The 62,574-nt window shown below is 38.1% G+C and overlaps 3 protein-coding genes across 3 annotated transcripts; 2 read left to right on the forward strand and 1 right to left on the reverse strand.

Annotated features, from left to right (window-relative positions):
* The first annotated feature begins 27,151 nt into the window (after positions 1-27,151).
* LOC104444829 (potassium channel KAT3) lies at positions 27,152-30,991 on the forward strand. The gene is made up of 11 exons (XM_010058585.3): positions 27,152-27,539; positions 27,632-27,847; positions 27,946-28,101; positions 28,193-28,250; positions 28,352-28,669; positions 28,932-29,171; positions 29,350-29,448; positions 29,534-29,566; positions 29,648-29,833; positions 29,915-30,473; positions 30,679-30,991. Exons 1-11 carry the CDS (start codon positions 27,196-27,198, stop codon positions 30,810-30,812), a joined length of 2,343 nt encoding a protein of 780 aa, XP_010056887.3. The 5' UTR covers positions 27,152-27,195; the 3' UTR covers positions 30,813-30,991.
* A 4,646-nt stretch (positions 30,992-35,637) lies between these two features.
* On the forward strand, positions 35,638-36,216 carry LOC120293295. The gene has a single exon (XM_039312374.1). It carries the CDS (start codon positions 35,666-35,668, stop codon positions 36,053-36,055), a length of 390 nt encoding a protein of 129 aa, XP_039168308.1. The 5' UTR covers positions 35,638-35,665; the 3' UTR covers positions 36,056-36,216.
* A 16,719-nt stretch (positions 36,217-52,935) lies between these two features.
* On the reverse strand, positions 52,936-58,600 carry LOC104444828. The gene is made up of 4 exons (XM_010058583.3): positions 58,288-58,600; positions 57,951-58,175; positions 57,056-57,619; positions 52,936-53,760 (listed from the first exon to the last, which is right to left on the reverse strand). The coding sequence occupies exons 1-4, from the start codon at positions 58,523-58,525 to the stop codon at positions 53,414-53,416; spliced, it is 1,374 nt and encodes a 457-aa protein (XP_010056885.2). The 5' UTR covers positions 58,526-58,600; the 3' UTR covers positions 52,936-53,413.
* Between the last annotated feature and the right edge of the window lie 3,974 nt (positions 58,601-62,574).

Below are 62,574 nucleotides of genomic sequence, written 5' to 3' on the forward strand. Positions count from 1 at the left end.
TAGAACAACGTCCAATCGGCCACTCCACTACCTACCTCCCTTCTCATTAGCCCCGAGAAACTCCTTTAGATTGCCATTCATTCGATGCGTCCGTCTCTCTTCATCATGAAAGTCACAAGAAGCTGGAGATATCTGCTAGTCAACCCACAATCATTCTCGGACAAGATCAGGGTTTAGTGACATCACATCGGCAATGGACTCCACTCGAATGGTTATCGTGCATGGGCTTAATGCTTACGTGAAAGAACTCGTGGAGGGGGACATTTTTCTGGATATACGTGCACGCTCCACCATTGTTTTTGATGGAGATTGACATACCTTTTTTATAATCGTGTCTCAAAGCCTGCCAAGGAGGAAATTTCAAGGGAAAGTGCTCTGCTCGGACATCACTACCCTCGAGACATTGGTAATTATCGCGCTTCAATTAATTAGTGATCAAGAAAGGAGTAGAAACTTGATGATTTGAGTTCTGAACTGACAAAATGAATCCGCTCATGAAAAGGAAGTAAACAAATAGAACGTCCGGAAATAAATAGCGGGGAACTGACTAAAATTAAATTTTAAGGAAGTAAAAGCCATTGACAGAAGTAAATCATGTTCTTCGGATGTTCATGGGTGTCCTTTTCTCTTCCGACGTGCTCAATTTATACTGCATCGGTGGCTGGCCTCTTGTCATAACCACTCATTGAAATTCGATTTTGGCAGCACATCTCGTGTATAACTCGTCCTTGCGTCAGAAGCTCAACCACAATAACCAATTGACTCGGCTACAACCATAGCATGACTGCAATGTCAGCCGCCAACACCTTTGGTAACTATGCCTACCTGTCAATGCCTTTCCACTCGACTAATATTGACTCAACTGACGTCAACTCGACTATCACTCGATAGAAGAAAATTGTTCCCATCTCATCGACTTAATTTTATTGGCTTCTCACGATTAATGCTGGTGTTTGGCTGCTAATGGCATTCACATTAAATGTCGGATTGCATACATTAGTGACATAGACATTAACCGATACTCAAAATCGGCATCAAATTTGTTCAGTTTATGGCTTTGCTTTATGACTATGGCTCGACTTAAGAGATTCTTCTTTGTCTCAAAGGTCTTAGCACTTTCTCATCAACATTGACTAGAGCTAACGTCACATTCAAAGCCATAGTTGATGTGGATGGTGGAGCTGGTGGTGTCTCACAGTCGTAGACTAACTCGATCTTATTGAAGTTGTTGATTTTACATGGTAATTGAAATTCAGGAAGCATGGTACTTTGCTCGTGTTGTCAAATTACTAGGAAGCATACGGTTGGTGGAACCACCGGCATATCGCACCTCCGCATGGAGAAATATTCTCAACGTAGGGTCATTTTAAAGCCTCATATTTGGTGCCTTACTAATGATGGTCGAGCTACATCTTTGTGGTCTGATAACACGCCCAAGTGGGTTACTACTGGACAAAAAAGGCCATTGGTCATACTAGGTGATCATTGGAGTTGGCCTCTTGCAAAGATCTGCATTTGGTTGATATGCAAGCAGCTTTGATAGATGGTATGTAAGCCACGAAAACAGCACCCTGAGATCTTCATAATTAGAATTTAGAACACATTAATAGAGATTATGTACCTAATTTGAAATCTATCGTTTTTTAGGTGGAATAGCGACAATCTAAAGCTCGAGTGCTTCTCCTCTACTACCTTATATATTAGTGGCTCAATGAGATTGCCCTTCACTCTCAGTGTTCAATAAAACTCCTTATGTGAGATCATTTGTGCATTAGGGTTATAGGAAAGATTCGAACATTAATTATAGAGTTTTAAATCATATGCCCTCTCATCACTAGCTGAGTTTTACTAGGTCCACACACTAACTAGCCCCATATTAGACTAATTAAAATATTTATATTTCATTTTATTAGACTAATCCTGTAAAATGATAAATTACAATTTCAATTTATGTAAACCAAGCTAGAAAAAATCTTACGTGGTATTCACCTTGTCACACATCACAAGATCGAGTTATTTTCTCTGACTTTTTTGCTGTTTACTCAATTTCATGCTTGGGATTTGGTCAGGCATAAGAAGAAGCAAGTTACTTGCCCATTCGGCCAAAGTTTGGATTCATTACATGGTTTTTCATCCTCAGTAGGCTGCCTACATAGTAGAATGAGCAAATAGAGTTCTCTCGATGATGCTTGTCGACTGTGTGGCTTGCAGCCTGAAAGTATCTGCTGCAGAGTATTGTTTTTCTTAGAGCTTGTGGTCAATGGGAGGTTGAGTTTGATTCCACTGTGCAGAAATTAAAAGGCAACCTTGCCAGAAAGTCCTACTAAAGCTTGCTTGGAATGAAATTAGATATACCACCTGTGGAAGGCTAAGATTGGCAAAGTCCATAATGCCATTGCGCCTAACGTTGACTAGGAAGTTAAAGCTGGGTCCTCCTGAAAAGGATGATTGTGCTCTTTTGGAATTTACTGTGATTAATGCATTCAGTTGCTATCCGTATCCTTCTTGGTTCATGAGGAATTGCATTGGGTGACAGCATTAGTATATGACGTATTAAGACGCATGTTCCGTCATCCTTCCAGTTATTTCAACTCTTGGGTTAGAGCCTTAATGCTCTCATTTATCAAATTATTCATATTCTCTTTCTCAATTCCTCATGCGATTTCCATTTGCATATGAGAGGAAATGTTCAAGTGTCTGAAATTGTCATATATATATTGGGATGATAATTTGAGGCTTCAATTCGATTAGCTTTCCACGAACAAGAAAACCAATCGATCATAAACATATTGTATGGAGATCAATTCATTTATAAACTTTTTAATTTTACCAATTTAGTTCTTCAATTTTGCGCAAAATTCCAAAGTAATTCTTTCGATTGTAAATTGCGGATGTGGTGATATGCCATATAGGACAGCTAGCAATGATTGGATTGTCATGTCGACCATTTCAAGCACACATTGTCCAGAAGGACTACATTGGAATCTTGTGCAAACATTTGGAACTAAATTGGCAAAAGTAGAAAGTTTAGAACTAAATTAACATCAGTACAAAATGTTTAAGACTAATTAAACAATTTCCCCTCCCACAAACTCATGTAGCCCAGCAAGTTTGCATGTATCGGACAAGACTCTAGTCACAAGTTGATGAACATACTTCCCAAAGTAACTTTTTGCCAGTGGAGTGAGCAACAACAATTTTCGTTGACGATTTACTTGACTAGAGAGCGTATTGACGTAGTCTATCGCATTATCGTAAATTCATTCATCAGATGGATCTATACTAATTAATTAAATACTCCATGCTATGAAGGAAAACTAAGACGACAAAAGCAATCACAAGATTTTAGGTGGCGCTGATTTTCTTATCGATATGACTCCAGTACAAACTAAATAATTTAATGTGATGAATAGCTCCAAATTAACTAGGCTGCACGAGGAAACATGATATGTCAAGGTTTAGTGCTTCTAGTAATGCTTTGACATCTTATTGGAAAGCAAGGTGATTTGACTTGTTGTGCATGGTGAGCTACTTGATTTAAAGGCACTTAAAAGTTGGTCAGGTGCTATCTGCTGAGGAAATAGGATAGTGCCTGCAGCACTCTGCCTTGTTTCGCGGAATGAGAAGAGTTCCAATTACAGCCTATCACAAATCGGTGGTTCATTCTACTAGCGCTTTCTAATATCCACAAAATATAATATATAGGAGAGCCATAATTCTTGTAAGATGCTCACTTGAATATCATAACTTTTTTTTTACTCACTTAAGTGTCATTGACAATTTGCCTTGCTGAAAAAGCCAACATGATATTTATTTATAATTTATCATACAATGTCGCGTGTCAGAAAGCTGAAGTGAACACTTGAGAAGGCAAATGACTTGCTTGAGCATCTGATTGAAGAACATTGGAAGTTCCAGTAACTTCACAAATGATCTTTTCAGCACTATAAATTTGTAAAAATGAGCATCTAGATTCATTAATTTTTAAAAGTGACAAGAAGAGAGAGTCTAAAAACAATGTTGTCTAATTAGGGAAGATTTTAAAGAAATAGCAAAAAGAATATATATAGGGAAGATTTTAAAGAATATATATATATACATTTGTTATACTCTTGCCATGCTCGACAAAAATTTCCACGTTGGACTTCAGTTTCTTTTTTAAAAAAAAAAAATCACATCATAATGGAACATTAAGAAAAAAAATCCTATAGGACAATTTGCCAAAAATGACACTTGAGTGATCAATTTTACACCGATGTAACATTTAAGTGAGCATAAAAAAGTTATAACACTCAAGTGAGAATTCTATGAAAGTTATAGCATTTTTGGTGTATTTATTCCAAATACACATATAGAAAATTATAAGCATTGAGATTCTCTTAAGTCTCAATAAAAGGGATTTGTATTATCAGCATTTGGAGGGTGCAATAATATGAACCTTTTTTCTTACTTTCACCAAAAAAAAAAAAAAAAAAAGAAATAATATGAATTTTTTTTTTTTTTTGTTTGGTAAGGACAATAATATGAACCTTTTATACATCCAATGGCCCAAAATTTACTTTAGCCACTCAATATAAACAACCCCTAACCTGAAAAAAAAAAAAAAAAAAAAAAAAAAAAACCCAAAACTTAATTACCAAAACCTCAATCTCTTTATACCCTCTAAATTCACAAACAGCAGACTTTTGCAACCCCACGGTCGCCTCTAGCCATTGGCCTCACGTTTGCTTCACCTCTTGTCACCATGACATTGGAGTTGTTGCCCTCTCTCTCTCTCTCTCTCTCTCTCTCTCTCTCTCTCTCTCTCTCTCTCTCTCTCTCTCTCTCTCTTAGAGCTGACTTTTGCAACCCCGCGGTCGCCTCTAGCCATTGGCCTTACGTTTGCTTCACCTCTTATAACCATGACATTGGAGTTGTTGCCTCTCTCTCTCTCTCTCTCTCTCTCGGTTCCGGTCACATTCTGTAAGGTTGACGATGGTTGTTTGCCTCGAACCTTCAATCATGTAGAAAGGTGTCAAATTTGTTGCTCAAAGTTCTTGTCGAATTCGAGAAAGACAAGGGTTGTAAGGCGTGCTTAAAGTAGGAGAATAAGGGTGGGCGCCAGGCACAAAAGCATGAAGCCCAAATTAGCTATGTATTTGGCACCCGATGGGGGCCAACCCAACTTCGGGCGGTATTGAGAATATGTCTCGAATTTTAGCCGATTTCCTAATTTAAGTAGGTTTTCTAAAAAAAGTTTACTATTTTAGATTGAATATTTATAAGATAAAATTCTACTTTGATATCAGATACTGTAAGAGATTATGAGATAGCACTTGTGCATTTGCTTTGGGTATAATTGAGGGTTGAGAAATACTCTTTAATAATTGTAAACTTTGTATTCTTCGGATTCATAGTGGATTTTTTGGGGTTAGATCTCCCCATTATGTAGGCTCTGACACTCAGACGAAACCATGTAAATATGTTTTGTTGACTTCTAATAATTTTGTTCTCTTGCACTTGACTTCGATTGCAATGACAATTAGCTTCAAAGTTATTTTCACAACAATTTGTATAAGAGTTAAAGCTAGGGTTTTTACAGTTAATTTGGGGCTTTTACTTGTCTGATCACTGTCTACAAATTATGTTGTGGCAATTATGTTTGGAGCAAAAGTTGTGATCGAAAACTTCATAGGAGGAATAATTTTGAGCAGTGGATTATTAAAATATGTACCTTGTTAAGAAAGTTACGTTTGTTGAAGGCATTGGATGGCAAGAATAAATAGCCAAAAACAAGAAAATATGCTGATAAAGTAGAGTTGATGGAAAAAGCAAAAATCATAATCCTATTGAATCTATTGAATGAGGAATTGATTAAAATGGTCAAAGAGAAGGATGCCACAGTGATTTGGAATTTTTTTTTTTGGCACTTTACTTAATGAATGGTTTGAACAATCACTTGCATATGCTGGAAAGGATATTTAAATTCTAGGCGGTTGAAGGTTCTATCTGAACTCATTTAGATGAGTTTCACAAACTCATGATGGACTTGAAGAACATCAATGAGATATTGCTTGATGAGAAATGAGGCATAATGTTGTTTGCCTCTCTATATTGTATTGTTTTGAACACTTCACTAATTCATTGCTATAAAGGTACGGTACAATTATCTTGAAAGTGGTAAATATGTATTGTTCTCTAAAAGTAGCAAAAGAAGTTACAAAAAGATATATTGCAAGATATGGCGCATTGTTTGATTATCCAAGGTAGAAGATTGCATAAAATATGGAAATAACATATGGAGGAGCCATTTTATATCATTGTCCAATATGAGGAATAGTCGATGCTATCCTTGTGGGAACTAAGGCACAACATGAGAGATTGTCTAAGGTAGAAGGGTGAGGAGTTAAGATGAAGTCTATAAGTGATGGTACTATTGCTACCAAAATAAATAACAATTTTAGTGATGTCAATGATGTGTTAGCAATCACCATGAGTTCATTAGGTGATGACGGGTGCTTAACTTTGGATGTATTATCATGTGACTTCTCATAAATGCTAGTTTACTACCCATCAATATACAAATGATGATAAGGTGCTTGTGCAAAACAACGCTACTTGTGAAGTAGTAGGGATCAAAATAATTCAGATTAAGATGCATGATGGAGTGGTAAGAATGTTGATTGATGTAAGGCATTTATAGGAGTTGAGAAAGAACATTATCTCATTGTGTGCTCTTGATGGGTAAGCATGCAATATCTCCACTAAATGTGTAGTTTGGAAGGTCTCTTGAGGTGTGGTTATTGTGATGCGGGGGGAAAATAAATAGCAAGTTGTAAATTCTCAAGAGAACAATATTGATTACCTCATATTCTAGATTCTCTAAGACACAATTGTGGCACATGAAACTTAGACACATGAATGAAAGGGAGATGGTTATTCAGAGTCAAAGAGGTCTATTGGGAGGTCATTGAACTAAGAAGATGAACTTCTGTGAACACTATGACAAGAGTATAGTGCAATGATTCACTCAATCTCGTAGTTTGTAGCCTACATACACTCAGACTTACGAGGAACCTCACACATTCCATCCAAGAGTGGTGCTAGGCACATGTCGTCCTTTGTTGATGATGTTTCGAGAAAAATCTAGAATCATCTTCTTAAATACAAAAGTGAAGTGCTTGGTTAGTTCAAGTTATGGGAGGGAATGACGATGGAAAAGCTCATATGAAGGAATAATAAATGCCTGAGAACTAATAAAGGGTTGGAATTCTGTTCTATGGAGCTTAACCAATTTTGTGTAGAGGACGGCACAATGAACACTACACTGTTGTCAATACACCATAGTTGATTGGAATCACAAAATTGATGAAAGGAATTATATTAGAGAGAGCCCTTTACTCTCCAATGTTGCACTAAGTGAAGATTTTGTGCTGAAATAGTGAATATCGCTTGTTGGTTAGTGAACAAATTACTATCACCATCACCAACAATTGATTGGAAAACTCCTAAGAAAATGTGGTTAGGGTACCTTGCTGATTACACCAAACAAAGAGTGTTCAATCTGCTACTTATGATCATATGAATGATGACACACTAGAACCGGGGCAAGGAATTGCATATTCCTAATATATGTAAATGGGGTGAAAGGGCACAGGTCATAATATACCTATGAATATTTACCTGAATTTTTTGCAAAGGATGGCCCTACACAAAACTAATACACTTAATTGGTTCTACATAGAGATGACATAATGAAACTCTACACCATTGTTGATACATCATAGCTATATAGAGTCACAAAACTGACGAACTGAATTATGTTGGAGAGAGCTTTTTACTCTCCAATGCTACATTAAGTGAAGAGCGAAGATTTATGGGCCGAAGTAGCGAATGCCCCTTGTTGGTTAGAGAACATATTAATATCACCAACACACCAGGAATTGATTGGAAAACTCCTAGGAAAACGTGGTCTAGTAACCTTGCTAACTACACTAGAATAAGAGTGTTCGATTGCCCTACTTATGCTCATGTGAATGATGACAAATTAGAGTTGGGGGCAAGGGACTTCATATTCTTAATCTATGCAAATGGGGTGAAGGGATATGAGCTATGATACACTTATGAAGATTTATCTAGTTTTGTTTTCAGCTAAGTGATTATCTTCGACGACTGTACTCTATTTTAGAAGAGGAGTAAGGGATCAATCGCAAAGAAAAATATGGAAGCTTTCCAACCAGGTGTAGCTATAGGGAGAATCTAGTGATATTCAAAGTATGGTAAATGCGATAATGTTTGCTAAGTTTCCAAATTCTATAATAGTTGATAATTGTTCCAAGGTCACAATTGAAAATTCTTTGAGGTGGTCGGCAAAGGTGGATGAGATAGAGCGACATTTTTATGCAAATATTGAAGTAGATAATTTGGGTGCAATAGCGAGACAACTTTGGGTGTGTAGATGTAGAAAGGAAGAAGACTGTTGAAATGTCGCAAGTGACTCGAATGAGTTATGATTGGAAATGAACTTTAACATGCCCTACTTATGCTCATGTGAATGATGGTGCATTAGAGTCAGGGGCAAGGAACTTCATATTCCTTAGCTATGCAAATAGGGTGAAGGAATACGGATTACGATACACTTATGAAGATTTACCTAGTTTCATTTTTCAGTACAGTGATTACCTTTGATGACTCTTCTCTATTTAAGAAGAGGAGTGAATGATCAATTGGAAAGGAAAATATATCAGCTTTCTAACTAGGTATAGCTTTAGGGAGAATCTGGAGATATTCAAAGTGCGGTAAATGTGACAATGCCTATTGAGTTTCCAAATTCTCTAATAGTTGACAATTGTTCCAAGGTCACAATTGAAAATTCTTCAAGGTGGTTAGTGGAGATGGATGAGATAAAGCGCTAGTTTTGTGCAAATACTAAAGTAAATAATTTGGGTGCAATAGAGAGAAAATTTTGGGTATGCAAATATAGAGAGGAAGAAGATTGTTGGAATGTTGCAAGTGACTGAAATGAGTTATGATTGGAAAGGCACTTCTACATGTAGTTAAGAAATTCCATAAGTACCATTTTGGTTGCATATGATAAAGTGTCTAGACTATCACCATGTGCTCAGATGGACATGGAGCACTTCTCTCAAGCTTCACATGCTAACATTGTCACTAAGTTATGTCATGGATAGCACTAGGCTTGATCTATGACATGCAATTAGGAAAAATATACAAATAACCCATGTGCACATTATTTGAGATGATAGGTGTTAGGGCAAATTTTGGAGAATGCAATTAAAGTCTTGTGAGAGTAACCAGGTTTGAGAACTTGAGTCACCCAAGGAACCTAAAAGAATGTCATTTTCTAGCGATTGTACATTTGATTCTATTAGTCATGTCGTGAATTGGAATGTGTCATTAAGACACACAATGGTTTCAGCAACAACTAAGGTTGGAAACATGATGACAAAGGAAGGAGTTGGAGAGGCGGCGTGGTATAATGACTTGGATAGTGATATTGACATGGTACATCGGGTTGATGCAATGTTCAGTGAAAATCAAAAATATCATATTAGAGAATCAAGTTCATTTGTAACCGAAACCACTACGTCAAAATTAGAATGCCAAGAGATGATGTGACCTGGAAAAAGCTTATCGCGGTGGAGAATTTAGAGGACATGTGGACAGAGTTCATTCCTCTAGACAAGCCTAAGCACAATTTAGGCTTGATAAACATCTATGATGGTTGAGCGTCCATCAGGACATTAGAAGAGCCACCCAACGTCAAGCCAAGGTGAAAATTGTTGAGAATGTCTCGAATTAGATTAGAGTTCTTAGTTTGAGTAAGTTTCCTAGAAAGAGTTTCCTATTTCAAATAAAATATGTATATAAGATAAAATTTTATTTTGATGTTGGATATAACAGAGCAAACAAGTGGGGTATCGGATTTTCTCTTTATAAGTTTTATATGTGAGTTTCTTGTAAGAGATTGTGAGATATACTTATGGGTTTGCTTTAAATGTAATTAGGGGTGGGGACACATTTGAGCGATTGTAAACTCCATACTCTCTGGACTCACAATGAATTATTGGTGGCTGGCTCTTCACATGGAGTGAGTACCAACACCAAGTTCAAACCACATAAATCTCTCATGTTTTTTAATATTCATCATTAAATCTTTTGGTAATTTTGTTCTCTCACATTTGACTTGAATTACAAGAATCATTTTATTCCGTGTTATTTTCATAACAAGCGGGCACCTGACTATGAACCTAGAAAGGTCTCTCAATTTTGCCCATTTAGTGGGTGCCCAATAGATTTTGGTCGGGCACCTATGAAACATTTCGATTTATGCTAACACAAAATGTAGAACTTAATTCTAACATATTTTCACAAGTTACATTACAGAGCAATCAAGAGAAGTGTTAAGGGTATCCTGGTGTGAAATTTTGTGAGTGAATTCTTAACCCCATATTATACTCTAGGATAACCCATAAGTTTTGTGAGTGAAATTTTTTTTGTAACAAATTGTGACATAACATTTATGGGTTTATCCTAGAGTGTAATCTGGGGTTAGGAAACACTCCGGCAAATGTAACTCTGTAAGTCTATATTTAGGGAGAAGTACACTACCAATGCCATAAGTTGTGTACGGCACTCACCTTGATGCCAAAAGTTTCCATTGGATCACTTATTAAATGCCAAAAAATTTTAAAAATGCTCACTTTGGTGCCAAAAATCCGACGTGGCCTTCTTTTATATATTAATTTCTTATGCTGATATGGCTCGCCGAAGAGTCCAATTAGCGTGTAAACCACCAAACGACGTCGTTTGGTGTCTTAAACCCCAAGTCAAAACCCTAAATCCCCAAATTGAGAGAGAGAGAGAGAGAGAGAGAGAGAGAGAGAGAGAGAGAGAGGCCATGGCGGCATTGTCTTCTTCCCTGAAGAACAACACTAGTAGAGAGAGAGAGAAGCCATGGCGGCATTGTCTACTTCCCCGAAAAACAACACCAGCAGAGAGAGAGAGAGAGAGAGAGAAGCCATGGCGGCGTCATCTTCTTCCTCGAAGAACAACACCAGCAGAGAGAGAGAAGCCATGGCGGCATCGTCTTCTTCCCCAAAGAACAACACCAGCACTAGCCACTCTCTGAGCAGAGCCCAATCCACCATCTCCATCAACGCCCTCCTTGTTTTCCTCGCACTCCTTGTCTTCTCTCTCTCTCTGCACCTTTAACCCCCCCTTCTTCCTCCTCCTCCTCCGCCCTCGCCTCCTATTTCCCATCACTTCTTGGCCAAGCGATGGTGGCTAAGCATGGTGGCCGAGTGACGGTGGCCGAGCACGGTGGCCAAGCAAGCTAGGTCGGCGAGGATGAACAAAAAAAAAACCCTAATTTTAATCCCAAATGAGCTATGCGGCGTCGTTTTTCCTAAGCCATCCACATAGGATGGCAAAAGGATGTTGTTTTCTTAAGTAGGACGAAAAACAATGTTGTTTAAAGGGTTTATCGATTTTTTTTTTAAATATAAAAGTCACGTAATCATTTTGGCCGAAATTTCTCACCGATGGCACTTAAGTGATCCGACAAAAACTTTTGGCACCAAAGTGAGCGCCGTACACAACTTATGGCACTGATAGTGTATTTCTCTCTCATATTCATAGTCAATGTTTTTGCGACTAGCTCCCCCTGTGGAATAGGTGCTACCTCTCAAATTGAATAATGTAAATCTATAGTATCTTTGTTATTCGTTATTCATTTCTCCATAATTTTATCTTCTCGCATTTAATAATGAATTGCAAGTTTTGTTAGCTTTGTTGTAATCGAATAGCAATTGGTGTCAGAATTAGGCTAGAGTTTCTATAATTGACTCATGGGAAATTAGTTTCTTAGGATCTATTTGTTAACAAGCTAAACAGTAACCAATTCCATTCTTTTGTTCCTAGGAATAGATTTACAATAGAAATCCCTTTGACAAATTTTTTGTTCTCGGTAATAGATTTGAAATTGAATCAAGAAATAGAAAAAAGTTGATTCTTTGTTCTCAGGAATAATTCCAGAATCAAGCCTTCTTTTTCTCTTCTTTTTCTTCTCTTTCCTCTTCTTCTTTTTCTCTTCTCTTTTCTTCCTCTTCTCTTCTTTTTCTTCTCTTTCTTTCTTCTTCTTCTTCTTCTTCTTCTTCTTCTTCTTCTTCTTCTTCTTCTTCTTCTTCAACCTGCCAAACGAGGACCGACAACCTCACCGAAGTGTTGCCAACCCTTGGCAACACTAAGCCTCGCCCAACTCATGTCGTCGGGGGTCGGCGATGCTCCGACGAGGTCATCGGTCGCCAGCCAAAAGATGAAAAGGGAAAAAGAAAAGAAAAAGAAAAAGGAGAAAAATATAATAAAATTTTCAAAAGATTAAAAGAAATTGGTTTAAACTAAAAATTTAACGGTTTACCCAAACGCATTTCTATTCTAAAAATAGAAATTTTAAGCAATTACCAAACGTCTTCAAATGCTTAGAAATTGTTTACGGGAACAGAATTAAAAAAAAAAAGAATCATTTCTAAACGGAAATTATTCCCAGGAACATAATGATTATCAACCATATCTTTAGACTCTCTCAAACCTTCTTTAATCCCAAGTTTGGAAAAATCTACAAACTTAATTTTTCGAGTTTTGAAAATTAAGTCACACCACCAATTGGTTTTATTAATCTAGACCGGTTAGACTCTAGAATCCAAAATAATTTTAGGGAATATGAGCTATCTCGGCGCACTTGTATAGGTGACTGGTTTATCTTCGAAAAATCAGAGTTTTGTGGTCCGAGAGTTTGGTTGCGCATGGGAAAGGGTTACCAACCCCATGACGCTTTTTTGATATTAAGTTCTTAATATTCCATTATTAATTTGATTTCTGAAAATATGAATGAGATTTTATTTTGATTGAGATTTAATTAAGAGAAAGGTTTGCATCACTTTATCCTGGGAAATCCCTCTAGGTAGTCGTACTGTTCGTGTGTCTTGAAAACATGTGTGTGCCATAAGGACATGGGAAGTGTGACGTGTCTCGATGACATGGATGTATGATAAGATCCTAATGTGAGGCATGTGCATGTGTATATAAATATATGCGTCGATCCTTATCTGACGATGCAGGTATGCATGTTTTGAAAATGACGAAGCTATATAGTTACTTCGCTTATTCGGGTGCAAAACCATCCCAGAGGACGTGCATGCTCCCTTTCAGCTAACTTTCTATATTATAGGATTTGGAAAGTCCAAATAGTTTTTATGACGATATTTATAATTTCTTAAATAAATTTTAGTGAAAATAAATGAGCACGCATGAGGCCTCGGGTCTTATTGGGCGGCGATTCAGCTATAAGCTGCTCCGGCTTGAGTTTAGTTAGACTGCGACGATACCCTCGGTATAGATCCTAGGGTTGGGCTTTTAGTTGGGCACGATTTCCTTCAGTGGATGTGTTATTTGAGACTGAATTAGGCTTATTCAACGATGGCGAAATGTATCAAACCACATGTTGAGCATGGAGAGAGCTTCCAGGTGATAATAGCTAATATTGATAAGGATGCCAGTTCTACAACGTCAGGAATCTATAATGCCCAAGGGCTACTCCATGATATTGTGGTACGGATAAGACTTGATCGTTAGTTGATTGAATAATTTCTTTTTGCTTGAAATTAGTTGGATATTTAAGATAGATAATTAGTTTGATAGGCTTGAGAAGATATTTTGTGCTCTCTTTGTGAAGAGGCAAGCATAAGTGGAGACAAGAACATTGTCTGTTGAGAGTATTAACATCAGACTTGGACACACAGATCCTACATAGGAGACAATTTTATGTGGGCATCTACACGCTGTACTTCAGATAATTCATTGAAGTATTGGTAGTTCTTGGCTTCAATCATAGAAGCCATGAAGTCTTTTCTTCCTCGTGGACATGACTAGGAAAGGTACGCACGGGAAAAACCAAGCCATCGCCAAAAAAGCAACTTTTGTTACTTGCACTGCGGTCTAAGCAAAGAAACGAAAGAAAAGGAGTACCCGAAGCATAGCTGTTCCATCCGATGCGTACAAAATCACTCTCTTAGAATGCTAATTATTGAAGTAACAAATCAAAAAGGAAAAAATTAGAGTAGTTACAGTGAAGAATCTTCTATAAATCAGTATAAAGATAGCACATCAAGTGGAGTGCACAACCATTCTGGTTTTTTTCCTTTTTATTTGTTATTTCAATATTAATGACCCCATAATTCAATTTAACTTCTCTAAATCTCTCAACATAAACATTCGAAAACTGAAATAGCTTTCCGGAATGAAAAAATATGTTTCCACAAGAAGGACAAAGTAACGTTTCTCGTGAATAGATAAGACCATCAAATTGGAAGACAGTTAGCTTTTTTTATAGACGTGTTTGTCTTAAATGTTAACATTTATTAAAAAAAAATCTAGAAATTGTTTGATCGCGATTTTTCATGAATTTCGATTCTCTGCGAAAATAAAATTTCTTGAGACGAGTTATGCCCAAGATGCCTCAAGTGCCTCGGTTAATCAGACCTACATGGGACTGTAAGTGTTGCTTGAAGACCCTTGCCTCCAAGCAACGCTTAGCTTGGTACTCTCATATTCAAAACAAAAAATTAACATATATGACGGATTGTTTACACCAAAAAATGGTCAAATCTTTATAATCGATGTGATTTAATTCAAGTGACCAAGTCTTTGTCATCGTCATGATGTCGATTCAGGTGAGTATAGAGCCTGGTCTGCTATGGTTGTCGGCAATATATCAACAATAGAATACTTATTGATAATCATGAATACTGTATCGATGACAAGAAATACAGTTATTGATGCTTGATGGTGAATGGTTGATAAACATATCGATTAGATGATAAAAATAATACATGGCCACTGTTAAAATGAATTTGGCTAAGTTTTGGATGCAAGGAAATTAAGGAATGAGATGAAGTAAAGATACTTTTTGAAAATAAAGATACCGATCGACAGTTAAACTTGGTGGGACTTAAGAAGTTGTAACCACCTGTAGATAAAGTCTACATGTGATGATGGAGTATAAAGTCATGGAGATGCGGCTGCAAATGTCATTATAGTATTAATGGCTCGGCTTATGAGCGACATGTTCGTAGTTTATAAAAGATGGTATGAAACTATTGCAAAAGGATCTACGATCAACACATACTCCTTATGTATATCCAGTTTCCATTACTTGCATTTATTTTTATCTATATTTATTGTTTTTGGTCCTTGTTATGCAAATTCAATTCATGCCTGAATTGTTATTGAACCGGTTTACTAAAAATCTAAGATCAGTTTTTAGTGGGATGTACTTTTTTTTTTTTTTGTCAATCCTATTTTATTCTTATTTTAACTCTTACTCTCAGATTTTTGTCTTACGTCATTGCAAGAAGTGAGAATCGAAATCCATACTTGATCTTAAATTGTCCTCACCTCAATCCCCTAAACAGGAATTCGAACCTCCTACCTCCCTTTTTTTTGTGGGAAAAGTGGCCATTAGGGTAAAACCCAAAAATTAAGATACTTTACAAATTGAGACATATCTCAATTTCTTGTGAAACACGAATCTGACACAAATTGTACAAGTTTATTTTTTTTTGGGCATATGCCATGCACCAATTAGGTTGTCAAAAATTGAGCCGAAAACCGAATCAAACCTAAAATTTCGGTTTTTTCCGATTCGATTCTCATTCAGGTAGGATAATATTAAAAAACAAAAAAAAAAAATTAATCGGTTTGACTTTTATTGGTTCAATTAACCGAATCAAACTAATAAAATATATTTTTTTCCTTTTATTAAAAAAATCATTTTTTATTTTATTTTTTTCCTTTTCTTTCTTTTTTTTTTATTTCTTTCTTTCTATTCTTATTCTTCATTGGCTGGTCGCTGTCCACTAACATGGCCAGCGACTGGCCAATGAAGAAAAAAAAGAAAAGAAAAAAAAGAAAAAATTAAAAAATAAAAAAAATAATTAAAAATAGAAAATTTATTGAAAGGGATGCATGTAGGAAAAGATTTTCCTTACCGCACAGTGAAAAATATTTTTAGTTCATTTTCAGATTTCAGCCAAATAACGGAAAATATGGTTATTTTCTGAAAAATGGCATTTTGGAAAATATTTTCTAAAAATGCCATATTTTTTGTGAAACAAACGAGCCTTAATAAAACGTTAATTTGCTTGGGCTCTAACAATTGTTTCACTAGTTTTAGACCCCTCCTCCATTTCGTAGTTTGTCTAGTTTACACTTAGTAAATTAAGATAATATAAAATTCATTCATCTTTTTCATAATTAAAATTCATTTATTGGTACTATTGATATTTCTAATTATATCTATCTGTGGAGATATGCAAGACCAATTCTTCTCCAAGCTTATTATGTGAATTCATAATACAAAATACGCAATCATGGATTGTGTCTTCAAGCCTTTATTATCTATTATATGAATTATACCCCTAATATATTACAGTAGATTTCATGCAAAAAATAAGGATTTTGGTGTCTTTTATAGTGATAAAAAATTAAGTAAGATGCTAATATTAAGGTAATTGAATAGCTACGGAATTTAATATTGCATTTTATTTATTTCCACGTGGTAGCATTCGCAAAATTGTTTTCATTTGGAAAAGTAATAGTGGTATATTGAATTTATTTTTCACATAATTAAAAAATGAAATTCTTATGAAAATCAATAAATTTTTATTTTGCTAGGTAAAAGACAATTTGATTGGAAAATGAATTTTACAATATATAATAGCAAAAAAACAAAACAAAATCAAAAACCAAAAAACTAAACCAAATTGAACCAAATCGAACAACGATTTCGATTTGGTTCGGTTTTAGTTCGGATTGGATTTCAATTAGTTTCAATGAATTTCCTTATTGATTCAGTTCAATTCGATTTTCCAAGAAAACAAATCGAATCGAACCAGTTACATATAGAAATCCTTAGCTTTCTAGAGAATGATGATGTATCCCACTCATTTAAAGAGGGTGCATTGTGCATGTTATAATCACCTAAAAAATCTCTCATTTCTACTTTCCACTTCTTGGCACGTTTCTTTATGCTTCATCAAAAGCAAAAATTATTCCATTTTTTTCCATCAAGATTATACAAAAAAAAAATTTATGTGATTCATGTGTTGAAATTTGTATGATGTGAAGGTTTGAGTATTATAATTATATATATAGAGCGGGTAGTAATATTGAAATCAAGAAAAAAAAATTTGAAAAGGTAGCATGACATAAATTTTCCTTATTCGTTTTAAGCTTCTCGATGTTGATAAGACACACACCACGTTACATCAACGAGAGAGATAATCGAAGTCCTTTCCATCGTGTTGCTCTTGAAAAATTCTTTCCAATCTCTTGATAAGAGGTCACCACCGACACGACTTGTATATGTTCTCCAGGTAATGGGCACCGTGAGACGATAAGGCATCTCGCATATTTTCCGAAAGCTCCCATATAATAATAATAATAGTAATAATAATAATAATAATAATAATAATAATAGTAATAAGCAATTGATATTTCTACAAGTATTGTAGATCTCTGTCCGTAATTGAGAAGTGTGGGCGAGATATAGACAGCTTCTTTCATTTCATTTCCTTTCCTTTCCTTTTCTTTTATTATTCTATTTCTTTTTTGTTTTGTTACGATTTAACTCGTTCTTGGTAGATTTCAATTTCTGATTGTTTGGGTCAAGAACTATCTGCTTAAGCAGCACTTTTACGTAAAGCATATTGTATTGGTAATTATATTAATTTTAATTGTTATTGTGGTATTTGATTGTGTGGACCTGCTAGTATCTATTTAATTGATTGAAAGATTTACTATCATTCTCTTATGCAATCACGTGTTATCTTGATCCGGTAGTAAGAGGTCTTAGGTAAGAAAGTGAGGAAGCCAAAGGGCCTGACAAAAGAAGCCTCTAATGCTAGATCTCTCGTAGACTGGATTTTAGAGCTTGTAAATAGCTGCAAAAGAAATTAATTTGGAACATAATCAATTAATACGCCAGTGTTTTCAAAATCAGTTCTCGAGTCAAAGGAGCCAATGGTTTGCCCTGTTCTGATAAACTCTAAGCTTCTTTTTACAGATTTAGAGCTTGTAAATAGCTGTGAGATTCCAATATAAATTCAAATCAAATTGATAAAGAGCGTGTTCTTGTTTTCCAAGAATGTAGAAACACGTATCACTGCCATCTAAGCATCCGTAGCAAGAGTTGCTTCTGCAAAGTGTCCTTCCACTCTCCTCACACTTCTTGTCAATTCATGTCACGCCCCCAACTCTACAAGTACAAAGACAATGACATGACCGTATTTCCACCGGAATGACAACTTCAAATATAAACATCATCAACCTATTATCAAAATATATACATCCATATATTTGATATGCCATGTGAGTATTAGCCCAATAGTCAACTTTCTCTTTTTAAGCGTGTAAATAGGATGTGTCTATTCCATGTACTAAAGCTAATTTAGATATAATTAGTTTTCTCCTTTTTTTTTCTTTTTAAGTCTAGTTGTTATAATTTGACTCTACACATTGGTCCTTTCAAATATATCGACATCCTCATGTTTTATAATGTTGTTCGCCTTCTACTGGTTCATTTTAGCTTTAATAAATCCTTGTTCTACAACTTGTTCACCTTCTACAATAGGTCTTTCCATTTTACAACGATATTCCGTCCATATAGAATTAGAGCATTATCATGCCTTTAGAAATCTTATCATAAAATCCTTTTGTACGCTGGCATGTGCATCTAGAGGTGAGCATGGTTCTGGGGTAGAGCCTAAAATCGAAGGACCAAATAGGAAGTGAGGAACTGGACCGGTGGAAAGTTGTCCCATTCCGAGTTCTAAAGTACGCGAGGTAAATTTCAGATTTCAAAATTTGATAAATTTATTTTGACAGGTAAGTTCAAAATCCTAGGTAAGTAGAATTTGGAACCTAAAATAAGTTTGCATTTTTCTTGATATATGTCTTCATGTGATCCTGTAGTATTTCATAACCTCTAATGATGAGTATAAAATTTGGAAGAAATAGTCTAAGCTTCTATTATTGGGACTTTTACTTTATTGAGGTTTTATATTCTTCTTATGTCTAAATATAAATTATGGCCAATAAATTGTAACAAGTGAATAATGATTCATTATAATCGTTCAATTAATAATAGAGATAGAATCTCGATAAACCTTGGAAGATACTATGGCATAGTAAGTTCTAGATTTTGAGATTTTGAGATATGTACAATTGGTTCTAGGTTCTGAAAAAATGAATAACATATTTCAACATATAGGTGCATATGAGAATGGCGTGCATGAGGATTGGTTATCGATGGACGAATGCAAAATGTAGGTAGAATACAATCACCACAAAGGTATAAATGACATGCCACTAACCAATGAAGAAGAGTAGAATAGACGAAGTTCACCACCAACGCTCAAAAGACAACCCATCCGCCAAAGTTAAAGGATTTTGAGATAGGAGAAGTTCACCGCCAAGGCTCAAAGCAACCACCAATTAAGGATAAAGTGCTTTTTGGCTCACCACCAAAGAGTAATCCACTCTCTAAGGATAAAGGGACCAAAATATGAGTTGTCCACTCTCCAAAAATAATCACTCTTTTAGAGAAAATCTCATGTATTTTTATTCATCAAAATCATTTTGAGAATTCTCATCTATTTATAGGCTAAAACATAAGACATAGACAACAATTAAGTAGACATTGAAAGTACCCAACCATTAATGGACACAAGAACTAGGAAGCATAATAATGGCCCAGGAACTTAAAACTTTGACTCTTGAAACTTTGCATAACATTAAAGACTCCTAGAAACTTAAAGATGCAATAAATGATATAAAACTTGCATTCTTGATTCTCTAGCCTTTCAAAATTCGTATATCCACCTTGACCAACAGATAACCATCTTGAAAGCTTGTCAAATATCCATGGAAGTTACCTAGACTAGCCTCCCATCAAATCACATTATGCCCAAATTCTACGTTGGCTTGCATGATCATTGATAGCGCTAAGTTTGTCGATGGAACTAATTTGGTTGCTCCCGCATTATCCAGGTTCTAGGTGAAATCTATACAAAACCTAAAATCGCTTATTCCTAAATGCATCTATATTACACAATTAAATAAATATCCATATCAATAGTTTTTTTTTTTTTGTCCTCTTAAAAGCATTAGAGGAGATTTTCCCAAACAATTTTTTTCTTGCAAATACCTACAACCGTTGCACTGCCACCCTGTGCCACTGTTGTCATCGAAAAGTCTGGGCATACTTCAATTACTGTCGCACCACCTCTCTCCTTCACCCCCGCCCACATGAATCAGAGGAGCATGACCTTTTATCTGTGCTTGCCAGCTGTCGAGAACCTCACATTGGTGCACTCGTGGACCTATGATCCGCGGCCAACCTTTATTTGAGGTCTTCGATCGAGAGGAGAGAAAAGGGTGGGAGGAGAGAGAGAGAGAGAGAGAGAGAGAGAGAGAGAGAGCACCGGAGAGTCTCAGTGGCATGCAACGGTGCTGCTCGTAGAGGCAACGCCGGCCGCAAGCTTATCGAGGGAGGTGGATTAGGCGATGGGCAACTTGGACCGACACGAGGCGGACTCACGAAATTAGGACTAAATCCTTTTTTTATCAGGTGAAACTGGAGCATTGATTCCACTGCTTTCCAATGTGCTGAATTTCGAACTGTTAAATGTAAGTTTCAAATTTTCCCAAACTTAATCCCGATACTTTCCAATATATCACGAGAACAAAGGGTTGTCTTTGTTCTTGTCCATCCCATGACTAAACACATGTATTCTCAAATGAAGATATTAGTTCGAGGATGGTTCACTGTGGTATATTTCCACACCCTTAAGGACTGGATGCACAACTCTTCTTGTTCGTCAACCAGATTGTCTTTTAGTGTTCATATTCCAGTCGTAAATAGCACAGGCTTCGCAACCTTCTCTCTCTCTCTCTCTCTCTCTCTCTCTCTCTCTCTCTCTCTCTCTCTCTTAAGACTTCCCAAAACTCCTTCCTTCTCAATGCTTCTTCGCTTCACTGCACAAGAATCTGAGTGAAAAGCCGGCATGGCACTTCACTGGCTAGACGGGAGGGAGAGCCTAAACACTGATTTTCATGGGTCGCTCGAAGCCTGCCTCGTCGTCTCCTCAGATTCCAAGCCCCACCTCTGCTGGTTCGCAGGCGTCCCCAGCAACTCTCTCTTTCTCTCTCTCCCCTTTACAATCATTGGCCTAAGCAGGACCCTCAAGAATCAATAGAACGAGCAGCGATTATCAAGATGAACTGAAGCGAAGTGAGCACGCTGTCTGGACCATGACTCAAGAAAACAGAGAACAATGTTATTTTTTCTGCCTTGGCAAGAAAAGCAAAAATGGGTAGCGCGGAACATTCCAATAACGCACGTCTAGCCTCGGAGAGAAAATTTTTGAAGGCTGTTTCACCGGCTGTGCTCCAAGCCTTTTTAGGCGGTGGAATTAGCATTGCCCTATACTATCACATGTTCTAATTATATGTCAAATTCCTACTCATAGTGTCATCTGTAGATCCTTTATGCCTTGTGATGCGAATGAGAGGAAATCTAATACAAATGCTACTACCATAAAAACAAGCCGCTCATATTGAATAAAGCATGTGTACATCATGTGAGAAAATAAACTTTTATGAAAGCTGAAAAGCTTTCTTATATAACAAGGTTAGTTACCCTGTTTAAATAAAACATTATTAGTAATCGGTCTATAGCGGAAGATATGCCGAAAGATATGCCGAAAGAATCAATAGGCTAAAAGAGCGTGACAAAAAGATTAAGTTTGCTCCAACTATAGGGGGCCTAATTTGGTGCAACGCGAGTAACGAATTTACGTTTGTGCTTGGAGAGAAGCCTCAATTTTTGGAGGACCACTTGCTTGATGGAGAAGCCTAAATTAGAGGGAAGTTGGGGAGGTGGTTCCACAATGACGTGATCTATCATTGGCAGGACCACTTTAGAACTCCCTTCCATGGCCTCAAGATGATTGGCGAATCTTCTTCCCCCATGTCCGTCTTTTTGGATTTCATCAGACGAGGAAGGATAAGAAAGGAAAAGGATATATAGCATGGGTTAGGTCCGGATTCGATCCTCTAACATGTCTTGCCTTTTGGTTTTCGTCCTTCAACGTGCCCTTCCAATCAAGTCATCTAGCTTGCTTAGTTTGCCCACCGTGGTCCTTCTATCATCTTCCATCAAATGATCGATGTGGCGGAAACATAGCCCCTATGTTGGAGTGGCGCTTATGTTTCACCATCAAAGACAACAATAAAATACAAAATGGTTTAGACAACAGCCTCAGAGATGGGGCGAGCTAGGGGATGCAATTTGCGAGTCCAATGATAACCAATCAACAAGGGTTCATTGGCGGTGATGTAATCGCCAGCGGACCCCCACTTGACCCTTGCTCACTAATGAGGTCTGGTTAAACATTGTTGTCGTTGTTGCCGCTAACAATGAGGATCAATAGTCCTCTAATGAGTTTTATGAACATCGCCAATTATCTAAGCCCTAGCAAGGGTCGCTACACTGGCGTATGGCTTGTCGACAATGGCTTTGGGATCCACCGCCATTCCTCTTCCGGCTCTCTCTCTCTCTCTCTCTCTCTCTCTCTCTCTCTCCACTCCCAAACTAGGAGGGTACTTTGGTGGGGTGCTGATTTTATAGTGAATAATGCAATGCCAACAATGTGTTGAATTAGCAATTTCATGTTTATGCATAACATGAAATGTGGCTAGAATGGAGTGTTGTGGTCGGGGCACATCATCATAATAGTGTGGAAGACCATGGTGGCAGCAATGATGGCGACTAGGGGCTGCGGGCCGACTGTCGGTAATGTTGGGTGAGAAAGAGTTTAAGGTAGGTTTTTGGGTGATTTTGTTGATTAGGTTTCTGAAATTTATGCAAGATAAAAAATGTGAAAAGGGTGTTTTCTTTTCTTTGAATTAGCTTACTGCCCCGTGCAAAGCCCGGGTTCAGGATTTTTTTTAAATATTCTAATTAGCAAATTCCAATATACATATTGTCAAAATTGTGCATTTTCAAATCTAATATTTTAGTCAGGATGAAGTGATTTTTTTCGAGCATTGAGCTTGCATGAATTTATGACACAAGATGGTCGCCGCATAAACACATGCGCTTCTCTACACTATATATGGAAACGCGTGTAATGTGCTTATTCTATATTTATGGCAGATAACGTAGGAATGGACTTGAGGGAACGTTTATAATTACCGCAATTATAAATATGTGAGTCAAATATAACCATACAATTTCATCATCTATATATTCTTTGTTTTATAAATTTCAATAGTATAATGTTAGTGAAACTTTAATTATTAAAATATTAATGAACATAGTTATCAAGATCTATTGAACAAAACTTAATTTTAGTATACGGATTTCTCTTTTGTTTTTCGTTCCAATAGAATTCCATGTGTGTTTGCATCATCTCTAATTTTGAGAATGTGCTTGACATCTGGCAAGCCAAAAGCAGCAACTCTTGGGGAGCCTTCACCGCAATCCCATCACGATGCTAGTGGGAAACTCAAAACCGGCACTCTATTTCCAAATTGTTCTTTATAAATTAATAATTTTTTCTAAAAATAATGACAAATTGAGGAATCAAATCTCTGATCTTTGGCTTGCAAGTCAAATTTTGGATCACTTGACCAACTATCGCCCTGGTATTCATGTCTACCATTTAGTTTGCCAAATGTCAAGACCTGTTCAGAATGTATAATTCTCCAGTTTACTAATTTGATACTTGATTTTCCCTAAACTGGTCATCTGAAAATATTGGAGAATCAGTCGACCTCACTTTAGGTCGGGAATAAAATCAAGAAGATTACTTCAGGGTACAATTCCTATTCTTTTGGAAGGGATCACTTCGCTTTATTTGATTGATCAGTTCGTATTTTTTTAGTGCTCGTTGGATTAATGATTTGATAAAGAGGAAAAGTTAATTGCAAGTGTCTCGTGTCGGCGTCATTCAATTAGCCACCCATGAATTAGTCACGAGGTTCATGAGCAAAAGCTACCCACCAATTTGACTTGGGGAGAGAGAGAGAGAGAGAGAGAGAGAGACCTTAAATCCTTAGCCTAGGAACGTGAACACTTCATCGCAAGACCTGTTATTGAATACGTCTCTTAGTAAATTACGAAAGGACAATAATGCGTTACAAGATACGGGCGAATATATATATATAACATTATCTTGTTGAAAAGCGCAGAAAAAAATCAACATTATGTGATAAAGTAGGATATAATAAGTATTATCGTGAGTTTTCCTAAAATACCTCTTAATCAGGAAAAACTTGCACATTAGAGTATGACCATAACTTTTTGGGAAATATAATGGTATCTGATCGCCTCTCTATATCTACATGCATCGAGATATATGAACACCAAGCGAATCATTACTGTACGTTGTAATTGCACATTTACCTTCCATGCATGTGCGATCACACGCGCAAAGGTGGATGTTGGGGATGGCTGGTGCGATGGTGACGGGGTGGCTGGTAGGACACGATAAGGATGATTAGGGAAGATGAAGAATAAGGAGGGGAAAGTACGCAAATGAAAAAAAAAAAAAAAAAAAGGAATGGAAAAATGGGAGGATAATATATTCTCAACTCTTAAAATTAAATATGATGGTGTATCCTCCTTGGTAGTGAAACAAATCGAGGATTCCAAATGACATGTTAAATAGAGGAGTCATACCTTTCATGATCGTCACAATAACAATCATCGAAATCAATGCTCTTTCTACATATATGATATGATATGACATAATACAATACAACATGTCACGAGATTTTATTCTATCAACATATTATTTCCCTTTACTTGTACAATTCAACTATCTACTTTCCTATTTGATTGACCTCATGAAATTCACAAAGTGGGTAACATACTCTTACTAAGAAAAGAGCAAAAACAATTCCGTGTTTAAGATAGATGGACATGTGCCGGAAAAGCTCACTTTATCAAGTTAAAACAACTTCATATTTAAACCACAATCAACGTATTCCCGCATTAAACATGAATTTAGACATATTTCATCTATATAAGGTGAAGTCCCATGTAAAAAGAAAAATACCCATCATTAATTTTTCCTCTTATTCATATGATGATAATCACGAATTGTCTTGGATAATTAGCATAAATAAGCACCTTTATCTCATGGTTTGAACAAGTGGATCAAAATGGACCGACGCTTGGGGGGTAACATCAAGACAGATAACTTGGTTGGCTTGGGACCTTCTCATCTAACCCGTCCCACACATGAAATAAATCATAACTTTTGCTCCACTCATCATATTCACATGAGACCTTTTCCTCAAAGGAATCTCACCCAAAAAGGAAAAAAAAAATCTGTCCCTATCTCCTTCGCAAACCCAAAATCGAATATGATATTCACCAAAAGGCATTCCCCAAGCTCGTGGGACTCGTCCGAAACAACGCAATGCGATCGTGAGACTTCTTGAGGGCCATCGATGTTCGGAGCCAAGAACAGTTGACGAGGCCAAACCGTCCACATAGCACCAAAAACGCTCCGTGATTCGGACATGTTTGGCAACGGCGCACGCGAGAACGTTCTCAATTTGGATTGAAAAAGCAAGTACGAATCACGCAAGAGGTCGGCCGAACGCACAGCATAAAACGAAAGGCCGTCCCGGGATATATATGGAGGGAATCGAACGTGATACTTGTGGCTTTGCTTGCTCTTGCATAAACCAACAACACCGGCTTTTACGAATGAAGGAACCGTAGGAAAGAGAAGGAATTCATGGACTCGGTTGTCCTGCTAATGAAGCGGACAAGGCCAAGTTAGGGTATAGGAACCACTATGGAGAGCTCGTGTGATGTTGGGACCAAGTTTTGACCTTATGCTCTTTCTTGAAATGGGGTTAATTTTTGGCTCGTTGAAATGAGTGATGCATGGGGTTTTTGATGTCGTGACATTATTGGTTAGATATCTCGAGATCAATTTCTATTGCTATCGACTTATGTATACACTTCATTTCTATGGTATGAATTCTTGCGCCCACACATCATAAGCTTGTGCCCTAAATGCTGATGTCATTTTAACAACTTGCGTTAGAGATAGGGAATCCCAACATCTAATAATTTGAACTGTTCATCAATGATTCGTTTATTCAAATTGGAATTTCAAATTAGTAGTGATTTGTTGTTGAAGAATAATGGCTAAATGCAAAGATTCATTTACAATATTTTGCAAAGTTACAAAACAATGTTTGGTGCTTAGATGTTTATCCCAAATTCAAATCTCTCTTATGGTTCATCACATCAATTCGTAAACTATTTGACTATTTGGCTTTATATACTTAATTCACCCTTTATATGAAAGGGTGCTAGAAATTCAAAGATTGGTATTGTTCCATTGAAGAACCCAGAAAGGGTTTATCATCTAAAAATGTTTTATATAAATGCAATAGAACGTAAGGAGGCCTCTGTAAACCTCAGTTTCCCAAAACGAGTCCTAACATCATTCATCCCACCAAAAAATTAGCGACACCTCTAAAGGAGCCCTCACTGGTCCACGTGGCATCCATGACAATGAATTCCAACTCCGCTAAAATCTACAGACGCTGTCTGGTCCATTTGGGATACTGATATGAAAACACCAACATGGATTCACCCAAAAATCCGTCCTTGCAAAGGCCCTTTGTTCTAATGACATACGGTTCCTCCACATGGTACGAGCGGGTGTGCGCGAAGATGATGGAGTTCCCACCAGCCGATCGCTCCGTCTCCATTACCCCGGTAGCATCATTACCATTCCCATTCTCGTCTCATCAAGTTGGTCACAGATTTTGCTTTCTTCTTCTCAGAGCACGTATCGCAATTTCAACTGCATCACCGAGAGCAAAACCTCCGTGTCTGCCACTTCGGGTGATACTCTTTTCGCCCCGCTTTCCTTGCGTGGGCTTTCGCCTCTCTCCTTTTTACCTCTATTGATTAAACAGGATGAGAAAGTTCCTTCGAATTTTCGTGCACTCTCTCTCTGTCTTGCCTCGTCCTTCTTTTCTTTTTCCCTCTGTGATGAAGCACTAGTTGCATAACCCATCCCACTTCTTCATTTTACCTCCATGGGTTTGTCACATGTGAATCACGGAAAGCACCTAAAAAAGTTGCCCCTCGCCCGTGTCATCGCTCCTCCACCTTCCCTATATAATCGCCCTTGGAGGGACTTACTGGTCGAACCCAAAAGTTTCACAGCCCCTACTGTAGTTCAACAAATTTGGGCCCTCGACATGTCATTTTCCCGTATGAAAAACTTCTTACAACGGTTTTGTGATGATGAGTTCCGCATGGACAGTGTCACCCCCGGCGGTTTCTTCTCCAGTGATCTCCTCCCATCACTTGGAGCACGAATCAATCAAACCACTAGGCTTCGGAAGTACATCATCTCGCCTTATACCCCTCGATATAGGTGTAGATTTTCTCCTTCTCCAAACATACATTACCTGTCCCAAAAAACCATTACTTCAACTGACTAATGTGCTTGCTGATCCTTCTATCCAGGGCATGGGAGATGTGGCTCATTGTTCTGGTCCTTTATTCAGCGTGGATCTGCCCGTTTGAGTTCGCGTTTCTGACTTACAAAATTGATGCCCTTTTCATCATTGATCATATCGTCAACGGGTTCTTTGCCATTGACATCATTCTGACCTTTTTCGTGGCATATCTCGACAGCCAGTCCTATCTCCTAGTCGATGATCCAAAGAAAATTGCTCTCAGGTAATGAAGATCGCATCAACTTCGACCACTAATTCAAGATGAGCTTTTACTCTTTTTACAGAGCAAATACCTGAATAATAATTCCATCTAACATTCAGGTACTTGTCTACCTGGTTCATTTTCGATGTCTGCTCTACTGCACCATTTCAGTTGATTAGCCTCCTCTTCACCAAACATAGCAGCGGGCTCGGCTTCAAAGCGCTCAATATGCTCCGGTTGTGGCGATTACGGCGAGTCAGCGCTCTGTTTGCAAGGTCACCCATCAAAAAGAAAACGACTCATGAGTTTCCTACAAAGCATCCGTGACTAATCCTGATACTCACAAGCCGCTTTGCTTGTGTACAGATTGGAAAAGGACATTCGGTTCAACTACTTCTGGACACGGTGCACCAAGCTGACCTCTGTAAGCCATTCTGCAAACCTCTCTTTCACCTTCTAGGGCGATAGGAAGATCGATTCAGTCCCCTGAAAGCCTGGGTTTCTTTTGCCCCTTGGCCTGTCTAGGTGACCCTCTTTGCCGTGCACTGCGCTGGATGCTTCAATTATTTGATTGCTGATACATACCCCGACCCGAAGAGAACTTGGATCGGTGCAGTAAACCCGGAGTTCAAAACAGAGAGCCTCTGGGACAGATACGTCTCCGCCATATATTGGTCCATTACCACATTAACCACGACAGGCTACGGAGACTTGCATGCAGAGAACCCCAGGGAGATGCTATTCGACATATTTTACATGCTTTTCAACTTAGGACTGACATCTTACCTCATCGGTAACATGACAAATCTCGTCGTGCACTGGACCAGCCGCACCAGAAACTTCGTATGGCTCTTTCCATTGTTTCCTTTTCCCCATCACAGTCGTATTATAAAATGTTACAAGGACTTACGATTAGGCAGAGCTAGGCCAGTCGAAACATTTCCCTATTGGAGAAAGATAAACGTACGTCTTACACATAGCTAACAAAAATTCCGTGAACCGGACCGAGAATCATGTCGGTTCATTTTTTGTTGCCCACTTATTCATTACAATCAGGTTCTGTTCTGTGTATTTGCTAACCAGAGGATTTGCTTTTTGGCCATAGAGGGATACGGTCAGAGCAGCTTCCGAATTTGCTACACGAAATCAGCTCCCCTCGTGTATACAGGATCAAATGCTCTCTCACCTCTGTCTCAAGTTCAAAACTGAAAGCCTGAAGCAACAAGAGACCTTAAACAGCCTGCCCAAAGCCATCCGTTCGAGCATCGCATACTACCTCTTCTTCCCAATCGTTCAGAGCGCCTACCTGTTCAAAGGGGTGTCCCATGACTTTCTTTTCCAGTTGGTAATACTTGAACACATTTCGGGCTTTGCATTTTGTCATCAATTTCTGTTGCCCCTCTTAGCAAACTCAGCCATTATTCATGACTGTCCTATATTTTATGGACAGACCGCTCAAGCCTATTATGCTTCTATTCGCGCATCCTACATAATTGAATATTTATCTACTTTTCATCTAAAAGGTGTCAGAAATGGAGGCCGAGTATTTTCCACCGAAGGAAGACGTGATTTTGGCGAATGAGGCTCCTACAGATCTTTACATACTTGTTTCAGGAGCAGCGGTAAGCACACTTGTCCCCCTTTCCATGTCCTTAGATCCCAAACGATGCCTACCTTGACTTACCTAGTGCAAAATATTGGCTGCAGGATCTGATATCCAGCGTCGAAGGACACAATCAAGTGAGAGCATGTGACCTTTAATGAGAATAACTTCATTCACTCCATGAAGTTTTAATGGGATGCTTAATGCTACTTTTGCAGGTTCTTGAGAAGTTGGTCAGGGGGGATGTGTTTGGGGAGATCGGAGTTCTTTGCTACAGGCCACAGCCATTCTCGATGCGGACAACAGAGGTCTCGCAGATACTGAGGTTAACTAGCACTTCACTGGTGAACATCATGCGGGTGAATAAGGAAGATGGTCATGTCATCATGAACAACCTCTCCATGGTAATCTAGTGTACTCTTGGATACATAGACATTGCATCTTTTGTGAATTTAGAGTCAGATTCGGTTTAATCGCATCTGCAGAAATTGAAAGAGTCAGAAAAATTAAGGTTTGCGCACCCACGACATGATGGACCAATCCATGGTGAATGGCTTGACAGAGGACAGCCTGAAGAGGCTTTTGTTTCCTCCAAATATGAAAACGACCCACAGGAAGACTCAATAATGCCGGAAACGCAGGAATCCAATCTCGTAAATCCAGTCTCCACCAACATCGGGAAACTGAAGAGCTGGGACCTGAGCATTGATGACATCTTACTTTCTTCTTTCGAAGATAAAAAGATACCAGAGGAGCATAGAATCAACTTCAATGGGCCAGAAATTGGTAAGAACGCAATAGATGCCCAATGCAAGCACGGATCCCTTGGGGAACCAAAGTTAGGGAGATTCGAGCTGAGAAAGTTGCCCAGAGTTCCCGAACCAAACAAAGAGAGGTTTTCATCCAAAGGTGTAGTAAAACAATCAACCAAGAAAAGAGTCACCATCCATATGCAGGTCCCAAGAGATGGTAGTTCATCATTGAGACAGCCTACAAAGTTGATAGTCCTGCCGGATTCGATAGAAGATCTGCTAAGAGTTGCTGGTAAGCTTTATTTGAATCATTTGATTACTCAATAACGGACTTCAAAATTCAGTCACCTAATACATTTCTCAATACATTCTTCAAATTTGTTGAATCAAATTTATAGATGCATAGAAGGTACTATGTCAGCAAAACTATGTAATTGTGAATGCATTGCTTGTTCTGTCTGTCTGTCTGTCATCCTGAAAACTTGTTAAAACTGCAGGAGAAAAGTTTGGATGCGACCCCCGAACCACAAAGTTAGTAAATGCAGAGAACGCCGAAATAGATGACATTGAAGTCATTCGAGACCATGATCATTTGTTTTTCCTTGAAAACATGGGCTATCCAGTGACATGACAAACCATTGCCGGAGTGTATGCATTGCCATTAGCCTCCAGCTTGTAACCTTTAGGTAATGTGTATATTGATCGGTCCACAAAAAATTTACTACCTTAATGTTCGAGTATTGACCGGCCGGGCCAACTAATGTAGAATAATTTAGCCAACTCAATGAGAAGTACGTCCCTCTTCGTCGAGCGCTTCTCGTGTTGCATTCATTTCTTGATAAATGGACAAGCATCCACAGCATTCCGAACCAAACTGTCTGTTAGAGACGAACCAGTTGATTGAAGAAGGGTGGTAATTTATGCTATCAGATACTATCAGTTAATGAGATAGAAAGGTGCAAGAAGCCCTTTACCTTGCTTCGTAGGAAGAGAAGAAATGGATTGAATCTTTTCGGGTACCTCATCCCGAGAATAGATCATTCAAGAGAGTCCAAGTCTAAGCCGATTAAGTATTAAGTTATATCCATTTTCATTTAAAAACTACGTGAACAATATATAGACCAACCAGATATGTAGTAACTAGTTCACGCAATTAATCTTCTGACGTGGGATTTATTTCTTGGAAGACACTATGGTAAAATCTCTTCTCACTTTTGATCCTTATATGTCGTTAGGTCGCTCCCATTTAGTCCAAGTATGTATTTGTACCAACGTATCTAAACTTGAATTTCCTCATCTTTGCTAGTCTACTGCAACAGGATTATCTTCGACCATCACACGTGTAGTCAAGCATGGACTAGCCCGTGATGACACACCAAACCCGAGACCGCGCTGTCATTCCAAAATTATTGCCATCGTCGTGATTAGCAAATTTCCATTCGATACCTTTTTGATGAATTCACACAAATCCATGCAAGGAGCCCAACATCGACTTGGCCCTGATACAATAAGTTGGGAATGCATAGCAAAGTCCAATTCCTTATTCTAATGAATCATCATAACACCTTGATTAATCTACCTTCCAAAGCGATGTTAATGATACATTCTTTCATATCAGCCCAACAAAGCTTAAACCCAAGATCGTAAAAGGCGTAGCGAAGTTCGTTACCATCTAAGCCAAACACCCTATTGATGTATCACTAGAGTTTAAAAACATGACATACACATATTTTATCAATGAATAATAATGATAAACTAAAATCACATTGTGAAAGTAATTATAATTCCTTAAAGAAAAAAATTCAACTAAACTATACATCATTCTAGTACAGTGACTTAGACAAGTTTAATAGAAGTCAATTAATGAAAAAATCTTAAATATAGCAAAACAGGGATAACGTTATACTGGAAAAATTGGTTCCATGAATTGTCAGTTATGTTTCTAATTAAGTCTTCCAAGAAAATATTACATTAGAAACAAAAGAAATTAAAACCTGCGCTGCATTAATAAGAGTCATTTGATTTGAACTTATAAGAATTTTGTTCGATGAGTTTGATTAGTCCCTACCAAATCATTTTGCCTAACCAGTACTTCAATATATTGACAAATATGTGTATTATCTTTGGTAAAATGGGTTAAAATGAATCACTTATACCACCCACGATGACCAATTTTTGTGGGAATTTGTTCTTGTATAAGTCATCTTTGACCCAATCCCGGAGAAAGTTTATAGATAGTTTTAGAGTGCATTTGGTAATATTTCTATTATTTAAAATAATTTATATTCAGAAATAGTATTTTCCATCTCTATTATCGGAAATAAAGAAGTAAATTTTTTTTATTCTTCTTATTTTCTTTCAAATCTATTCTCTAGTCATTTTTCTATTCCGGAGAATAGAAAAATCAATTAACATTACCAAACAGGTTTTCTATCTAGAACAAAAGAATAAATAAATAAAATAGAAAAATAAGATGGTTTCCAAAATAGGATGGTGGATTTTTATTCTTTTTTTTTTTGTGGGCATGGCCAGGTGATCCCTCTTCTCATTCCTACGGGGCCTGATTACTAGGAGTAGTGAAAGATCAAGTTCTTCATCTATTGGGCCATACCTTTGAATCTGATGGGGTTATAGGAGGAGCTCAAGGGAGAACGAGAAGTAGCCCTACTTTTCTCAGTTGATGGGCTGGGCAGGGCAATTACCAATGCCGCCCCCAAGCTAAGTGCGTTTTCTGGTTTTCCTTAGTTTTACTCTCTTCCTTTATGCTTCTTTTTTCCCACCTGAAGAACCATTGGGAAGTATAGGTTCATCTCTACACCTGGTGTTCATAATTTGCATGGTTAAGAACTCTTGAATCTATGATAGATTTTAGTTTATGTAATAAAAATGTATAATATCTCATATTGTGATACTCCGAATTGCATATCCAATAAAAGATATCCTATTGTGTTCTAAGTCAATATAAATTAACACCCACCCTCAAATGATCACAATCTTATGTGGTTAATCAGAGTACTTCTTTTAGGGTGTAGCCTATATGGAACAGCAGGGATTGTTAGAGATGGTATTGGAGCAAAATCCTCTCTAAAAGGTGTGTCGTTTGTGGACAGATTAGGCTTGTACCCAACCCGGCAAGGTTGGGGAGCGATCACCAAGGCAAGAATTCAGACAAGTGCGGCTCTTGACAAGTTTTCAAGAAGATAGAAGGAGTAGGAATGAACCAAACCACACATCGAATATGGGGAGTATTGTCTAGTTCAAGAACAAAAATGTATAAACTGTTCTAAATCAGAGTTACCTACAAAGGTTAAAAGGCTTGGACTTTACCAATTCGCAATAGAACGAGGGTATTGTAGTTCTAGGAGTAATTTTACCAAGTAAATTTATCCTCCAAACCTAAGATGATCCCAATTCTCGACAAATGGGACTTGCCTATACTCATTCTTTCGAGGATACACTCAACACGACCCGCACTCAAGAAAAAACCACAATTTTTCCCTTTCTCCCACCTCCCACTTAGTCGCCACCGTTGAGCACCCACGGCATCTCCGTCACCGATCACAGCTCAGACGTTGTCCCGTCGCTGACCCATTTCCCGTCATCGCCACTCCACTCGCCAACAGCCCCATTGCCCATCTCTCTCCGTCGTTGAAGAGTGCAAATATCTGCAGTGGCAATGAAGCTCTTAGCGTTTGCAACCACTGTCGATTAACATGCCACCTAGGCCCCGATGAGGTCGAGTCTGAGTACGGTGACACCGGATCTAGCTTGACCATTTCTGACCCACCCCGCGAGATTGAGAGAAATTGGTTTTGTAGGGTCTGCAAGGCACAAAGAGATTGAGAGAGAGGGTTGGGCTCATGCAATTGACATCGGCTAGTGCAGCGAGGCTGCGCCGGCGAGGGGACGTCTGGTGGAGTCAGCATGGCAGCATCATGCGGCGAAGGTCGTCTTCCATCTCCAGCAGGAGGCCAATATGCTTGTACGTGAGGGCAGCGCCAAAATGAAAAGATGGAAACAAAGGAAAAAGGGGGAAAGGAAAGGAGGTAAAAGATAGGGACAACTGATTACTGATCTACCACCTTAAATTTAAGTTACCTCACTTTTTTCACCGCCTACTATAATTTAGCATTCAGCATGGAAATCTTCATTTCTGAGGTTTAGTCTGTTTTTTTAAAAAAATAAAAATTATTCCCAAACTTTGATTTAATGTATAATATAGTCCTCGAACTCTTAATCCATTCATTATGATTCTTTAACTATTCTTAAATGTCTAATCCCTTAACTATCCATTATCAAGTCAAATCAGTCATTTGTTACTATTTACAAGTTTTAAATTATTGCTCATATTTTAGAATATCTTTTCATCATTTCATTTCCAAAATCAACAAAAATATATTATCTTATTATTACCTTTTTACCTTTTGGGTCTTTATAAATAATACTATAATTCCATTTAAGTTATATTGGATTCATATTCCGTTTATTCTAAAAATTAATGTTTTCATGAGAATATTTAGTAACAATATGAATTTATCTATAGTTTTTCTTACTTTTATTAATCTACATCTTGTTACCAATATTTAGATAGATAATGTTTGAACTTTTTGTGTTTAGATTTTTTTAATTAAATTTAGTTAAATCTATATTATGAAATTAATTATCATTGATTATCAACCGGATACAACTCTAAATAGGGCTCCCATATTACTATTCTAGAGATCATAAGCTACAATGTACTTAAATGGAACTATCATAAGCTACAATGTACTTAAATGGAACTATCATAAGCTACAATGTACTTAAATGGAACTATGTTGTATTTTTAAAGACCGAAAATAAGGAAGTAATAAAAAGTTAGCCACATTTTTATTTTTTGGTTGATTTATGAAATGAATTGAAATGAAGAGATATTCTTAAATCCAGGCAATGGTATAATTATGAAATCTTTTGACTTTTAATAGAAAGTTGAGGGACTAAATTGAAAAAGAGAAAATTTAGGGGGTTAAATTGAACATTAGAAATAATTGAACCAATTAAAAGTTTAAAAATGACATTGCTCATTAGGCAAGATTAGAGACAACTTGAATCATTTTTTCTTTTCTGGGGGGATTTCAAATTCACAACGCTTTTGCGTCATTTCCTAGTTCAAATCTAGAAAGAAAAGTATTAAAATGTCTTTATTGTTTAGGATTATGGTCAATGCATTATTTCAATCGTTTCAAGATGAGAGAATGGTTCATCTGCGTTACTGCACCCTCTTCGCAGCACAACTACGTACAGTCAGTCCTCTAATGACCCTTCATTAACGGGTCAATCCATATATTTTAAAAAAAAAAAAAAAATCCTCTCTCTCTCTCTCTCTCTCTATCTAAACGTTCAAAGAAACCCTAGTGATCGCAATCTCCAATTCCGGGCACATACCGTTTTCTCTCTTGTTTTCTCCAACCCAATGCGTCACCGCCCAAAGTTCCACATCCTTCGATGGGTCAACAAAAGTTGAACTTCGCATCGTCCCTCCTCTCCTTGGTCCTGTTCTTGATCGTCGCTTTCCCTTCGCTGTCCGATGAAACCCCATCGCCGACCGCCTCTTCCAGTGTGCCTTCACCGACTCGCCAACAACATCAACAGGAGTTCCGTGTCAAGAATGGGCTCCCACCTTCATTCCTGGGCAGAGGATACCACAAGAAGAGGAAGGCTATGAAGTGGAAACGCCCGGCCAATGATTTAAGGACGAGGCCGTTCTCAGTCATGCTTCCCAAGGGTTTTGTCCCTCCTTCTGGTTCATCCCCGTGCCACAACGATGATCCTGTCGCTTCAGTCGCGGTTTACTGTAGCCTCTCAACCACGAAAAGCTACCGATCGAGGCCATGAGGAAATCAGATGCAAATATGCAGAGAGGAAACAAGGTGTTTCGTATGCTGAACAATTTTTGCTTTATTTTTATGTTAATTATCATCTTCTTTTTTTCCCCTTGATGCGTTTTCTCTTCGGGTTCGCTCTTGCTCTTGTTCTCAACACATACTTGTATAATCAACCCGGGATGGTTGAGTTGTTCGTACATTCATCTGATCAGTTTACAGTTGCTCCAAATGCAAGAAAGGTATTTTTCCTCAAGATACGAACAGTGTGATTTTGCCGCTATGATGAAATAAAGAACATGCAATGATCGCAAGCAAACATTTATACCAGCACTATGCCATAAAATTGCAACACAACTGCAATCAAATTCTCCTTATCATTCTCTAATATCATTCTTTTTTTATTCTTTTTCTTGTTACTCTCTTTTTCCTTTTTTGGCTTTAGATTCATCTCAACAGTCTCTCGTCTTATTGAGTGCAAGACTCCAACTTTTTCTGGGGTTGAATTCAATTTATCTCGCATCATATCTTTTCCTGGGCGAACAGCTTACTCTGATTAGCTGAAAGTACACCTATTCAAGGAAGGCAAAAAGACTTATTTCCAGAGGTCGATAAGAGAAGGGTATGAGAGCCTATTTGTAAATGATACGATTGCACAAAGCTCATTTGGCTAACCAATAGACAGTTCTCTCCTGTTCATCGATATCAGTATTCAGTTCATGCTTGTTAACAAATAAGGCAGAGTACCAGTGCAAGTAGTTACTCATGCTGGCGACAACTCAGTCGGTCTGCTCGTGTTCTATTAACACTCCAATCTCACATCTGATGAAAGAAAGTTTGCGATTTGATATATAAGCATCGAACCTCCTTAATGATCACCACCTCGAGCACTTCTTTTGGGTCTTTACCAGATCAATATGGTCGGATATTTAAATTTTTATCCACAAATATAAACTCACCCATATATGGGCTTACCTCTTCTCGACTTATTATTTGCGTTTTCTACTTCTCGTGCTTTTCCCATATATACAAAAATTGAAAAGAAAAGAATATGGCATGGGGTCGGATTCTCCACAGTAAGTACAAACAATCCCACGTTTGAGCATCCAATTTAAATTTTGCTCACATCTTATTTGGTCCACACAGCGAAAAATTAATAACTTACCAATCTAAAACAAGTTTTCTCATAATAAACAAAAAAAATACCAAAAAAAAAAAACTATGCCATGTACACAGATAATGACTAAAAACCATATATTGCTAACACAAGGGCTTTGGAAACAACGGATTATGACTAATCACAAACGAGACTGAATCTGTGGGGCAATAATTTACAACTGGAAAATAAATATTTGTTTAGATATAAACCCTAAATCCCCGTTGAATGAGCTTGTACTCTGTTGAGTTTTCCGAGTGTACCACGCCCGCTGGCCCCCAAAAGAAAAATACTAACTGAGTTTTCTATGGAGATCTGACCAAGTCAAATGATAAAGTAATTGATAAATAAGGGGATCTCTGCAGTCAAGTTCTTTTGACATTCCTCTTCTTCTCTCTTATTCTCGTTCAAGCCACTGTAATCTTAATGCCACGAAGGATGGAAAATCAAGAAAGTAGCTGAGATGTCTGTTACTTTGACTTTCAAGTATCTAGTCTTTCAATGAAGGTCAACAAGTTTGTTGAGGAACCTAAGTATTAGGCGAAAAATTTGGAAATCAAGCATGTGAACTTGCATCGTCGGTTGGGTTCTTGTTTCCTTATGAACGGATCCTTTCGTGGCGTGCACTCAATGCAGGCAATGGGATGGCTCTCTTTGCAATGCTTTTACACGGTTCACAATGCGTCGGATCTGTATACTACAATCAAACCATGTATCCTCACGTAGAGCTTAACCCCTCTTTCTTGGGCTATATATCAATCTGAGTGCACGTGTGAACACAAGAAAAATCTCGCGCAGGGTTTTAGGATGTTTGGAATCAAAAAGGTGCAATTGACATCCCAGTTCAGTCAAGTTATTCGGTATTGGACCCTTTTATGGCGCTTATGAAAGCACTGGAACCTTGTCCCTTTCCATGAGAAGTCGGTATGGCAGATGACGATTGAAGAGAATTGCTGCCGTTGTATATCAACATATGAAGAATGGATCATCACAGTTCACCATCAACGTATGGTTCGGTTTGATATAGGAGAGCATGAAGTGTCTATTACCATCGCTTGAAGATAATTGAGATTATGGTTAAGATGTGTCGGCACAAAAGAGGATCTTGCTTTTGGTTAAGGGAGAGCCGGTCCAGTGCAGTGTATTCACAGATCTTATTAAGAAGAAACCCAAGTTGGATATGTGGAGAAAGGGAAGGAGTTCAAAGACATTATCATGAATATTAATATTCCAATTTCCCTAAACAGGATGAGAGTTTCACCCTCTTGTATTCACATCTTCATCCTTTCTGTTGGGGTTTTCCTTGGTATTTCCGATTCAATTTTTGGCTTACTAGTTCAAGAACTAATATATGGATCCACGTGGATATCGCCTTTGTCTTTGGTTTTGATATGGTAGGACGAAAAAAATAATTAGATCATGATGAAACGAAGTTAGAGAATATGATCAGATCATGCTTGTATCATTTCATTGTAAAATACAGTCTCTGCGTTTTGTTTAAGGTACAATATAAAAAAAATTTGCTTTGCTTAATGACATTTCAAACATAGAAGAGAGCCCATCTTGTATCAATTTTGGATTGGCTAAATCTGTCGCAACAACCGTTAAGGATGGACATGTAGGGTTAGAGACTGTTGACACTTTTAGGGACAGTGATGGGTGTGCAGTCCCCAATATTGCATAGGGAGGACAACCTTAGCCAACCCCTGAAAGCTCCATGACGGACACCATACTATCGCATGATGTCAATTTTTAAGCGTGAGAATTGAAATTCAAAATGATATTTCCAAATTATATTCTAGAAGTGGGATGATCACCTCATCAACATGTTTGGTTAGAGAATTGAAGCGTGTGAATAGCAAAATACATAGCATGAAACATCTCAATTTATCTTTTGGTAAAGTATGGTAAGGCAATGAATAAGACTGGAATAATAATACCATAAACGCGAATGCCACAACTTTTTTTTCAACCACTTAAATGTCATAACTTCTAAAAGAAACATTTATTTAATCATCATAACTTTTAATCTTTTGGTGTCATTTTCCTGAACAAGATTATGGGCGACATTGTTGAGTTGTTAGAACGATCTCTTATGTGTAAAGTGATGTCCTTGCAATAGACGAGCTGTGGAACGAACCATCGCTTTCGCTTGTGAAAAACCTTTGATGCCTCACTCACCTATTAATTTATTGGGCTCTACGCTCGCGCTTTTAGAAAAGAAAAAGGAATTACACCTACGGACTTTCAATTTCGACTCAAAAAGGTTTGGAATATCAATTTAGTTTCGAGGTGATTGCCCAGTGAGATTTCCGGTACCTCTGGGAATGCCCTGTAAAGCAATTTTGGGCCTCCGAAGGCATTTCAGTCAAAGCTTCAGTGTTTTTTGGCAACACAATGTGAATTTTGCTTTAAAGATTACTCAAAACTCAATACAAAACCCCTTTTGCTTTGGGCATGAGATTTTTAAGGAAGCAACTCCCTCGAACTAAACCTTTTTGTCCCCTTGAAATTTTCACAAGTCCCATGTTACCCTCGTCTTTTTCTTCAATTTGTAGAAAACACCATTGAAAAAAAAAAAAACATAAGGGACAAAATTTTGTGCAACAAAAGAAATGTTGTCAAAATTAAAAGGTTTAGAACAGAATTGGGAAAAGTACAATAGGTTTAGGATTTTTTGAACAATTTTCCTCTTTACCGTCAACCCAGCCTCGTTACTCTCTTGACACCCCTTCCCTCCCCATTTGGCACACAAGGTCGGCAATCGACACATTTTGGAAAACTAATTGAACTTGAGCTCATTAGGGTAATGAAGGGAGAGAGAGGAGATTCAGCGGAGATAATGGTGGTGACGTGCCTCTTTTTTTTTTCTTCTTTTTTTTTTCAAATTAATGATGTACTTCACTTAAAAGGATGATCGTGCCGCCGGACAAAAAGAAATTTCTATACAAGTGGTCTTATGCACCATTAATTAAAGAGGAGCCTTAATAGGATAACGGCGTCGTTACTTTTTAATGGTAATGGTGCAACCATGGCCGCATACTTCATTCCATGAAAGGTGGGCCACCGGTTGGAGAGGTAGCTGCAATGTACATATATAGAGTGTGTTTGATTCAATATTCACAAGAGGCTTTCAGCCTTCAAAGCCCCTTGGAGAAATCTTGGACAATTTGGCAACTATTTTGAAGTAGCTTTTAAGTGAAAGCCAGTATTGGGAAGGCTGAAAGCCAAATGCTAGTAAGGACTAGTTTTGAGCTTTCAAAGATTTGACCAAATGCTTTGAAACTTTTTTTTTCCAAAACTATCATAACTTATTCTTCAAATTTCTAATTTTGCCCTTGTTATTATTATTTTTAAATGGTGAAATAATGTTTAAAAATTAAATTTATATAAATAAAAAAATTAAATATATTTTAGTCTTTTAAAAAATTTACTTATATATTTGATTATTTTTTTAGCATTATTGTCAAAATTTTATATTTAAAAAGTTTCATACATTATTTTTTTTTCAATTTTAGAAAAATAAAAATTAAAGATGAAGGTTTGGTCTTTAAAAAAATTATATATATATATATATATATATATATGTATGTATTTGGTTTTTTAGCATTATTTTCAAATTTATATTTAAAAAGTTGTATACATTATTATTTTTTCAATTTTAAACAAATAAAAATTAAAAAATTTCGACAAAGGATTTGGTCTTTTTAAAAATAAATATATTTGATTTTTAACATTATTGTCAAAATTTATATTTAAAAAGTTGCATACATTATTTTTTTTTAATTTTAAATAGATAAAAATTAAAATATTCCGATGAAGGGTTTGGTCTTTTTTAAAATATATATATTTGATTTTTTTAGCATTATTTTCAATTTTATATTTAAAAATTTGCATACATTATTTTTTCAATTTTAAAAAATAAAAATTAAAAAATTTCGATGAAGGATTTGGTCTTTTTTAATATATATATATATATATATATATATATATATATATATATGAATTTGATTTTTTTAGCATTATTGTCAAAATTTATATTTAAAAAGTTGCATACATTATTTTTTTCAAGTTTAAATAAATGAAATTAAAAAAATAATATTAATTACCCAAATGGCTTTTCAAATGTGTTTTCTACCAAACGGCATTTTCTCAAAGTTACTTCTTAAAGTATAATTTACTAAACGGTTTTTGCATTTGCCTAAAGTCTTTTAGGCTAAACTGCTTTGCATTTTCTCAATAGGCTTTCAAAATACTGAACCAAACGCACCTATAATCACTCAAGCAAAAAGGATAAATTCATTAAAAAAGCAATTAAAGAAGTTTCCGAATTTCCAATATAAGTAAGAGGCAAGTGAGACTTCTTCACTTTTGTGAAGCAAACGGTGCTGTCATCTATTCTATTTCCATATGGAAGCTTCACTCTCGTGAGACTAACGGAGCCATCATACTCTTTTGCCATTTGAGAGTTTTAACTATCCGCTCTCTCACGAATCATTAAATTGAGGGTGGATAAAACCATTTATAGAAAATAAAAATAAAGGTATGCTATAAATACTCAATCTCTCAAAGGTAGGCCAATTTTAAGGGGACTACGGACTAATGCTTGTGTCCACTCTTTCGATGCAAAATCAAGGTGAGATGTACTTGTACTTATAACAAAGGCCACCTCCACATCGAATGTGTAGAGCTTGGGCTTCGAGTTCATAAGGTCCCTAACATGCGCAAAGACCAACTGAACCTTCGGATTGAACACATCTAGCTCATTGAACAAGAGGCATCACAAGCGATTGCTGGCTGGAGTGTACCGCCTCAAAATACGGGCGCTGTCCAGCACATCTTTGACAAATAGCATAGGATCTTGGCATCTTGATGCTACTGATGGACTAACAGCATAGGATCCCAATATTATTCTACCTCGCTTTCATGGTTGGACCACAACTATAGTAAGTTGTGGTGAATTTACATTCTTAAATAAGAAGATATTAGTTTCTCATTGTCCTCTTTTCTTCAAAAAAAAAAAAACAATGATAAGTATTAAATTAGAAAACCCCTGAGTTCATCTGTGATTGACATATGAGAAATGCAATAAGATGAACCATTGTCTCATGTTTAATGTTGAATACGCTTTAAAAATTTGACTTAAAAAGACCGCACTATAAGGATCAAAGGTGCCTCGTCAATTTCACTCACGCATGCGCGCACTGATGCGCAAGCATACATACATATATATACTAGTTTTTCCTTATCAAAATACGTATATACTAGTTGAAAAACCAGCAATCATGCATATAATTAATAATTAAGGGAGAAAAGCACCAACATTACGAACAGCCCAATACCTACTTTTGAATTGGAAATATTTTTGAACCATACTAGGCTATCAAATGTATTAATTAAAAATTCAACTACCCCATAATCTATTATATAGTCCATATCTATAATCACTTGCGTGTGGGTGGACCAGCAAAAGGACAAATAATTGCATGGACACTCTCTGCCTACAGTCTCTTCCTAGCTATTCAAGAACACTTTGCTTGACCAACAAAAGGGTACTAAGAATTTTTACTCAATTTCTTTTTGTTTGGAGACTTATATATCAAGTGGCTTCCCAATATTCTCACTGGACTTTTAGACAAGTGTCACGGGCCGATCGATTGGGATCGTAACCGCGCGGCGACTCGGGCAACTTTGGATCACCCAAGCCAAGCCTTGCTCGATCGAACGCCTACCCGCTCGCTTACCCGGATCGTTGAGAGAGAAAGTTAGAGAGAGGAGAAAGCTTTGATATTTCTAAAATGGATTGGATGATTACAAATGAGGGAGGACACCATTTTATAGTTGAGGGCCTCGGATTACATCTGTTGATCTACTTTTCATCCGGCGGCCGAGATCGCACCGCCTCAAGTACCAACATAATGTCAACTACCGTCTACCGACATAAATAACGGAACAGAAATCTAGAATATGACTCAATAACGATTTCGCCCGCCCTTGGAACCTTCGGGGAGCAGGCTTGGTGGGAATCCAAGTGAAAGCAGGAGGTCCACGGGTGAGTCGCGATTGCCCCTTGGGAACCTCTCGGGTCGACTCTCTTTAGGCCCGTGACATTCTCCCCCACTCAATCGAGCGACGTCCTCGTTGCTCTCAGCTTGACGGGCAGCCTTATGGGCTTTGGTACGAGCTTTCTTGTTCTTGTTGCGCTTCGCTCGGACGCTCATGAACAAAGGGCCGCAACCTTCTATGATGAAGTCGGACTTGGCACGCGGCTCGGTCTTCGGCTTGGACGGAGCACACGACGCGCACTCAACCTCGGGGAAGAGCGTTTGGATGGGCATAACATGTGTTGGAGTAGGATCCAACTTGACCTTTGGCTTCACCTCGGACAGCTTGTTGATGCGCATCACGGCCTTCAAGCTCTTGTCGAGGCGTCGGATCGACGCGATGGTATTGGTGTCGACCACCCCCTTGATCATGGGGATCATCAACGAACACTTTTGGTCGAAGATCATCATATACTTGGTCCTCATGTCGATCATGGCTCCCATGCTTTTGAAGAATTGCATGCCAAGAATGAGATCATAATTGTCAAGAGGGATTACCTCGAACGCTATTTTGCCTTTCCATCCGCCAATCTTGACATCCACGTCGGGAGTTGCTCCTACGCCATGGAAGTCGCCCGAATTAATGGGCTTGTACGACTTCCCAGATGGTTCCACATGAAGTCCCAAGGCCTTTGCAGCCTCGGTCAACATGAACATGTTGGACGCGCCAGTGTCGACCAAAGCATAAAGCGTTCGGCCACACACTTCGACCTCCACAAAGAACATGTCTGTGTTCGGTGCGATTCCTTCTTCTTTGGTCGGTGATCGGGCTTGGACGGAGTTGATCATTCTCACAGCTCCAATTTGGATATGCCGCTTGTCTTCTTTAGGCTCATCCCTTTCATCCTCGATGCCAAGGAGGGCGTTGATTCGACCTTTCTTCGGGCATTTTTGGGTCCAGTGTGGACCTTGGCAAATGAAGCAAGGAGAAGGCGGGGGTTGATCGAACTTACTCGTGTAGTCCGTCGGTGGTCAACCCCTTTGGAAGGATGGCTTGGAAGTTCCTTCTCCCCATGTTTTGTCTCAGCCGCCTTGTTCATGCGCGCCCCGGGGAGTGCTTCGTGCTTCATCCCCACAAGGTCGATCCGACCTCCAATCCCTTGCTCGACTCCTTGGTGAGATCGACGAGCGACTTGGCCACGCTTAGCACTTGCGCAAGACTACTCACATCCCGTCTCTTGAGCTCAAGAAGTGCCCATGGTTTCAATCCATCCATGAACGCTTCAAGAGCCTCCTCTTCGCTTAGGTTGCGAATCTGGAGTTTGAGCTCCGCGAACTCTTTCACATACTCTCATATCGTACCTCTTTGCTCGAGGCGATAGAGCTTGCTACGGGCTTCTTGCTGAGCGAACTCGGGGAAAAAGTAGTCCCAGAACTCTCTCACGAAGTCGTCCCATGTACACACGAGATTGGCGCCACATCTTACCTCATCACACCTATTGCGCCACCAAAGCATCGCCGTATCAGACAGGAACATGGAAGCGGTTCGTACCTTGGTCGACTCGTCGTGTATGTTGACGGCACCGAAGTATTGCTCCATGCTCCAGACAAAGTTGTCCACCTCCTTGGCGAATCGTTCGCCTTTGAACTCCTTTGGTTTTGGCACCTCAAGTTTAGGCACCGCTTGGGTAGGCACAACACCATTGGTGATGCTCAGCTTGCATAGGGCGAGCTCGGTCTTGAGCTCTTGGATCTCGGCCTTCATGGCTTCGACCTCGTCCCTACGCGGAGCTTCCACCTTGATCACTTGGACGCGCTCCTTCAACACATCGATCGATGCTTCAAGGGCTTCATCCTTGTCGTGTAATGGTGCGGTAGCTTCGTTGAGGCCGGTCGTGAAGTCTTCACGGAGCGAACACTCAACCTCCATGATCCGGTCTCGCACATCGTCAAGACCTTCCATGAGTTCGAGCACGACACTCCGGACCTTCCCGATCTTCTCATCGAACGTAGCTACGACGTCCATCGAGGTGTCTCTTTTCTTTGCTCGGCCACGAGTCTCCTTGACTTGCGCGGCCTCTCCATCCATGACAGCTTCTTGGCTCAACATTCCTTCGAACAGTTGGCGCTCCTTGGTCTCTCGAACGGATCTCTCTTTTGCTCTGATACCACTTGTCACGGGCTGATCAATTGGGATCGTGACCGCGCGGCGACTCGGGCAACTTTGGATCACCCAAGCCAAGCCTTGCTTGATCGAACGCCTACCCACTCGCTTACCCGGATCGTTGAGAGAGAAAGTTAGAGAGAGGAGCTTTGAAAGAAAAGGAAAGCTTTGATATTTTTGAAATGGATTAGATGATTACAAATGAGGGAGGATACCCCTTTTATAGTTGAGGGCCTCGGATTACATCCGTTGATCTACTTTTCATCCGGCAGGCGAGATCGCACCGCCTCAACTACCGACATAATGTCAACTACCGTCTACCGACATAAATAACGGAACAGAAATCTAGAATATGACTCAATGACGGTTTCGCCCACCCTTGGAACCTTCGGGGAGCTTGGTGGGAATCCGAGTGAGAGTAGGAGGTCCACGGGTGAGTCGCAATTGCCCCTTAGGAACCTCTCGGGTCGACTCTCTTTAGACCCATGACACAAGCATGACCCATCCTTAAAATGGTTGGTTCTCAATAGAATCTTGACAACCTTCAAATGACCAGGTCAATAAAATTTAGTAAAAAGTTGTAGTATCTACAGCATTACTCAAATTTGAAACTACTGGCACAAATATCTGGAAAGAGAATTACATTGACCTTTTTTTGCTAAGGTTGAATTAAAAAATGAGGAAAATTGTCCAAAAAGTCATAAACTTATTACGCTTTTATTAATTCGGTCATAAATCTTTTAATTTTGTCAATTGAGTCCATCCAACTAATTTTGACCAAAAATCATTGACACGAACACGATCGGCATTGATGTAGACAATTTTAATAATATTTCAATATTTTCCAAATATTTTAGTTTTTCTCTTATTTTATTCTTTCTTTATTTCTTTTTCTCTTTCCTCCGTTACTTTTGTCTTTCTTTTTCTTATTGTTAAGGGATGGCAGGAGGCTGCCACCACTAGCCGACAAGGGTCACAAGCCCTCGGCCAGTGGCCGACGAGGGCCGCGAGACAAGGGTGAAGGCCCTCACTCATAGCTAGGCAAGGGTCGTGACCATTGCCCAATGGCTGGCAATTGCTCATTGCCCTTGCATGTGGCTTGCGAGGGCTCGTGGCCAACCCAGTGGCTAGTGGCCCCCTACAAGCTCTTAACAATAAAATAAAATAAAATAAAAGTAAAGAAGGAAAAAGAAAAAGAAAAAATATTAAAATGTTATTAATAATTGTCCATGATAGCATAGGCCATGTCACGAAGGATGGTTGTCGTCCACGTTAACAATTTCGCCAAAATTGGTCAAACTCAATTGGCAAAACGTAAAAAAGATTTCGGATTCAATTGACAAAATTAAAAAGTTTACGACTGAATTTGCAAAAGTGCAATAAATTTAAAACTATTTAGGCAATTATCCTATGAAAAAGAATATGTGCAAGATAAAATTATGTATTTACACATTTACCTTTTGATTAAAAATCTATAAAATAATTAATTGAAAATATAGATTGTGATCCCTTGAAAGTAAGAGGTGCTCTTTATTTTTAAAATAATAGTATAGCTAAGTAATTATTTTTTTATAAAATGAACGACTTCTTCATCTACTAATTCAGATTTCGTAAATTCCAAAAAGGATAGTGTGGTAATTCTCAGTCCTCAACAATTCCAAGATGGGGACATGTCATCTTTGTAGAGCACAATAGAACGTAACTTCAACGCAACGTAGAGCATCCACAAATTTGGCCTAGAGAATAATTTGTTAAAGACTCGGGGTGTAAAGCAAATATCTGGGTCGTCATTATTGTTCACCCTCAAACTGAGAAGAAAAGCTGTGGAATTTTTGCAAATATGCCGTCGAACTCCTAAATTTCACACCTATTTGTCTTCTTCATAGGCATGTTCATCCTTAGAAAAATAACTTTTAATAAAAAAAAATAAAGATAAGTCTTGTTACGAAAGTGTATTTGACTCATAAAACTTTCAATTCATTTCGGCATTATGACAGCCCAAAAACATTTTTTTACTATTCTAATGGGCAATATAGCCATCACCACTCAACAAATCAAAAAGCAAAATTTGCAAAAATTTCATCCTTCTGTCTAGCACCGCGATCATCCTTCTAATCGAAGCACATCGCCAGCATCACCACTCAACCACCTTTCTCTCCTTTCATGATTTTAATAAGCTCAAGCTCGATTAGTTTTCCGAAATGTGTCAATTGCCGGCCTTGTGTCCCGAATGACGAGCAACGATACCTCGGATCTCCGCGAGGGAGAGAATGGGGTGGCTGCAGCTACGGCAACAACCACTTCATCAACGTCAATGACGGGCTAGTGCAATCGTGGGACGACGATTGAGGGTGGAGTGGGAAGAGGGTTTGCAGGTTGAGGGAGGGGTGTTGATTGTTGGGTTATGTTAATGTTGTTGGTGGGTTTGTCTTAGGTCACGTGTACATGTAGGTAATAGAAAGACACATCAATGTATGCCACGGGTCCAGGCAGCAACACTAGCGCCGTTGTACAATTACAGCATAATCTAGATCATTAAATTTTCTAAGCCGGAACACCATGCATAATAGTTGCCATCGTATAAATGAGAAACCATTTAAATCACTTTTTCAGTGAAGTTATAAACAAACCAACATCATCATAGTTTCATTTTATGATCTAGTCGAATTCGCAGATGAAAATTTCTTCACTAGAATTGGAAATTAGCACTTGATTCTTTTAAAGAGGTGTCAATATTGTCTAAATTAATTGTACACCTAATAAAAGCTATATAAGTAATACAGGTGAAGGTATTGTTGTGGGATCACCTCTAAGTTGTCCTTTGCATTCAATTGCAATTTGAGAATTATTTGAGGAAAATTTGAACGGTCCTATGAACCATTAATTTAAGAGTCTTAACTATCCACTCTCTCTAACTAACCATTAAACCAAGAGAGGATAAGATTGCTGGTAGAAAAGTTATTTCTAAAGTATGCTATAAATATTTAGTCTTTCTAATGCCGATCAATTTTAAGGGGATTAATATTATATTCACATTTTTGAATGATGCAAAATCGAGATGAGAGATACTTGTATTTCTTCAAAGTTTTAGGTGATAGCTAAAATCAAATGAATTGATTTTTTTTTCTCAAGTGGATAACCCTGTTTATAACACCACAAGGTATTTTTATAACCTTGAATACATCCATCAAATAGCATAAATATTTTATATCTATCTAAATCAAACAGCTTAAAATGTCCCCAACAGTACAGTTTCCCTCTCTTTTTTCACCCTCTTTTTGCTGGCTTCGCCCGTCTCCATCACTCTTTTGGTTTTTGCTCTTTCCTTCAATTTGTAAACCCAGTGGGTCCCGCCTCTGCCAGACAAAAACAAAGAATTCATGCCCTATGTGACACGTGGCGCATTCTGTTCCTGTTCCCAGACTCTCCGGTCCGACAAAGTATGGGTAGAGAAAAAGGGAACACGAGCATAGGATGTGCCTGACAACCCGTGATCTCTTGGGACCTTTTCACCTGTGAAATGCCGCTGGGCATTTTGCCTTCGTTTGTTTCACACGTTTCAGCTGAGAGAATCAATCTTGGAATTCACGCCCACATCTACACCAGATAATTCCGACACCGGTCGCGAACAACCCAGGAGAGCCCGCCCAGCCCCGCCTGGAGCCGGGCCGTCCCACGACGCTTCAGGTCGTGCCTGTACTCCAACACGACTTGCCGTAACACCTTCACGCCAAACATGTGGAGCTTGGGCTTTGGGCTCATGAGATCCCTGTCGTATGCAAAGGCCAATTGATCTCTAGGATAAAACGCGTCCTGCTTGTTGAACAAGATCCACAAAAATAGGTTGTTGGCCAGAGTTTGCCGGCCCAAAATTCAAGCGCTATCCAGCACATTTACGCCAAACGTAAGTGCTTTTCGTTAAGAGTTTCTTGAACTAGAAATAATCATAGAAAATTTCAAGAGCAAAGAGTACAAAATGATTACTCTTCAAACTCCTAAATGCAGAAGAATATGGTCTTACTTTTAATAGTTCCTATTCAAATGCAATGTTTAGAACTCTTGGCATATTGATGCTCAGAAGGACTAATAGTGTAGGATACTGATATTATTCCATCTCGCTTTCATGGTTGGACCACAACTACAATAAGGCATGGTGATTTCGACATTCTTAAATAACAAGAGCAATACTGATTTCTGGCTGTCTTCTTTTCTTCAAAAAAAAATTTATATGTATTATATAGAAAAAAAATCTTGAGTTCATCTGTGATTCACATATGAGGAGTGCAAAAATATTGATAGTTGACTCATGATTATATGTGCAACACACTCTAAAATTTTGAATTAAAGTACTGCAGTATGAGGATCATAGGTGCCTTTTCAACTTCGCACCATGGAAATGCACGCGAACGCACCCAAATACATGTTGAAAAGCTAGCAATCATTCATATAAGTAGTAATTATGGGAGAAAAGCACCAGCATTACAAGCAGCCAAAGCCTGTTTTTGAATAGGGTTCTTATAAATATTTCTGAGCCACTTTTTAGGCTATTAAATGGGTTGATTGATAGTTGAACTACGAACTACCCAACAATCTATTGTAGAGTCCGCATCTATAATCACCTGAACGTGGGTGGACCAGCAAAAGGACAAATTATTGCATGGACACTATCTGCGTACAGCCTATTCCTGGCTATTTAACAATAATTTGCTTGACCAATAAAAGGGTACTAAGAATTTTAACTCAAATTTTGTTTTTTTTTTTTTTTTTTTTTGGAAACTTATATGTCAATTGGCCTCCCAATATTCCAATTAGACTTTCAGACAAGCATGACCCATCCTTAAAATGGTTGGTTCTCAGTAAAATCTTGCCAGCCGTCAAGTGGCTTTTGATCAACAGAATTTAGTTTTAAAAAAAAGATATATACAGTATCTTTAGCTTTACTCAAATTTGAATTTCATATGTTCAGGCTTGAACTTTATCAAACAATGAATGAAATTACTGGTACAATCAATTACAAATATCTAGAAAGAGAAAAATACATTGTCCTTTTTTTACGTAAGTTGAATTCTAAAAGAATATGCGCACAATAGAATTATGAATTTACACATTTACCTGTTGATTAAAGATCTTTAATATACTAAATGAGGATATTCTAAGGAAAAATAAAGATTGTGATCCCTTGAAAATAGAAGGTCCTCTTTATTTTTTAAAATAATAGTATAGCAAATTGATAATTTTTTGTATAATGAACGACTTGTTTATGTATTAATTTGGATTTCGTAGATTCCAAAATGAACAATGAAGATATTTCCAATCCTCGACAATTCCATATTGAAATAGTTCCAACGTAGGGGCATGTCATCCTGTAGTTGTAAAGCACAATAGAACATAACTTCAACGCAACGCAGAGCATCCACAAATTTGGCCTAGAGATTAATTTCTTAAAGATATGGGGTGTATAACAAATTATCTGGGTCCCGCCATTACTATTCGCCCCCAAACTCAGAAGAAAAGCTGTGGAATATGCTAATTTTGCAAAATTGCCCTTGTACAACCAAATTTCACACCTATTTGTCTTCCTTATAGGCACCTTCATTTTTAGTAAAAAAATTTTATTAAAAAAAATTTACTTAAGATTTGGTGTATAAAATGAAGGTTATAAAGATTTGGTGTATAAAATGAAGGCTATAATATATTTTGCTCACGTGTAATTAGCATGGTCGATTTCAAAAATTTTAAATTGGATGAGATTACGTACTTATATTTTATGTGGTTGATTGTCTAAAAAAATCCAAGAAATATTGTACAGCAGCCCATTATGTCCTACAAATGACACAACAATGGTCAATGCAATTTGACCTGACAAATGAGATTCAAACATTATAGGAAAAGTGACATGACATGGCATCACATCATTTTATCAATCACATCATCTAATCATTAGATCATTATGTTAAATTAATTACATCTTCATTCATCAATCAGATTATCAAATCATTAAATCATTAATCGAGTCATCATTCAGTTAATCAAATCTACAAGCATTGCAAGAATCACTTGGTCATCTAATCATCATAAGTCAATAGTCGAATGTATAGCGAACAAGCAATCTACCCAAATGGAGAAATATGGGGCTTAAACGAACACAAACCATGTAGGTTAGAAAATTTCGATACAAGTATTGCCCCAATTGTTCAAGAATTGACTAAAAAGTTCGACATCTGTTTCGGAAAATTGCATTTTCATCGATGTTTTTGGAAGGTTGTTTCATCAGAACTCAACACTCTTGTTGTGGATGCTTTTTTGACAAACTCGCTTAAACGTTAAAATGTCTTAGCTAGTAAAGTAAAGTGATGTGGACCGGTCAAAATACTTGTCCAAGTGTGTTTGGTTTTCGTTCTTAAAGTTTCGAGACACAAAGGATCGCTTACCCACCGATCACAATGGTCTTAGGGAAAAGGATGTAACTAAACTAGCTTTGGGGCTTGAGAAGCCAAAATGGGAACCTTGCATTTCACTACATCCATCACCTCGTATCCCTTCCAAACTACAATGTTTATATCACCAACGATAGTAGCATGCATTCTAGCGCAATTTTCAGTGCGGCAAACATTGTAATGACCTAATTCATATCGAAGATTCAAAATAGTCATTACCACAATTTAATAGCATGCATGATTCTCGTAATATGTCAGCAGCATAACAATGTTTGTTATGACTTTAGATTTCATTTTGGCATTGTGATGGCCTAAACACTATTTTTTTTTTTTTTTTTAACTATTCGAAGGGCAACATAGCCATCTCCCTCCCTCCCTCCCTCCCTCCCTCCAAACACATCGGTTTATGCCACATGTCCAGGCAGCAACACTAGCGCGGTAGTCCAATCGCAAGATAACCATTTTGTGCATCATTGAATTTTCTAAGCCCGAACTACATGCATAATGGTCCCAATTGTGTAAATCAAAAACCACTTAACTCGCTTTTTCAATGATATTATGAACGAAGCCACATCATCATAGTTTCATTTTATGACCCACTCAAATTTGCAAATGAAAATTTCTTCAACGGAATTGAAATAGGTTATCTATTTTCTTAATAAGGTTAAGGATCTATTTTAGCTAAATCAATTGTATACCTAATAAAAGCTATATAAATAATACAATTGAAGGCATTATCAAGAGATAACCTCCAAGTCGCCCTTTGCATTTAATTGCAATTCGAGAATTACTTTCAAACAAAAAAAAATTGAGCATGCACCACTAAAAGTTTAGGAATCTTTACATGTGAAGTACTTATCCATCATTAATTTGAGGTTTTATCGATTTGCTTTCTCAATGACCATCCACTCAATGATGGATAAATCAACTTGTGGAGAAACATCTTTGCAATATCAATGTATGCTATATTATTAATTAACTATCATTTAAAATGCAAAATGATTATTGTGTGAGCCAATTTTAAGAAGACTATCGCTTATGAATTCATCATCCACTCTTTAGAACGATGCAAAATTAAAGGAAGATATATGATGGCTCAAATCAAATTAATTGAATCTTATTTCTTAAATTAAGGGAATTTTTACATCGAATTTCATAACCATATTTACGACACCACGTGGTCTTGATATAAACTTGAATTTAGCCAGCAAACGGCATAAAATTTTCATACCCATCTAAATCAAACAGCATCGCTCTCTTTTTCGTCCCCTTTTTCCTTTTTTCCCCTTCATCGCTTGTTTGTTCTTTTTCTATGTAAACCCAATTTGGCCCCACTCTGCAAGACAAAAACAAAAAGAGTTGCTGCCATTTGCGACACGTGGCGCGTCACCGTTCCTGTTCGCAGACTTTCCAGCCCGGCAATTAATATGGACAGAAAAAGAGGAGCATGAGCGGTAATGTGCCTGACAACCTGTGATCTCCTGGCAGCTTTTCGCCTGTGAAATGCGGTTGGGCAGTTTCCCTTTTGTTTGTTTTCCAATGCATCAGTTGGGAGATTCAACTGTGGGATTCACCCCCACATCTCCTCCAAATACTTCTGGCAACCGCCGCCAAAACTGCCGTTCCCGGACAACTCTGGAGAGCCCGCCCTTTTTGTCCTCCGCATCCCCCCGGCCCCGCCCGCAGACGAGGCAGCCCCGCCACGCTTCAGGTTGTGCCTGTACTCCAGCACGACTTGCTCGAACACTTCCACATCGAACATGTTGAGCTTGGGCTTCGGGCTCATGAGGTCCCTCACGTACGCAAAGGCCAATTGATCCCTCGGATTGAATGCATCTAGCTCGTTAAACAAGAGGCACGAGAAGAGGTTGGTGGTTGGAGTGTGCCGCCTCAAAATTAGGGCGCTGTCCGGCACATCTATAACAAATATAAGAGCTTTTTGTTAAGAGGTTTTTGAACTGGAAATAATTTGTATATTGAAAGTTTCGAGCTCAAAAAGTAAAAAATTGTTACAATTCAATTTCCTAAATGCATAGAGTACGAATGGCTTACTTTTAATTGTTCCTACTCGAATTCAATGTTTGGTAGATGCTACTACAGGACTACTAGTGCATGACCCCACTATGAAACTTTCTTGCTTTCATGGTTGGACCACAACTATAATAAGTTGTGGTGATTTTTCATCCTTAAATAAAGAGAGCAATACCAATTTCTCACCATTGTCTTTCTTCCAAAAAAAAAAACAATTACATGTATTAAGTAGAAAAAATCATAATTTCATCTATAATTCACATATGGGGAGGGTTATAATATAAACAGTTGACTCATGATTATATGTTCAATACACTTTAAAAATCTGAATTAAAGGGACTGCACTGTAAGGATCATAGGTGCCTTATTAAATCCATGCCACGCATGCATGCATGAACGCACCAACATACATACACATATGCTAGTTGAAAAACCATCAACATTCATATAATTAGCACTTAAGGGAGAAAAGCACCAACATTACAAACAGCCAATGCCTATTTTTGAAGCGGTTTCCTTCCTATAAATATTTTTGAACCACTTACTAGGCTATTAAATGAGTTAATGGATAGTTCAACTACCTAATAATGTAATGGTGTCCATATCTATAATCACTTGCATGTGGGTGGACCAGCAAAAGGACAAATGATTGCATGGACAACCCTCTCTTCCTACAGCCCATTCCTAGCTATTCAAGAATCATATACTTAATCAAGGACATTCTAAGAAAAAACAAAGATGGTGGTCCCTCGAAAGTAGGAGGTCCTCTTTATTTTTAAAACAATAGTATAGATGAGTAATTATATTTTGAATAGAGAACGACTTCTTTATCTACTAATCCAGATTCCGTAGATTCCGAAAAGAAGAGTGTGGAAATTTCCTCGTTCATTTTTCTCTCTCGCCATGTAGAGCTCTCCTTACCCTCTACGCGGTACCTCTCTTCAGACCCAATTCCAACTCATTGCCTTTCCTTTCCAATCCTCAACAACTTCAATTTGAAATAATTCCAAGACAGGGACATATCATCTTGTAGAGCACAAAAGAACGTAACTTAAAAGCAACGTAGAGCATCCATAGTTTTGGCCTAAAAGAATAATTTGTTAAAGATTTGGCGGTGTAAAACAAAACAACTGGGTCCCCCCATTAGCTTTCACCCCCACAAAAAATGAGAAAGAAAAGCTACGGAATATGCTGATTTTTGCAAAAATTCCCTTCTACTCCCAAATTTACACCTTTTTGTCTTCTTCATAGGCACGTCCATCTTTAGTAAGAATATAATTTTTAACATAAAAATTTGCTTAATATTTGGAGTATAAAGGGAAGACTATAATTAATAAACAGGATGAGATTACATACTTATATTTTTTTGGGGATAATCATCCAAGAAGCACTAAGCATACAATACAATCGTCAATCAAATCTTAAACTTTTCAATTTAATCAGTTCGGTCCTAAGCTTTTTGACGATTCACCAATGTAGTTGTTTCGGTCAATTTTAGTTGAAAATCGCTAATATAAACGCTAGCCCACATCAAGTTGCCAAAAGGCTAAGAACTAAAAATGACCGTCGTATATACTTTCCCCTATATTTCTTCATCTTTTCTTCACCTATTTTCTTTTGTTCACCTCAAATTTCTTCACTAAGTTTTTCTTTCAGATCCCACACTTTAAGCTTTCCAAGAAAAAGCCAGGCTCTTGAGAGGCACAACAACAAATGAAGAAAATTAAAACGACGATGGCGAAAACATCCGGTCTAGTGGGTGACTGGCCCAGTAAGTTCGTTAACCACTCCTACAAAACACAACGGGACCAGCAGATACTGAGGACGATACATCAAGAGGTTCTTTCAAAATCAATGCAAGTGGCAAGTTGTTTAATAAAATAATTATAATTGTATATTTATAGTCAGGTCAATCCTATTTGTATAATCGCTTTGGCTATATTAACGTAACCTTTTGTTTTTATTTATAGAACAAGGTCATGCGATGCACGTAGTCTTCGAGTAGTCTTCTCTTTAACGTAGAAACGATGAAAAATATGAATGGGATTGGCCCCTGTTTCAACTAAATCGTTGGAGAATAATTTAGGGAAAATACCCAAAAGCATGGCTTACTTTTCACACAATGTCAAAAAAAAAAAAAACATCTGTGTTTTCTAAAATACTAAAGTACTACCTCCATACAAAATTCCTACTTTGAAAAGACTAAAGTGGCACTCTGCAAATCCTCAAACCACCAAACTGTCCTACAAACCCTAGGTTTCCTCACCCACAAATTCCCATCTCCCCTCCACCACTCACCAACGTCCGAGGCCGTCTTCCGCCTCCTGCCCTGCCACGGCGGTTGTCGTAGCCGACTCGCCTCCCCACCACTACCCTTAACTCATTCCCTTGTCTCGCGACACTACATGTGGCGGCCATGGCTGCAAGCTCTAAGCTCTAGCGATAATGGCGTGAGGTTAGAGCACGAGTGTATCCGAGATTTCTAATAACATTGATTTGTGTTGCTTGCGATCTATAATGTAGATAGTTTGCTTACACGTGTAGTGCAAAACTATTATTTGTTATGAATAGGGATTACTAAAGACACCTACCTCCTAGTACCCCTCGATTGCTTCCCTACTTATTTTATAATCGGTATGTTAGTTTGACTTGAACTCTCACTAGACGTTTAAGACCCTCTAAGCCCTATAGTTTGTTTTCCTTTCTTCATTTCGAAATTGTTAGCCGGGTTCTTGGCTCCTTAACCTCACTGACAGTAGACAAATCAAAGTCGTTATCAATGAAAATGTCTGGACATTAATTGCCATTGATAGTAAAAACATATTCTGTCGATTAATTTTCTAAACGTGGAAACGATCATTTTTAGCAAAATCTTTAGTAAATCATTGATATTTCTTTTTCTTTAGAACCAACCCTCGATGGCCGTCTTGGAACAAGTTAGTCCTGTGGCCTGCAGCCGCCCTTTCTGGCTCACTACTCTTTTCCCGTTGTCGCCTTTAATATTCCCTCGTCTTGGACTTTTCTAGAGCAAGCTTTTCAGAAATTTTATATCAAAAAGAAAAAAGGGAAAATTTTTCTAATTCATTTTCCAAAACACTATAAAAAAAATCAAGATTAGGCGTTTTATAATTTTGAAGTTGATGATTTTTTGCGAATTAAACGGAGGAGGAGGTCATGTTACCTGAAGAATATGGAAGCTTGTTGTGCGACCATGGCTGAAGCCCATTCTCGCAGTAGGTCTCCATTTGCTTCTTCAGCGAATCCACGTCCCGCCACTTCTGCCACCTCGCGGTGGCCATCGCCTCTTCCATGGTGTGCACGTAGTACGGATGCCTCGACACCGCCATGTCCGTACCCTCCCGCACGAGCAGCGAGTGGACCAGCAGGACCGGATCGACCACCATCTGCAGCTTCGCGTCGATCCACACGCTGAATTTCGAGTTCGGGAACAGCCTGTGCACCAGGTGCTTCGGGATCACCCCGTTCATCGCCGGGTTCTCGTACAGGCGCTCGCCCGCGACTTCCACGATCCTCCACGCCCCTATCTTGCGCGCCGCTCCCGAGTTCCGCAGGATCAAGTTGTGGTTCTCGAGGACTCTCGCGGTGGCGTTGTCGACGAACATGAAGAAGCACACGCTGGCCAGGGTTTGGGATCCAAGCCCTCTGGGCTGGCGGATCTTGTCGTGGTCGTTGAATATGGCGGAGGCCACGACTACTCCGCCGCATTTCTCCATGGCCTCCCTATCTGAATTTCCACGCGAAACGAAGAGGAAGGGATCAATTCAAACCCAATAAATTTCGATTCTTGCTGCAGCATTCAGGAAAGTCTCGATATTAAAATTCTAAATGAAAGGATGCCGACCGATATCAATGGTCAAGAACCTGAAACCAACAACACAACAAAACAGAATTCACTGAATTTTCTGAACCCGTTTTCCTCATTTGTGCGTCTTGGCCAACGTCTTGAGAAACGGAATCGATATGGAACGGAGTACCATAACAGAGGACCAAACAACACAAAAAAAAAAAAAGAAGAAGAAAAGAAAAATTTCCTATAATTTCTGGCCAAGACTCACCGTCCATGCTGATGGGGAATTCCTTGAAGAATCCACACGGGACTTCGACGCCGTCGTTGCTATGATCGAAATAAGAAAACCGCTCTCGGGCACTGAACGCCCCGCCAAAGTTATCATCTCTGCCCTTCTTGTACCTCAGAGGAGGCGGCGGCGGCAACGTCGATGGTGATGACCAGGAAGAATTCGCGCACAAATCTCTGATCTCCTCGACTGCTTTCGAATAATCTGATTCACCAAAAGGGGAGAAAAACACTAGATCAGCGGACGATGAGAATGAGACGATCGCAGTTTCCTATTGGAAAATCCCAAACCCAGAAAACGGTTCGACGGGGACGACCTGAGAAGAGGACGGGGGAGGAGCAGGCGGGGCGGGCGGTCGGGAGGGCGTACTTGTGCTCGCCGTAGGAGGGAGGGTAGGAGAAGAGAGGGGACTGGAGGGGGTCGAAGGGGGAGGACCGGAGGAGGCACTTGGTCGGGGAGAGAGAGGTGTAGAGGGCCAGGAAGAGGGAGGTGAAAAGGTAGAGCAGGGAGAAACAGAGCAGCTTCGATTGGAAGAGGACCGGTGGCTTCCCCATTGAAGTTTCGATTCGAGGCTATGGGTTTCCACGCCCTTTTGGCGAATTTGTGGCAATCATTCCTTTTCTCTTTTCGCTTTATGTATCCCGGAAGAATAATCAAGCGAGGTCGAATCCTTAAATATTGCGTCTAGAAAAAAAAGGGCTTTTTTTTTTTAATGTATTTTATTTGGCAGCGCAGTGTCCGACACTCTTTCGATACTATATTAATTCCACCGGATACGATCGTGGGTAATTTTATTCTGGGTAATTTTATCGGAAATTACATAGGCAGCTATAAGATAATGTACGATGATTCAAACCCATGTTTTGCTTACCATTTCATAAATTAAAGGAAAGTTGGTAATGTGTTCTGACACATAAATGCCAACTACCGCAAAGCATATGAGTGCTAAACTTTTTTTTGTCGTACCTCCAATTGAATGCCACTTGATTATTGCGTGAATTTCACACGCAACGCATGTCATTATTGAGTCACCGCATTGATTATCGAGTGTACAAAACATATTTTGGGCTGTCGTGTTATCTGCTTAATTTTTGTAAGCTGATTAATGGTACGCATTTCACCGGAAAAGCGAGAAATCTTTTGAATTAATGGAATGAATGAAGGTTATGGAAAGGTATTCTTTGTTGATTCTGGATAGGAAAATACATGGCTGAATTAAAGGCAATAAAATTGCAAACATTGGAAATGAAAGGTTGCAATAAATGTAAATTGTGTAGGAAACTGAAGAAAATAAAAAGTTGCCACGAATTTAAAGATGAAACTAAAATCATAAACAAGCGTGCTTTTATTAATTATGCAAGAGAGTTTACAATGACAACATTGTGGGCTTTTATATCCCATTTACAACAATTATTAGGGATGAGCACGGTTTAGGTGGGTAGTTCCTGCTTTGGAATCAAAACTGCCTATTAATGATCGGTTCCAAAAAGCTAGAACCAAGACTTGCCTATTGATTCAATGGATCCACCCAAGAACCGGACCACTGGTCGGGTTCAATTCCGGGTGGATCCATGGAACCAGTCCCCAATCCCTACAAAACATGTTCGGCCTTATATTCGGGTTAAATTGCAAGCCATTAAATTTGATTAATGATTGAAAACGATAAGGCAAAACGTACAAACAATATTTGTTAGCTAAAAATTTAATTTCTTCAAAGGTCATGATGTGGAGAATTAAACTCTACGTTAGAAATATATGGAGAATCAAACTCTACATTAAAAGTCCTAACCTTTATAGAAGTTAAAACATTGATCACTTAATTCATCCTTTTTACGTCAACCTAATTTAATAATGGGATTGGCTAAGGAGAGACCTAATTATACTCTTAAACAAGCTATTGGCTCTTATGGACATCCCCAAGTGGTTCTCTCCTTCCTCTACATTTGTTAACATTGTTTGTGCGGACATAGACTTTCTAAATATTTTTTTAAATTTTTTAAAATGTCTTTTCTTTTAAATTTTTTTGTCCTTTCTTTTTCTTTTTTTTTTCTTTTCATTTTGGCTGTTCCACATTAGCATCAACTGTGCTATATAGGATGGCCAATGTCATGCTAGTGATTTCTGACCAAAATTAGTTGAATGGACTCAGTTGGCAAAATGTGAAAAGGCTTTTAACTCAATTAATTCAATTGAAAAGTTTAAAATTAAATTGACACCGCGGCTTTCTTATTTGTAAATAAAAAGGGGATAGTATTTGGTACATATCGTCAAAAAATTATTCAAAAGGTCACAAACCTATTGTATAGTAGCTAATTTAGTCTTAAATCTTTTAATTTTGCTAATTCAATCCTAACTATTTTGATTATACCAATTTAGTCATGAATCTCTAAATGATTTGCCAAACTAGCCCTCAACCTTTTAGTGAATTGTCAATTTAGTCATTTTGACTAATTTTAATTGGACATCACTAACGTGGAGAATTTTTTTAAATATTTAAACAATTTCCCAAAATTTTTATTATTTTTTCTTTTCTTTTCTTTTCTTTTTTCTCTCTCTTTTTACACATGTCGGCCAAACCACCGACCACAAGTAGAGAGCTAGCGACCTCTGCCAGCCTCTGGGCAAGGACCGACAACCCTCGCCAAGCCTTGGGTGAGGGCCATGAAGCCCATATCAACCATGAGTAAGGGTCATGGCCCTCGCCTCACCAAATATAGCAAGGGTGTCATGGCCCTCATTGTGGCTATGAGGGATGAGGCAAGGGCTTGGTGACTCTTGGCCAATGGCTGGCAGCTCAACCAGCCATGTGTAGAAAGAAGGGAAAAAACAAAAGAAAAAATTAATAAAAAATTAATTCAAAAAATTCAGAAATATTTTTAAAAATTTTGAAAATTATCTACGTCAGCGTCGATTGTGTCACATAGGTTGGCTAGACTAATTGGACTGCACATTAGTGATGTCTAACCAAAATTAGCCAAAATGACTAATTTGGCGATTTGTTAAAAGGCTTAGAACTAAATTGACACAATCAAAATGTTTATGACTCAATTTGTGAGTTATCAAAAGGTTTATGACAAACTAGCAAAATTAAAAGATTTAGGACTGAATTGACGATCGTACAATATACTTAGGACTTTTTGGATAATTTTGCCCATATCATTCCATATGTCATATCTTCTCACTAAAATAAGTCCTGGAGTGCTTTCTTGAAACATGTAGATGCATCTTAAACTCCGTAGTAAGGTTATATATGAGGAGACCTTAGGGCTCCGATGATTAATAAGAAATTCGTGCTTGAAAAACCATTAAAAAAATTTGGAGCTCGTGACCAGACTGTAATTGGTTTCAGATACTAATATAAAAGGTTAACGAAGTCTTCAATGCATTTGATATTTGAAAAACGATAGATTCCAAGTCATGATACTTAAGAGTTAAAGGCCAAAGTCAAAAGACGAAAGGAATAAGTGCAAAGGAGTGACAGTGATAGAAGCCTCAAGATTTTCTGAAAATTGACAAAAGGGCATTTAAAGATTTATAACATTATGAACTTCATTGTAACAAAATATCATAAGCTTACAGAAAACGTAGAATATCAAAAATTAGAGTATGAAAATATCCAATATCCAATATCCATGACGTCTGATATTACGAAAAGCTAGAAGCCTTCATGGAAAAGAGGATAGTTAAATATTTCCGACACTTTGGATTATTTTATGACAAAATGTTGTAAGCCTTTATAAAAGATGCTAAATTCATAAAAATTAAGATTTTGAATAGAACTTCCACAGACCACTACTGTGTTACGATGAATTTCCACAACTCTTTGCAAATCATGCTAAGTTAGAGATATTAAAATATTAATGATGTTATGAAGTGTGTTATGACAAAATGTTGTAAGCCTTTATAAAACATGCTAAAATATGGAAATATTAACATGGAAGTGTGCAAGAACCCATACTTATAGGGCACCCAGCCCGATTGGGCCCAAGTCAAGCTTGCCCGCTGGCCACTTTAGTATATGTGGTTTTTGCTCATAGGTGATCTTAGGCCATCATTTTGGCCCGATTTGAGGAGCCCACACGACATAGGGCTGAACAAGGATAACCTCTAACAATTATTTAATTTTTCAAAATTTATAACAAGATTCTATAAAATGTTTATGAAGTTTTCAACGTACTTCCTACGAAAAAATTGAATTCCAAATACTAAAAGTTAGACTTAAAGCCGAAAGTTAGAAGATGAAAAATAACTGCCATGGAGACCATAGGATAGAAAACTCAAGATTCTAAGTTTCTTCGCTTATATTTACGTGACTAATATCTAAATAAAAAATAATGATCTTGATCTGTCATTCACAAACAAATACATGCATAATTCGGGGTCAATTTGTGGAAACGTAAAGATCAACATACCTCTAGCCATTAATGAAAATCTATGAATGCGGAAAACCCTAAAATCTTGGATGGATGCACAAAGCTTGATCGATCCGTTGAACATCATGTTCTAATAGCCAATACCCCTCAAATGTGATGGTTTGTTTTCTATATTGATAGGGTTTGAATCAGACGACTTGACGTTTTTATTTCATTTCTTACATTACCGA

Source organism: Eucalyptus grandis, chromosome 5 (assembly GCF_016545825.1).
Source record: "Eucalyptus grandis isolate ANBG69807.140 chromosome 5, ASM1654582v1, whole genome shotgun sequence".
Taxonomy (NCBI): Eukaryota; Viridiplantae; Streptophyta; class Magnoliopsida; order Myrtales; family Myrtaceae; genus Eucalyptus; species Eucalyptus grandis.

Excerpts from the sequence above, each read along its gene's own strand:
- LOC104444829 (XM_010058585.3), top strand. The coding sequence starts at position 27,196 with ATGGGTTTGTCACATGTGAATCACGGAAAGCACCTAAAAAAGTTGCCC. Across the intron at positions 27,848-27,945 it reads CCAAAGAAAATTGCTCTCAG|GTACTTGTCTACCTGGTTCA; the intron begins GTAATGAAGATC and ends TCTAACATTCAG. Across the intron at positions 30,474-30,678 it reads AGATCTGCTAAGAGTTGCTG|GAGAAAAGTTTGGATGCGAC; the intron begins GTAAGCTTTATT and ends TTAAAACTGCAG.
- LOC120293295 (XM_039312374.1), top strand. The coding sequence starts at position 35,666 with ATGGGTCAACAAAAGTTGAACTTCGCATCGTCCCTCCTCTCCTTGGTC.
- LOC104444828 (XM_010058583.3), bottom strand. The coding sequence starts at position 58,525 with ATGGGGAAGCCACCGGTCCTCTTCCAATCGAAGCTGCTCTGTTTCTCC. Across the intron at positions 58,176-58,287 it reads CTCCCCCGTCCTCTTCTCAG|ATTATTCGAAAGCAGTCGAG; the intron begins GTCGTCCCCGTC and ends TTGGTGAATCAG. Across the intron at positions 57,620-57,950 it reads ATTCCCCATCAGCATGGACG|ATAGGGAGGCCATGGAGAAA; the intron begins GTGAGTCTTGGC and ends GTGGAAATTCAG.